General features: G+C 36.4%; 2 protein-coding genes across 5 annotated transcripts; one reads left to right on the forward strand and one right to left on the reverse strand.

Annotated features, from left to right (window-relative positions):
- Positions 1-331: 331 nt before the first annotated feature.
- Positions 332-12,447, reverse strand: LOC126823463 (glucose-6-phosphate exchanger SLC37A4). Its single transcript, XM_050552328.2, has 11 exons — positions 12,210-12,447; positions 10,959-11,107; positions 9,833-9,970; positions 9,126-9,220; positions 8,540-8,675; positions 7,578-7,697; positions 6,946-7,098; positions 6,271-6,356; positions 4,152-4,259; positions 2,933-3,071; positions 332-2,260 (listed from the first exon to the last, which is right to left on the reverse strand). The coding sequence occupies exons 2-11, from the start codon at positions 11,095-11,097 to the stop codon at positions 2,106-2,108; spliced, it is 1,269 nt and encodes a 422-aa protein (XP_050408285.1). The 5' UTR covers positions 11,098-11,107; positions 12,210-12,447; the 3' UTR covers positions 332-2,105.
- Positions 12,448-16,683: 4,236 nt separating this feature from the next.
- Positions 16,684-43,137, forward strand: LOC126823836 (uncharacterized). 4 transcript variants are annotated; one of them, XM_056101921.1, is made up of 14 exons: positions 16,684-17,050; positions 27,803-28,026; positions 31,874-32,018; positions 32,868-32,918; positions 33,628-33,803; positions 34,725-34,836; positions 35,192-35,290; positions 35,769-35,862; positions 36,393-36,473; positions 36,875-36,969; positions 37,501-37,720; positions 38,355-38,494; positions 39,148-39,404; positions 41,009-43,137. In XM_056101921.1, exons 2-14 carry the CDS (start codon positions 27,819-27,821, stop codon positions 41,026-41,028), a joined length of 1,698 nt encoding a protein of 565 aa, XP_055957896.1. In that variant the 5' UTR covers positions 16,684-17,050; positions 27,803-27,818; the 3' UTR covers positions 41,029-43,137. The 4 variants fall into 4 exon arrangements, with proteins under 4 accessions (XP_055957896.1, XP_050408815.1, XP_050408814.1 ...); XM_050552858.2 differs by having other exon boundaries at positions 16,686-17,050; positions 39,148-39,482; XM_050552857.2 differs by lacking the exon at positions 16,684-17,050 and adding an exon at positions 18,809-19,050 and having other exon boundaries at positions 39,148-39,482.
- Positions 43,138-72,089: the final 28,952 nt, after the last annotated feature.

Genomic DNA, 72,089 nt, shown 5'->3' on the forward strand with positions numbered 1-72,089 from the left:
TATGTAATTTTAAACCCTTGGGTAATTATATTATTTGCAAATCAAAACCTTGTTCTATTGTGGAAATAAAAAAACAATTTTGAACAGGCTAATGAAAAATGATTAGTCCTGATGATTAAATGCACTAGAACTAGAAGGATTCTGTTGACAGCTATTTGCCAATTCCATCTGGTCATGTGTAGACAAAAAACTTGTACAAATTTGAAAGAATGCTAAAATAATGCTGAAAAAAAACCTCCTTTATAGCACATTTAAGAGACATTTCAATGTTGGATAATCATGAGATGGGTCAATTGTTGTTGAGCAGTTAAATCACATACACACAAATCAAAATTATACTTTTCTTTATTATGGCCCACTGTAACAAAAAACAATACATGTAATATTCTCTTTAAAACAAATTGTAACAACAACCATAAAAATATGTTCTGCATAAACTGAGATTCATTTAAAAATAAATGTTCTAAAAATATACAAGCTTATATTTACAGTAGGCTACAAATGATATTTGTTCTGTAAACTCCATGACAGTATGATGTCGCATCACGGGATGAAAATCATTTGTCCATGCAGTGAATACAATGGTAGGGTGCCCACCATAAATAAATATCTCTATATATCTCGACAATTACAACACAATATTTATATATATATATCAAGCCTTAAATCTGTTTTGCACATTTATAGTCACTAAATAAACGGTCGTGTACTTAATAAGCTATGACCATTTAACCAACCACAAATAATAGACTAAAAAATGGTTACGAGTGTCGGCCATAACATCCAAGCACTTTTGTGTAAAAAATGGGTTATGGCCCTTGTATTGAAATTAGTCTCGCTTAACCAGTCTACCGACCATTCTCCGTCAGATTGACAGAATGGGACAATCAAGACTTTTTACGAAACATACGTAAAAGTAAAATGAAACTACTGCTAGAATCATGTTCTTGCCTAACCCGAGTGTTTCAGAGATATTATTTGTACTAAGCCAAAAGATACCGTTCCTAACGGTATAGTTAATGATAAAGCAATTTAAAAAATAACACAAACATAATTTCTAAAGCTGCTGTAATAGCCAAAGAGGTAAATATTACTGCAAGTCAGAATCGTCAACAACAGATTTTTTAAGGCTGTAATAGTTGATTGATGTGTAGAGAATTTCATGTGCGATGGCTATTTATAGATTCAAAGACTCTTGTGTTGAGTGTTAACGCACCGTGTGACTAGCCAGAAATCAGTTCGAGATAAGCCACTGAAGCATGCACATTCGCTGTGTTGAGTTAACTTTCAGTAGGAAAAAAATTTTGGTTACATGGGGCACCCCAACAATGGTTATATCAAGCCTTTTGATGTCATCTGTATATTTTCAACATGCCACTTCCAAAGCCAGATCAACAATATTATGACAAATAGACTGAATGGAAATAAACGTGGATTAAAATGGATAAATTTTCAAGTATTTGATCACTAGTTAAACAACCATACTCTTGATACATCGACTGTGTTAGTATTATAGCATTAAGAATCAATGCATCTGACTAGCAAGGGCTTTTGATTTAGTTTCTTGCAATGGTCTTGTATTAAACCATATTTTTTTTATTTTTAAAGTTTGCTCATCATGGTATCCGACATGTTGCAATACCTTGACCATTAAAAGATGTACATGACCATAATGTATCTATTAACTAGATACAAGAAATTTCAGCTTTTGATTAAGGTGTTTGTTAAATTAGAGACAAATAATTTAGAAAATATTCCTAAACTGAGAGAAACATAACACCATTATTCTCTTGTGGCAAATTTAATAAAGAAGAATTTCATTTGCCAAAATTTTGACTCTTACGAAATTAAAACAGTAGACAATACCTTAACTGCACCCCAATGCATAAAACTAATAATGTCAATGGAAACACACTTAGTGATGACAAATATAACAGGTAGCATTTATACTAAACAAATATCGGTCCCATTAATTTATAATAAACCATGATAAATAATAATCTTGTTTTACACAAAATAACAATCATAATTATGGGATCGAATTAAAATTCAACCATTTTTTTTGGAAAGTATATAAGAGGTACTGTACATGTATTAATACAAGTTTAGGTTGATTTCTTTTCTTTTACAACAGAACGTTGACAAAAATAAACCATGAACACAGGAAATACAGTTATAAATAGTACCAGCTTAAAAGCAGCATGCCAACCATATGCTTTGGCTATTAAACTTAATGGATAACCAGATAACACCATGCCAACTGAAATGAAAAAAAAAAAGCACTCGAAATATTTATCCATAGTAAAACAAATTGTTAGATGTATTTAAGAGAGAGAAATGTGGTTTAACGTCCACTCAACACACACTAGGTCATTTTGGTACTAACATATGGTAATTATCTAATATCATTTATGATTGTCAATAACATTTATCAGGTTTGCATAGGTCATTTCGGGACTAACACATGGTTCAATTTTATTTCAATAATTCGCATACGCGTAGGGGTCTTTAGCAGTGGTTGGAAACCGGAGGACCTGGAGAAAACCCACGAGGTTGGACAGGCGACCCTACTCCTTGTCCAGTACAACCGGGGAATCGAAACCCCGTCAGTTGATTCAATGACAGACCGTATGATATAGTGCGCGCATGGTAACCATTTAGCCACCCAACCCCCCTTTGCATATTTGGCCTACGGTACATATACTCGAGTTACTTCCTGTAACAATGGGAAATAATTTATGTGCAGTAGATCGTTTTTATTTATTACTGTTTTAAATAGTAACAGGTCATGCGGCTCTTTGAAGTGACGTGGGAGTACCTGAGAACCAGAATAATTTGTTTTATTTGGCCTAATAATAAATTAGTTATTCTAGACTATTCTCATAATAGAATAGGGTTTGTATGGGTAGTCCAGTGACTACATGTATCTTACTATTAGCTGAAAAGGCAGCAATACTGTGAGCTGTTCCCTCTAAACCTTCAGGAGCACTCTCCATGGCTGTTACACCAAATAAAGCTATAGCACCAGAAACTCCAAATCCTATACCACTACCAACAACACTTATAACTATCTACAAAAAAATAAATTACTATAAGTATCATGGAAACCAAATGAGAATATCTTTAAAAATATGTTACTCAAACTTAGGTCATCCATTTGGCAAAAATTTAATTATAGACTCAAAAGAATAATTAGCCCACAATGAAATAAAATATCGTTTATGTCCTACTGTTATGCACCACTGTGTCAACCACAAAGTCTGCAGTTGATTTTAGCATGAGCTGCCCAGTAAGCATATCAAAAGGATAATGTATTTTTTGCCAATATAAGTATTTGACCAGTACATGAGACACATGTTGCAAAGCCCTTATTTGAGATATGGCTTAAACTCTTAATTTCCAGCATACTTTCATTCTCTTCAAAAATGACTTTATTTTTATTTCCCTTAATCTCAAAGGTGAAGACTTAACAGAAATCCATGGTATTTGCCATTTTTGCTTGCTATGGAATCTTCATTTGATTGTTTCATTAAGTATTTCCTAAGCTAAATAGTTTAATGTAAACATAGTGGTGTGTTGAGTATTTGACTAATGTGTCTGATGTAGTCAGAGCCTGTCATATATGTTTTGTAATCAAAATGTATGTATTCAGGATAGGGACTGTCACAGAAATATCTTTAAATCAAGGGAATGTGGTGAATACAAAATAAAATAAGCAACACAGTTTTTCTGTGCCAGTGGAGTAAGAGAGAGAGAGAACAATTGGGTTTAACGTCCACTTGACACAGACTAGGTCATTTCGGGACTAACATATGGTTCAATTTTATTTCCATAATTCGCTTGCGCGTAGGGGTCTTTAGCAGTGGGAGGAAGCCGCAGGACCCCAAGAAAACCCATAAGGTTGGACAGGCGACCCTATTCCTTGTCACGTACAAACGGGGAATCGAAACCACGCCAGTCGACTCAATGACAGACTTTATCATACAGAGCGCGCACGCTAACCATTCAGCCATGACAGACTTTATGATACAGCGCGCACATGCTAAAAATTCAGCCATCCAACCCCCCTTGTGCCAGTGGAATGTTAATACATGTCTGAGAGAAACAGCTACAACAATATGTTTTACAAATATATTTGTGTATATACATACCCCATGAGATAAAGTTGTAATTAAATATAATAACAGATATACACTAATAACTGGTAAACATAAACACCACAACGCTACTCGTAATCGTGGATTATATTTTCTTTTACCCTAGTAACAAAAATAAGAGTAATATTAGAACATACAAATACATAATACTGTGAAACATGGCATGAATGTAATAGGGGGGACTAACATATGGTTTAATCTTTATTTCAATAATTCGCTTGTGTGTAGGGACTTTAGCTGTGGGAGGAAACCGGAGGACCCACAGAAAACCCATGAGGTTGGACAGGCGACCCTTGTTGTCACGTACAACAGGGGAATAAAAACCCTGCCAGCTGACTCAATGACAGACCTTATGATACAGGCCGCACGTGCTAACCATTCGGCCATCCAACCCCCGGAAAGATGAAGGTGATCACAGCTGATTATTGAAAAGTTACAAAGATACAATATTGTCTCTATCTTCATTTTAATTTAATATGGTTATACTAAATTTCTAATAAGTCAATTCTGAAGTTGTTGAAAAAAAATGTTTATTCAAATCCCGTCTCCTTTTCTGTCATGCTATTAAAAATTGTGACTTCAAAACATCACTATGGCAGTGGTGGCAAGAAGGGGGGGGGAAGGGGGGGGGGCATTTGCCACCCCCATAAATCTGGTCTTCCCTCTGTTTGCTCCCCCAATTATTTTAGAAAATAAAATAAAAAGTTTGTGATACGTTTCGGTAATCAATACCTTATACAGTGATTAAATCCCACTTCCCCACTCAGTCATAGACTAGCATGTTGTAGAGCCTGAGTGATTTCTTACCAAGCCCATCCTGCTGTAAACCTACTATAAACAATAACACGTGAATCACTTGGGACGTGCTTTTTACGATCTTCAGAGTTATGGGGTATAGGTCAATGCGGCGAGAATATGCATTCACTTGATACACTCACTCCATTCGTTTGACACCACGCTCTCTATTCGGATAAGCTGGTGATTTGGCGACGAACAGTATCTGGTCAGCTCTATTTATCTCGACGACCACTGTCTGAAATGCTGCCAGACTGCATTTCCGGCAGTCTATGTCACAAAATATCGTGGCGAAAATATTCATTCACTTTGAGTTACTCACTCTGTCTGTTTGACACTTTCCTGTCTGGTCGGATAAACTAGTGATTTGTAGACAGGCGGTATCTGGTAAGCTTTATTTATCTTGACGATCAATGCCTGAAATACTCCATTTCCGACAGTCAATTTTTCAAAATTTTTCGGGGGCTTCGTTGAGGTTCGCAAGTCCGTTCATTTCACACTTTCCTCTCTGGGGTCGGATAGACTAGCGATCAGACGACAGACTGCATCTGATCAGCTCTATTTATCTCTACAATCGGTGCCTGAATACTGTCAGACAGCATTTCCGACAAGACTATTTTTCAAAATTTTCTTGGGGAGGTCCCTAATACCCCAACAAGGACTCACTACTTCGGCGCTCACAAGGTGACTTCGTTGAGGTTTGCAAGTCCGTTCGTTTGACATTTTGTTCTCTGGTCGGATAAACTAGTGATCAGGCGACGGACGGTATCTGGTCAAATCTATTTATCACGACGATCGGTGTCTGACTGAACACTGTCAGACAGCAATTCCTGCAGTCTATTTTTCAAAATTTTCTGAGGATGGCCTCCCATTTGGTGGTCGTGATTGGGCTTTGTCCCGGTTCGCAAGTTCTTTAGTTTGACACTTTACCTCAACGATCAGTGCCTGAAATACTGCCAGGCTGCATTTCCGGCAGCCTGTTTTTCAAAATTGTCTGGAGGAGGCCTCCCTACCCCTAGTTGAAGCTTGTGCCTTTGCCCCCTTAACCTTGGACTTTGCCCCAGCTTTGCCCCTCCAACCACCCATGGCTGGCGCCGGCACTGTACTATGGATGAATTGTTCATTATAAACCTTCAAGATTCCCTTTTCTGGTGATAATCATTTATCAGACACTATAATTATGTTTCTTAAAAATGCTATTAAAAAATGTGACATCAAAACATCACTATGGATGAATTTCATTATAAGCCTTGAAGACCCCCCTTTTCTGGCGATATTGATTTATCAGACACTATAATCATATTTCTTTAATTCTTACCTTAGATAAAAGATAATCTGAAACATAACCAGCTGATATAGCTCCTATTAATCCACCTGCTTCTTGACTACTTGTAAATACACTTCCTATAAAATATAATCTATCAGTATTTTATAAAAACAATATTTTCATTCAGTCAAAGCACAATTAAATCCATCTCAAGATTTTGTTGATAGGAGCAATAACTCCATGTTAAATTCTTGTATGACTATATTTTCATAGGGTGCCAGCAAAAAAAAAAAAAATAAATAAATAAACAACTCTGAACTGCATAGTGACTGAATTTGATTTGTTTCCTGATTCTAACTAGCAGAACAATACCATCAATTTTGCAGTTGCGTATTTTTAAAACTATTTCAATATTAAATAAAGATCAAAAGATAAGTACATGGACACAAGGGGACCTCTCCTTAAATCTCAAAACCATTGACATGCATGACATCCCAGCCAGCATCATGATTATTTGCTAATTAAAATCAAAATGATTTGTATTTTTATATTTTGAGATGGGCAAATTTGAAACTATTTTTATATTAGATAATGGACAAAAAATAAGCAAATGGATACAAGTACACCCCAACTTTAAGGATAGAATACCACATTTGAGTATGTCCTGTATCTGTAAATCATGTAATCAGCTCTCATGGTTATAAAGTTTATTTCTTTAAGTCTTACCTAAAAACACAGATTGTTCTTTGTCTTGTATTAAATATAACTGTCCCCAATAAGTACAAGCTCCTCTAATTACATTAATTAACAAATAACTTAAACAAACACCAACAAATACTGGTTGTTTCATTAATTCAAATAACTTATACATCTTATTGTCTGAAATAAAATTTTTTTTTTTGAAAAGTTCATCAAATATAGCACAAGTTAAGTAGTAAAAGTTTCCTAATAATTTGCCTTCTACAATATATTGCAAATAATTTAAAGTGAAAATAGATTGATAAGCTTAAAGATAATTGAAAGCTGAAGTTTGACATTATGTGAAAGAGAGAGAGAGAGAAATGGGGTTTAACGTCCACTTGACACAAACTAGGTCATTTCGGGACTATCACATGGTTCAATTCTATTTCAATAATTCGCTGGCGCGTAGGGGTCATTAGCAGTGGGAGGAAACTGAAGAACCCGGAGAAAACCCACAAGGTTAGACGGGTGACCCTACTCCTTGTCACGTACAACCGAAACCACGCCAGTTGACTCAATGACAGGCCTCATGATACAGAGCATACGTGCTAACTATTCAACCCCACGTGAAAATGATATTAATCGCTGAAAATTTGATGATTAAAATAATTGAATACCTTTTGTGACATTAGTTTTATCTTTTTCTATCTGTTCATCTGTATTTTCGGTAGATTTTGATTTAGGTTTATCTGATAAATTAATTATAATATACACAGATATACCCATTGATATACAACCTGAAAATATAGTTTAAATCAGTTTATTAATTATATTAACAATAAATATTTCAGATTTTTCTATAAATAGAGAATCTCCTGCATGTCTTTTTTGATTAAAAAAAAATATCAACACAAGTCAATAATGTAAAAAAAGAACAAGGCTTTGCCAAGTTTTTTTTTTTTGTACTTTATCGACGAGTGTTGATATTTTTTGATATCCAAAAAGATGAGTAGGAGATTTTATTTATCACTCAATCATTTCTTACTCGTACAAATAAATCAATGTAATTCTTTAGTATAGATTTTATTTCATGTAAAGCGATATCTCCTTAGGAGATATCGCTCAGTAGATTATGAAAGCTATCACACAAGCAATATCTACTGCAGAATGTGTTTTTGGCAGATAAATGGTATGCACATGTAACCTTTGAGTGGCATTTAGTGATTGAGCACATTAAAAAACACAACACAATTTATATGGAATACAATCACTGGTTTATACACATATAGCACGACGTTTCGACAAGTATTCTCTTATCGTTGTTAAGTAATTGTGTTGTGTTTTTTTTGGTATGCACATGGTTTTTCATCTGAGTGGGGTTTGGCTGGTGGACAAAAGAGACAAATTGTTTTATATATGTAATTAACTCAACTAGGTTATAATATCTGGATTAACATTTATTTTCATTCTATGCTTGCATCCAGGGCTCTTTAATCAATTGGAAGAAGTCAAAGAAAAGCTATGAGCTTAGGAAAATGAACCTACAATTATGGGATTGAAGCTCAATCGGATTTTTATTTTTTTTTTACAGAGATTTACCCCCAGACCTCACAGATGTTTTTAGTAAGTGTAGTAATACCTGTTAATGAAAATATTTTTCTCCATCCCAGTAAGGCCATTAGGGCTGTGGTGGTGATTGGTCCTACAGTTCCTGCAAGATTAATAGAAGACGACAACGTACTCCACCACGTTCCAAACTGATCGGCAGGAAACCACTGTTAATATATATAATTTAATTCTTAAAATCTAAAAGAAAACAATAATTACAAAATGTTCTCTAACAAAAGTATGAAAATGAAAAGAAATGATCTTTAACATCCTACTGTTTTGCTCCAACTGGGTTAATGAAAACGAACCTATGCCATTCAGTGTGCTGTGAGGGAAATCCAACTGCCAAGGCATCTTTTACGTGCACACCAATGTGTACATGGGACGTCAGGTTTTCATCCCATCCAAACGATTATACGTTGTCCTATGCCAGTCCCTCTATCCTGCACCACAGCTAAGGAAGAGCCACACCGGAAAATCCTGACGACTTTCTTGGCTTTGCAAAACATGGATCGAGCAAAGGACCACAAGGTTAGCCAACAAACATTTGACTCATTGAGCCACCATGGCTCCCTGTTCCCTAAAGAAACTGTACTGTAAAAATTTCACACACTTACCCGTTTGAGAATCAGAGCACATGAAGGCCAGCCAGGTCCCTGTGAGAGTCCATTCAAAAACCAAAGAAAACTGAACATTGATACAGAATCAAACACTAAAATATAAAAAATATCTTGACATAACACACATTCACTTTCCCCATTCATTCTATAAAACTTTTCAAAATCTTTAGAAATGCAGTTTAGAATCTAAAGGGATATAACTCACTAACACATTATAAGTATAAAAATATCAATGAAAGTTATTTATATAATACTTTTTATGTCACAAAGGAGCTTTTCTGTTGACAAAATAATAAAACACTTACCATTTACACATTTCATAACTTAAAACAAATAAAATCTATTTGGAAGTAATAAATGGTCCTGAAGACTAAAGGGAGACAACTACGTATGCTTGGCTGCCCCATCAACTTCCATATTAAATCCATGCCATTTTAGGGCCTACATGTACAACATCGTTTTGACATTTCTATTATCTTAATCTGTATAACCACAAAGAGCCCAATATGTCACACAATTATCTGATAAAAATTTGGAAGTGGGTAGGCTATTCCAATTTTATCTACAAGATGTGAAATATATCTATTGGAACCAAAGAAAGCTCTGATTAGAAACCTGCCTACACGATTGTTTCAGTTTGAGTGTTTCTATTTCTCTCATGAGTTGGCAATTGAATGTGTCAGCATTTTAAAAAACACACTTACTTGTAAATATGAAAGCTGTCATACCAGTAAGAAACAAACTACCAGACAACATCATTGTAGGATTCAATGAATCAACTAAGACTCCTCCAAAAAATTGACTAATACTATATCCTATCATTTGACTACTAAGTATCAAACCTATTAAATAAAAGTTTAGAAAATTAGAATGTAATAAAATATATTCATGTACTAAAAATAAGAATAACGGTACGTAAAAAGGTGCAATCAAGGTTTTATGCAATATTTTGGGATGACATCATACATCTAATTCTATTACAATCAATGAAGTGGTTTAAACAGTTTTATTATATGAAACCACTCATTGATTTTGCTATAGTTTATGGCAGATTAAAGAGTTTTGAATGAATATGTACAAGATAGTTACCAGCAAGTTGTGGATATATGTATATTTTAATGTACGAAAGTAATACGTAGGTCAGGTATCCTAGTAAACATTATGATTCCTTTTCAATATTTTGTAAAGAACATCGTTGATATATTCTTTCGTCAGCTGGAGAATTTGTATATTGACCTCTTCCAATCTCAACATAGTTGTAACAGAGTCTGATGATAATTACTACCAAAGCAACTACAATAAATGTCACTTCTAAAATAGTGACAAAGATTCTCGTTCTTTTTGGGGTAGAGGGTTTCGAGTGCTTGAGTACATGTTGGCTAAGTGGGTAAGGCGCTGGCTCGCTAGCCTGGAGGTCGGGTGTTCGATCCCTGCATTGGCCGAGAAAGTTCATCTCGATTTTCCGGCGTGGTTTCCCCTTGTCAGTGATGCAGGCCGGAGGGCCTGACAAGGACAGCTGTCTAGTCATTCGGATGAGACGAAAAACCGAGGTCCCGTGTACACATTGGCGTGCACGTAAAAGATCCCTTGACAGTTGGAATTCGATATAAGAGTAGGCCGTAGTGCCGCTGTCCGGGCAAAAATTTCCCTCATAGCACACTGTATGGCGTATGCCCGTCTTCATTAGCCCAGTTTGGAGCAAAACAGTAGGACGTTAAACCCCATTTCATTTCATTTCATTTGAGTACATGTATGTACATGTAGAAGGGTTTTTCCCTTTAAATACAGACACCAGATGAAATGCATGCTTTAAATCATGCATTAATGTACCTAGCTGATTTTTTTCAAGATTTTCTTCGTTCATTATGACAGGACTCGCATATGAAAATGATTTTCTTGTATATACCAGGATAAAATAACTCAAATATAAACAAATAAATACTGCCCATTGTTGTTTATTTAACGCCATTTTCTAAATTCTGAAAAACACAATAAATAATAATTATAACGATACATCATTATCATATAAAAACATACAGAACCTTTACAAAATTTGTATGATAGCGGGATGTTACCCGTATTTCTGAGGGAACATATATACCTTCATAAATTCCATTAATTTTGTGAGTGACTCGTCCTCCAAACCCCTTCTAATACCAGTAGATTCAAAAATATTAAAGGAGTTAAAGTAGCTAAGTCTCTAACTCAATATCATCCAAAGTCATACACGTTGAAAATACGAATTATTTGTCAATTCAAATCAACATTGATGTTGTGATCTTACCAGGAAAAAAACATGCTTCTGATATCCTATGTTTAAGACAGAATAGTGCGTTTTAGCGTCATTTGCAACAAGTGACCAGAAAGAACGAGGCTACACATATTCAACTGGCGAACCCACCTGCTCAATAGACTGGAATAACCAGACGCTAGAAATTGCTATAGGGTTGAGACACAGGCCGTATTTCGCTGGACATAACTGATTTGAAATTAAGAGTCAAAACGGAAACAATTGAATGTAAATCAGTTTATATACAATCAGATTACATTATTATATGTGTTGCGACCCATTTGGGTCAATTTCTAGGTCCCAAATATTAGCGATTTAGCTCCTTTAAGCAGCTTTGATTTTTATTTCATTTTTCGGATGAATATTTATTTTTTCAGCACTTGATCCATGTTGAATCTAGGCTACTCGAATAAATTACCAGTACCGGTATTGAATATTTATTAATTAAGAAAACAAAATTAAAATATCCACAGATACAGGCTTGGATTCAATCTGATTAAAAAGAAGCCCATCATTTTAAAACTTATAGGTGCCACTATAGCTATAAAATCCAACAAATTAGCCTACTCCTAGTAGTACCGTCGGTACCATAACCATGGTACAAAAAAAGGTAGGCCTACTACCCAAAAAATTACCAGCAGTGTCACCATTTCTAGATCACATACACTTATTCTAAATGACTTACATGTATATATAATCTGAATGTATGAACTACCGTTATTATATAATAGGCTTATATTAATACATTTAGCTAAGAATTTGGCATGATTGAATAATTAATAATTCATTACCAAACTAAAAAAAAAGTAACACCGACTTTCACTCATCAACAAACACTGCTCCGAGTCCGACATATGGTTATAGCAAATGACAGTTTGTTCATCACATTTATTTTATTTGTTTTTTCACAGATATTCCATGGTTTGTTGAACTGCGTTCACTACGACTAACGACTGATCTATATCCAGGGATTTCTAAAATTAAATTCCATCCAACCCCCAAAAATAGGGAAAGTAGCCTAACCCAAGAGTAGCGTGCCCTTAGTTGACTTACGTAAAATGAATCCTATAATATTTGTACCTACACGCTGAATTTCACACCAAGTGGCAAAGTTGCAAATTTTAACATGATTTTCACACAATTTCTCCTAAGTTATTTCACGAATGTCAACCAGATGTAGTAGGTAGCTTTGTTGCTTTAACGGTATTTATTCTGATTCACTGAATGAATTTTGTGCAGTTCCAAGGAACATGGGGGAGGTCGGGTTGTAAATTATGTAAGATTTAGATAAAGAGCTAGCCATTCTTGCTATAATAGTTCGAAAATAGATAATGTAAAATGAATAAATTGAAAATTTCATTCAAATTACTCTATTTGAGGTTCCGAGTTCAAAAACACTCAAAATTGTTCGCCTCATTTTTACCAAAATATAGGCCTTTATAAATTGTTGGTTGTTTTAATGTATCAAACACATCAATAAAAAACTGGGTGCAAAGTTTTGTGTTTCTGGATCAAAGATATGGGTCATAAACAGTGCTTGAAAGTTGAGTAAATGCTTTGTGAAGTCGGGGCCAGGGGCCTGTTTCACGAAATTTGAACTAAGATAAAATCTAAATTTTAGTAATTTGATTGGATAATATAAGATTGATTATAGTGCTTAGCCAATCAAAATTGACGTATCTACTAAAATTTGGATTTTATCTACAGTTAAAACCGAGGCCCCGAGTACACGTTGGCGCGTATGGATTAAGATCATAAATCTGGTCTGTCCTCTGTATGCCCCCCCCCCCCAATAACTTTAGAATATAAAAAAAAAACGTATTTGTGATACGTTCCGGTAATCAATACCTTCTACACCCACTCCGGTTCGTTTGACACCTCCCTCTCTGTTCGGATAAGCTGGTGATTTGGCGACCAACGGTATCTGGTCAGCTCTATTTATCTCGACGACCAGTGTCTGAAATACTGCCAGGCTGCACTTCATTTACTTTGAGTCACTCACTCCGTCCGTTTGACACTTTCCTCTCTGGTCGGATAAACCAGTGATTTGGCGACAGACGGTATCTGGTAAGCTCTATTTATTTCGACGATCTGTGCCTGAAATACAGCCAGGCTGCATTTCCAACAGTCTACTTGAAATGGGCAGATACAAAAATGTCCCCCAGATCTAAGATTATGCCAACAATGCTCTATGCACAAAACTGAAGATGAAACCCATTTTTTACTAGAATGTCCATTGTATGAAAATTTACGTACCGTTCACATATACCCAACATTTACAGATAATTATCTACCCTATTCTTTAGAAAATCTATTTAACCCACCCAAAACAGTTGCAAAATCAGTTAGTGCGTTTGTATTTCATGCAATGAACCTTAGAACATAAATTGTGTTGAGCTACATGTATAGTGATCAGGCGACAGACGGTTTCTGATCAGCTCTATTTATCTTGACAATCGGTGCCCGAATACTGTCAGACAGCATTTCCGGCAATCTATTTTTCAACATTTTCTTTGTGAGGTCCCCAATACTCACTACTTTGGCGCTTATGAGTGGGCTTCGTCGAGGTTTGCAAGTCCGTTCGTTTGACACTTTATCTCAAAGATCAGTGCCTGAAATACTGCCAGGCTGCATTTCCGGCAGCCTGTTTTTCAAAAATTTCTGGGGGATGCACCCTACCCCTAGCTGAATCTCGTGCCTTTGCTGGGCAAAATAAATTATCGCCATAGTACATTACCCAAGTTTGAACTATTATAGTAAGAATGTCCTGCTCTTTTATCTAATTCTTACAAAATGCATCTTTTGAAATGAAGTCGATCGATATGAGCCGGGCAGCGAAAAGTTACAGAAGAAAACCGAGATTTTTTCGACCACTCCAAAACTGCTTGGTCGATTTCGAACAGATTTTAAAGGCATTTTGTTTGGCTGTTCATTGCGCGCATGGACGCGAACCCAGTCGTGTAACGAGTCAATCTGCGACATGGGACGGTAAGATGGTGCATTTTATTAGGCCTACTGTATCCACAAAACTGCATAGATAAGATAAGACAAGATAAGATTTTATTGTATCGAAACATCCATTGAGGACAGCATACAATATAAACATGTAAATATTATAGAGAATCTCCTACCAGTCTTTTTTGATATCAAAAAATATCAACACAAGTTGATAAAGTAACAAAAAACGAGGCTCTGCCGAGTTTTTTTTTTACTTTATCAACGAATGTTGATATTTTTTGATATCGCAGTAGATTATGAAATATATCACACAACCGATATCTACTGTTGAATGTATTATTGGGTGATAAAAAATTATAACAATGACAAATAATATATATATTTACAAACAAGAAAAATTATAATTTGAATCTAGTTTACATCTACATTTACTAACAGGACAAACAGTATGATAATCATTTCAGTATGTATATACACAATTACCTTAAACAGGTTTGATAATGACACAACATTCAACACAAGTATGATGAATGGGTATAAATATTAATAACGGGAAGACTTAGTATAGGTGTTGACATGGAAATATGATAGAGGAATGCTAGAAGCCTTATATGAATCAAATAATAAAATGTGGAATGAATTATATTAATACATGGACATTTAGATAATAATTTTGATACAAAAAAGTAGAAATACATGTAGCTCTACACAATTTATCTTCTTAGATTCATTGCATGGAATACAAACGCACTGATAGCAGTAAATCAACAGTATGCCGAATTCATCATAAAGAAGAGTTATTGTCGAGAAATAGTATGACATGTCATTGTTCTAGAGCAAAAGCATTTTTAAAGTAACCTAAAGTATGTTACGGGCACATACGTTTCGAATTTATAAACGTGCTCATAGAAATCTTTTCATTGATCTCGGGCCTTACTTCTCCCAGAACATTAAAACACGTATTACAACTTGGTCTGATTTATCTCACTGTTGTATCATATTGAGTTCAGTATCTCTGATCATTCAGTAATATGGTCGTGTAACAGAATGCTCCACACAACAAAGAGAACGCTAGATGAAATGATCTTCAATGGTCTTAAGTTAATACGATACTGATTAGAAATCCTAAATAAATTGATTATTGTAGATTTTGTTTTAGATCTTGTAATTTTGATTAACATAAGTCTAATTTAATCAGATAAACTTCAATTGATTTACTCGCAAGTTAATCAACAGACTTTAAATGAACAAAGCCTCTTGCGCAACTATATATAACATAAACCGTGCAGCCCAATGTATCGTATGTACTACAAATATAGACAGTGCAACTCAAATGCGCAAAGTCACAAAACAAACGACGCAACGGCAAATATTATAAACTATAGAATGCCCCAGAATTTCAATTGTTAGCTATATGAACCAAACAAAGGTCAGCTTATCCATGAATACGATACAGTGTCGACGATCTGAAGCCAGGGCAATAATCTAAATATTATAGATTACTGTTCTGATTTTTACACAATAAATAATGTTCTATCTTAAATATACATCATATAAGAGCTAAATCTGCCTATTGCTAGTCCTTCTTTAGGCCTGAAATGTTATCTAAATTATTAATTAGACTTTAATTAACTTATTCAGACCATAATCAACTCTAGACGTCATCGCTAGCTTGCGATATTTAATGGATTTGAATCTGATCTGCTGCTCAACGCTCATTGATGATTAAATAAATAAGTGGATAATCAAGACTATGCTTTTTATCGTACCGACTTTAGTAATGATGATCGAGTCTAAGCCTAAAATTAAGTCGCTAAATTCTCGGTTCAGAGTGGATCAATTTGACTGAAATTTTCAGCCAATTCCATTTACATTATCTATTTTTTAGCTATTATAGTGAGAACTGCCAGTTCTTTATCTAATCTCCCATAATATCCCTTTAATGATATTTTGTCTGTATTATAAATAGCTTTAATCTATACATAATTCAGAAATAGCCACGTTTCGCTTTCCCGTAAGTTTGTATTTCATCGAAAAAATCACCAAAGAACGCCAAACAAACAGTTAATGTCTTATATCCGAACTAACTGACTTTAGTCACTAAAATATATTTGGGACTGCGCCTTTAAAATTACCCGTATCTTAACTTTAAAAAACATTCTACACACATAATAAAGTTTCTTTACTTTCCATTCATAAGATGAAACAAATGGTTTTTTTAAGTAAGATAATTAAATGCAATAAATAAATGACATGACCTACAAATTACCCAAGCATGACCAGATTTGCCCGTGCGCACCTCGTGTGCTCAGCCGTCACAACCTTTTTAATACCATTGACATATTGTTCTGGTTGGGCGATCGATATGTAGCCTAAACCATCTAATATGTACGACTGTTGCTGCTTGTTCGACTTAGAATTAGCAGGTGAAAAGGGACAGTAATAAATCGATCGGGAAGGTGGGACTAACGTATAATGATTAATTCTATAGCGTGACCGACAACAGAATACATGGGATTTCTTTTCTCTTGAAGTACAAAGAATATTGTGATCGTCAAGTATAGCTGCTACTGTTGTTTATATTCTGTTATTGCCATAAAATAAACCCATTGAATTCAGGTTTGATTAATCAAAGACAATTTATCACACCTATATAGAATCATTATATATACAGGTAAGTTTATTGGCACTACATATTTTATTAAGTTAGAATTTAATGTGTTTACATTGCATGCAAATGTCCATTTGTTTACATGATAAATAACAATGTCTATTTCATTAAGTTTCACGTTATTATTGCCAGTTTGATGTCAGTGATCAGCAATTATACTCTTACATTTATTTTAATGTCAACGCGTAAAGTTTAAAACATACAGGAAAAGAAAAGACGCATGTATAGTCTACTTGTCTTCTTTTTAAAAGTCGACACCTATGTAACTGTCATGCTCCGAAAAGGGATATATTTTCTTTTCTATTCGACCCCCCATTCTATTTTTAGACCATAGTCGAGGCTTAGAATGTTTTCGTGCAGATATCATTTTAAAAATGTGTTTATAGCCTAGAGAGAATTCATTCAAACCCTCGACCTACATGTCAAACTCTATGTCTTGCATTTGCATGATAAAGTATAGTAGATTACTAACTATAGTAGAGTTCAAAAGAAACAATTTTCCTTATAGAGGTGACTGAACTTATATACATTGGTGTGCCACCCAATACGTGATTTTACTAAACTTGTAAATTAGGCATGTGTATTTCTGTCCAGAAAGTAACAATAATATTGATTTGAAAGTTCTGTATTCTAGCCCACGTTTGTTTTAAAACAAAAAAATATTAAAAACTATCAAAATTTGATTCTTTGCGTTTTCTGCCATATTGAGCGCAATGTGTGTTTCTTTTTGTTTTTATATCGATGGGGACGATACGACTTATAAATAAGATGGGGATACCCGAGTTTATGAAATAAGGATAGGCTACACCATGTTAATCTCAGAATGTCCTATTGTTTGTCCGGGGGTTGGATGGTCTAGTGGATTGACGCGTGCGCGTAAAATGACAAAGTCTGTCATTGAGTCAAGTGGCGTGGTTTCGATTCCCCGCTTGTACGTGACAAGGAGTAGGGTCGCATGTCTATCATCGTGGGTTTTCTCCGGGTCCTCCGGTTTCCTCCCACAGCTAAAGACCCCTAAGCGATAGCGAATTTTTGAAATAAGACTGAACCATATGTTGGTCCCGAAATTACCCAATACGTGTCGAATGGACATTAAGCCCCATTTCTCTCTCTATCCTAGTTTGTCAAGTGTTGAGATCCAGGGTTTGATCCCGGTGCTGGCCGAGAAAGTTCCACGAGATTCCCAGTGTATCCCCCCTCCCCCTTAACAGTTGTGCAGAATGGAGTGCCTGACAAGGAACACCGTCTGCTCGTTTAGATTGGACGAAAAACCAAGGTACTTGTCTGACCATGTACTCATTGACAGTAGTGTCCGTCTTCATTAACCCGGTTTTGCAGAAAAAATAGGACGAAAGGCCTGACAAGGACAGCTGTCTAGTCATTCGGATGAGACGAAAAACCGAGGTCCGGTGCACACATTGGCGTGCACGTAAAAGATCCATTGGCAGTTGGAATTCGATATAAGAGTAGGCCGTAGTGCCGCTGTCCGGTCAAAATGTCCATCATAGCACACTGTATGGCGTATGCCCGTCTTCATTAGCCCAGTTCGGAGCAAAACAGTAGGACGTTAAAGCCCATTTCATTTCATTTTCAGAAAAATAGGATGTTATATCTCTCTCTCTCTCCCCCCTCTCTCCCCTCTCTCTCTCTCTCATATAATCATATAATCTGATATGTACGTTTGTTTGTGATTTCTGCATATTGCGCCTTGTCCGTAGATTTGTTTTGTGTAGTTATGTGTGTCGCAGCACCTTGCACTTACCAATAGATGTACATAATTAAAGTGTCATTAGGTGATAACTATTTGCTCGCATCCGCTAACATACATAAACTCGTACAAACTTGCACTACATATTAGCACTATATTAGAATACTATTATCGAGTAATCGAGTCTGTTAAGGGCGTGGTCATTAGCTATAACATCACGAAAGATAGGAAAGGCCACATAATCTAACGCGGTTGTAGAAAAACGTCAAGTGTGAATAGTTGGACAATTGTACAGGTAGGTTGTTTTTAATTAATGTGTATACTATTTTTAAATTTCAGTTATATTAATATAGAAGGCCTATATTGTTTAGTATAGGCTCAAGTTATAGTCACGGCTGTTTTTGTTGTTATGTGATTTAGGCCTAATAATACAAACATAATATACCACAACCACATAAAATATACTACAGCTGTTGATCAGAATAGTTGGAGTTTACTTATAATGCATAATGCCGTAACACATATTTATTATAAACGATTATTATTACACGTATCGATTTGATATGGAAAACAGTTAACACCGTATTGATATAGTATACATTATATGTAGATACTATCTCAATATTAGTTCCTCTTTCAATTTTCATTTATCAAGAGTCACAGGGCTGACGAATGTTTTAAGTGTAGATAATGTTGAATGTCTTTTGTGTCAAATCTTTGATACGAATTAATGATAAAGTACCAGTGCTTATTGGAATACTACTTTTACGATATATTCTAGGTAGTTCTTGGCAGGCAGTATAGATCTTCACAAGGATAATAATATTATTCTAAAGGTGGGGATTACAAGAGAAACCATATTCGATACTACTAGAAAATAACTAATATTTAAAAGTTTGACCATTCTGTTTCCATTCTGATGTTTAAATATTAATCGAGACACGTATCTACACAAAACACAATCACTCTATTTCAAATATAAAAAGAAAAAAAACAATAATGCAAATCGTTTTCATTCAGTAATGAATAATTGATGTAGGATTGATGTTAACCACTGTTACAGACATTATGTCAACGTATTTCTGGGATTTAGTGGCCGAGTGGTCTAACTCGTGCTCAGTAGAGTATTAGAGTATTTTATCTTTGCAAGTCATGAGTTGTGTTCCGATTTTGCTACGTACTAGCATGGACCTTATAATACATGTATTATAAGGTCCATGGTAGTGGGGTCACCGACTTAACCATGTGGGCTTTCTCTGGATACTCCAGTTTATTTCCACTAAGTCAAGACCACTAAGCACAACCAAACTGTTGACATATAAGATAAGTCGTCCACAACTAATACTTGACTCGTACACAATTTAAATGTATAGAATAAATAAGTTTTATTTGTTGATTTTTGTTGATTACCGATCACGACCGAGATTAGTTCACTGCAATTTTTGTAATAAATTATATATATTCGTATTGTTTGTAAATTGGCGTTATGATTTTAGATTTTAGGTCAGTTCAACGATGTTTTTGTTGTAAAGTATATTCGTATTGTTATTTAAAACGAGCTGGCAATTCTCACTATAACAGTTAAAAACTAGATAATGTAAAGGCAATTTACTGAAAATTTCATTCAAATTGATCCACTATGAATCGAGAACTAAGCGATAGAAATTTCCGCCTAGCCTCGATAATCATTACTAAAGTCAGTACGATAAACAGCATAGTCTCGATTATCCATTTAATTGTTAAATCGTGAAGGAACGTTATGCAGTAAATCTTGCATAATGTGTGTTTAATTGCCGTTATTTCTATATCCCGAAATTAAACTACATATAATGTCGTGTGGAAAAGTCAACCAATGCCTTGTGGACGACTCTTAACCAACGAGTTTTGATTTTTGTGGACGACTTAACTAGACTTTTCGTGTGGTCGAGTTAACTCGCATTCAAATAAACCATGTTAGACCCGAAATAGACTTACCTTCAAAACAATTGGACAAGTGAATATTACAGTCTTATTACAAACAAACGGGCAGGTAAACTATCCATTAAAAATCCCTGTTAGTATACTATAAAAGCAGGATGAAGCCTCGAGTTACAGATTAGTATCGATTTTTACTGATGAACATAGTGTATACTTACAGCCACAGTAAAAGTAATTAGCGAGCTTTAATTTAAAAAAATCGATTAAATAGTACTATTTGTCGCTATAGTATAATTATTTTTCATAAAAATCAACATTTTTGCTTTGTAATTAATTTAGATACAAATGTTTTTCAAATTAGAAATATAAGTCAGACTCCTGGTGGCTCTAATCAGATAAGGGGAGTGGTGACCGCTTATTTTGCATGAAGAACAAGATCCTGTGAGGGGGAAACTCTAAAAACAAAATATTTATATGGTTATATGTGGGTGTGGGCAGGTGCTAGAGACGATTTGTAGCTTAAGATCCACGGTATCTGGTTAAGCAATGATTTTGAAGTGAAAGAAATGGGGTTTGACGTCCTACTGTTCTGCTCCGAACTGGGCTAATGGAGACGGACATACGTCATACAGTGTGCTATGAGGGAAATTTTGCCCGGCACTACGGCCTACTCTTATATCAAATTCCAACTGTCAAGGGATCTTTTACGTGCACGTCAATGTGTACACGGGACCTCGGGTTTTCGTCCCGAACAACTAAACAGTTGTCCTTGTCGGGCTCTTCGTCCTGCATCACTGACAAATGGGGAACCACGCCGGAAAATCTGGAGGAACCTTCTCGGCCAATGCAGGGATCGAACACCCGACCTCCAGGCTAATGAGCCTGCGTCTTACCCACTTAGCCACCGTGACCCCCTGATAGCTGATTATTAAGTAATGAAGATACGAATCTGTCAAGTCATGCAGGGCCTGCGTGTATGTTGTAAACATACTATACTTAAACTGTCTTGTCTAGAGACTCTTAGCTAGTTGACCGACATTTTAAGTCCTAAATCGACGATTTGTTAATAGTATTTATTCTGTTTCCATTTAATAAAATTGAAACAGTTTATGTAGTCTTTGTGTTTATGACAAATGTGAAACAGTATACTAATTTTTGGATATGGCGGCCATTTAGGGAGGACATCTATCCTCGAAATATAAAGTAGATGGATCTGTGTGTGCAGAATATGATGTAAACTGCTTTGAAACCACGTAATTTTTTCCATTTGAAAGGAGATGCAAAAATTCGAGGGTGCCCAAAACTCTAAACCCATGACACTAAGAGAGTCATTGCGTCCCTTGCACCTAAGGCTGGCGCATACTACGCGACGACGTTGAGCTTATCGGTTGTCCCATCTTGATTGTTTGTTTGGTAATGAGAGAATTAATTATATTTAGGATACTCTGGAATATTTCTGGACTCATCCTCACGTAGCCTGTTTTCAATACATACCAGAGTCGCCCAATTTGAGATCGTTACTTGGAATACCATAAAGGCACTGCACTCGACCGGCGTTGTACTAAGACGGATGTATTTAACGTGATGACGACTTAAATGCATTTAGAGGTGTCACATCGTTGTACTAAGACGGCGCCGCCTGATCATTATGTATTCAACACGATGACGACTAAAATGCATTTAGAATTGTCACATGACGAAGCACGTGGCAGGTTTTATTTTTTGTCGTGATCGCCAAAGTCATCGTGTAGTGTACTGACTCCACTTATGTTGCGGCGATATTTGTCGCCAAACTCGTCGCTTAAGATGTCGCATAGTGTGTGCCAGGCTTTAGCTCCTGAATTTGATGGGGTTTCCCCTTTTTTCATTACGTCAATATTGATACCATTCCATTAACATCCCCCGACATTGTAAAGTTTGATAAACAATGCCTGCCAAAGAAATATCAATGGAGAAAGGGTAGACATATAACAAATATCGCATGGGACAAAAAACCTATCTATGTCATCTGCATTTTGAAATTCGTTAGAATTAACTGTACTCCGAATTCCGCAAAATAAACAAAGAAATCGATATTGTGTTCTCTAATTTCATCCACTTGTTTCCAATAATATCTTTGTGATTAAAATTGTCGTATTATTTCTTTGTCCAGATTTGATACGCAGTATCACATATCTATAATATGCCAAAAATATTTTATAATAATGTCTAAGTTTGTAACTATTAACATAATATTTTCTCACTCGCCTGTCAATGCAGCCAATTAAGTGAACATCGGTCGACTTCTATACTTTGTTTTTCTTGGCAGTCATCCTGACTGATGGTCTAAACATAGACTTATTAGTTATCCGATTAGTTTGTTGGTCGTGGATATTATGATATTGATTATTGCATCGAGAATTATTCACATCTCATGGTCCATACAAGCGTGGATACGGAATTCATTTTGTACCAGAGTGTTACATAATATGAAGCAGCTGTGGTTTATAGCTTTGAGTTTGAGATACAATTAGTTTTTATATGTGTTCCATAAGTTATTTAATTAGTCACTATCCCCTCATTATTAGTAGATTGTCCGTTAATTGAAGCCTACTAATAATAAGGTTCTTGATAACATCTTAACCGTTATAAATGATCTCAGGTAGAAGCCTAACTCAAACTTAAAGGAGCTAAATCGCTAACATTTGGGACCTAGAAATTGACAAAAGTGGGTCGCAACGCATATAATACTGTAATATGAATGTATATAAACTGATTTACGTTCAATGGTTTCCGTTTTTACTCCAATTTCAAATCAGTTATGTTCGGCGAAATAAGCCAGCAGTCTCAAGCGAGTGCAAATTTCTAGCGTCGGGTTATTCCAGTCTACATACGCCGTTTTATTTGGTGCAATGCGTCTTGCCTCGTCCCTCGAGTCTCTTGATACAACTGGGGATGAAGCGCATTATGGTACACGAATTACCAATGGTAAAATGTTTATTTTGTCTTAAATATTGGATATCAAAAGCCCATCTTTTTCCGGTAAGATCACAACATGAATGTTGATTTAATTTGACAAATAAATCATGTTTTCAATGTTGAAGATTTTGGATGATATTGAGTTAGAGACTTAGCTACTTTAAAGAGAGACCGCAGATCGGAGATCGCTGTACTATACCCTTGGCTAGCGAAGATGCACAATACAGAACAGGGTCTATATGACAATGTAGGCAGACGTGAATAAGGACGATGGCATATTCGCTACGCAAGGGTTACGATTCGCTGTAAATACCATCTTGGCTAGTGAAGATGTACAATACAGAACGAGAATCTATATGACAATGGAGGCAGACGTGAATAAGAACGATGGCAACTTCGCTAGCCGACATTCCTGCAAAATTAGGGCTAACTAGCACACTATCGATTTTTTTTTGGGGGGGGGGGGGAGGGTGGGGGGGGGCAGTGAATTAATTATGCAATTTTTCTTTTTGATAACCCAAGTGTAAATCATTTTTCGCTTCACCTTCGCGACTTTTTACTCATCTAAATTCAGACGAATTTAGAATGTTCCCGTTCGTTGGATGTTTTGTTTATGGAGTAGAAAACAGACCGTGGAAATACAAACAAAATGCTTCATCACTGATCAACAAAAAAGCCTTTTGGCAGAGTATGACTTGACAATTTTTTTTCAAAACTTTTGAGGCCCATCCTCATACAGTCATTAATTGTATACATAATGTAGCTATTGAGTTCCGCATTGGCCTACATTTAGTAAATCTTCTCAGAGGCTTCACTTTTCTCAGCGACGTCATTAAAGATAGTTCGGTAACCGCTCTGTCTTTAGTTCAAATTCTATATGTAAGTACTACTTTTTAGAAATTGAAATAATACGATTACATCATTTCTTACAAAAAACCTGAATAGTTTTTGTTATTAATTAGGTATAGAACGCAGTTGACACTTTTTTATTGTTGATAAATATACTGTATAAATATTTAGATTTTTATAAATAAGAACTTAAAGATACATTATGGGAGATTAAATAAAGAGCTGGCAGTTCTCACTATAATAGTTACAAACTAGATAATGTAAAGGCATTTGCTGAAAATTTTAGGGAAATTTGGCCCGGACAGCAGCACTAAAGCCCACTCTAATATCGAATTCCAACTGCCAAGGGATCTTTTACGTGCATACTATATATTAAAGCGGCAATTGTACTAATTGTAGGGATTCTAACTCTTTGAACTCTGGGACATAAAATATTCTTGAAAAATTCCCAGTGTTTATCTCTCTATAACACTAGTTACCGCCAACGTTACTTTAGTAGCTTACCAATTTAAGAATTATAGTTAACAAACCTTGTACTTAAAGAAATGTGAAAGTTTAAGATTTAATAAGTTTGTAGATGACCATGATATAGTATGTTTTTACGACTGGAAATGGTTAGTTTTTATTAATTAAGAATAAATGAATGAAATGTGGTTAAATAAAGAGCTGGTAGTTCTCACTATGATAGTTACAAACTAGATAATGTAAAGGCAATTTGCTGAAAATTTCAGTCAAATTCTTCCACTCTGAACCGAGATTTTAGGGAAATTTGGCCCGGACAGCAGCACTAAAGCCCACTCTAATATCGAATTCCAACTGCCAAGGGATCTTTTACTTGCATACTATATATTAAAGCGGCAATTGTACTAATTGTAGGGATTCTAACTGTTTGAACTCTGGGACATAAAATATTCTTGAAAAATTCCCAGTGTTTATCTCTCTATAACACTAGTTACCGCCAACGTTACTTTAGTAGCTTACCAATTTAAGAATTATAGCTAACAAACCTTGTACTTAAAGAAATGTGAAAGTTTAAGATTTAATAAGTTTGTAGATGACCATGATATAGTATGTTTTTACGACTGGAAATGGTTAGTTTTTATTAATTAAGAATAAATGAATGAAATGTTGTTAAACGTCCTACGGTTTTACACTAACATGACTAACTAGTTTGCTAGCAGTATGGTAGAAATTGTGCTCGTACAGCAATTGAATTCCAACCGTCAAGTGTTCGTGTATAAGCATGCCGAGGTGTACACAGACCCTGGGTGTTACATCCTGTATCAGTGACAAGGGGAAACCACGCTGTAAAATCCGAGGGAACTGTCTTGGGAAGTACCGAGATTGAGCCACGGACCCCCGGTTAATAAGGCACCCTATAAATTAAGAACAATATGGCTACTTTAAAGGCCTGCTCATTTCACAATACCATGGTATATACGTGAATGATCCCTTGGCAGTAGTAAAAATTTCCAAGATGTTCTGGCATAATTCACACAACCACACGCAGCTATAGTAAATGAAAAGTTGTATGCTAGTCTGCAAAATGATGTAAAAGAGAGTCGAGGTCGTTATGAGCCTAACATTAATATATAGTATATTTAGATGTCAGTCGTTCGGATGGTACGAAAAACAGAGGCCCCGTGTACAAATTGGTGTACACGTAAAGGTACACTTGGCAGTTGGAATTCGAAAGAAGAGTAAGCCATATGGCCACTGCCCGGGCAAAATCCCTCTCATAACACATTGTATGGCACATATCCGTCCTCATTAGCCACGTTGGTGCAGAAAAGTCGGACGTTAAACACCATTTCATTTAAAACTGGAAGGGTTCCAGATTGTCCATAGAAAACCAACGATCCCACTATACTGTATGTCATGTACAAACCAAGGATTGAATCCATGACTTGTATATGTAGCATACAGTATAATCCACTGTGAGCACGTTAGGTCACCAAGCCATCTTACTAGCCTGAATGTTAGTAGGAGTAAAACATGTAATTTCAGGTATGTCTTGTACACTCATTACGAATATCCAAAAGATCAAAGGGTACTGTGAGTGGGAAAGCTTTATCTAAGGACATTTCAAACAGCATTTTTAAAATGATAAATTATTTTGAACTTAATAATATCTTATTTAACGACCCTCCTAAATATACGTATATTTAAAAACATTTATTCTGTTACGTGAATATCTCAAGTGGCTGATCGCCAAGGTAATTCAAATCATAAAGCGTTATTTAATAGATTTACAAGTGGCGGTAGGCGAGGCTGTGTTACCAAACCCTTGATATTAGAAATGTCTGTAATAAAAAGTGCATTTCTAAACCATGAAAATGACTATATCACACACCCAATATTTCTTATCAGAATAAATTATGGTACAATTCGCACAGCTTTTCTTTTGTCATGTGTGTGGAAATGATACGTATGATTCAGTCCTGTGACATGAAAGAAAGTCTTCTTTTTAATTTGTTTTGCCCCCTCCCCCACACATACACTTTTGCTTGAATGGATGTGCAAAGAATGAATATTTATATAGATTACATGGCACGTCGCTTTAGCCGGCCGCACCCCCTTAAGTTACATTTTATAGGACATTTTATATGGAGTCTCCAGTCCTAGGTGTTTAAACATTTATCCTTGTGCATCTCTTCTGGAATTTCGAGACTTAGTGGCATGTCTCTTTGAAATCATTAACTACAATCTGCAGCCCACACGAAAGTGCAGTTTAAGTGACCAAAAGGCAGGCGTTCTAGCATTCATTATTTGATAAGCCACAGTGACAAGAACACTGTATAATTGACGGCTTGGTAGGCCTATCATATAACCCAACCTGCCACACAGACATTCAAAACATCTTTATCCTGTCAGTTGATTTATCCGGCTGTCATCCTGAAAAAAAAATCACTACATATTTTAATAATTCCTGAGGCAAGTTATAATATGTGTTACTAATAGGCGTTTGTTTACAATATCCCATTAAATTTAATGACAGGATTATATCTTGGATCAGACGTTAAAGAGCAACAAACACTTTACAGATTGGTAAATCTGGATTCGACAAGAATCGCCCCACTGTTAAATCTGAGATATTTTAAATAGCTAGTTATTTTGAGATAAATCTGCTAATCCATTGCTGAGATAAAGAAGTTTTTAAAAAGTTTTTGTTGCCTCCAGGGCGTTTAACTCTAAAGTAGACCAGTGCTTTGATTTTCGATAATACTGGGAATCTGATTTGGAATACTACAGGTATGCAAATATTCAAAATGTTTCGTTTTCTTGTTAAACGTAATGTAACTTTTTTTCTTTTTCATTTTCAGTTTTATAGGTTCTAAAATGAAAATAGCAGCATTAATTATCGTGTTCATTTCAAAATCTGTCGAAGGCCAGTTAAAATGGGAAAGGTTAGATCGCGGTATTGGCGATGCCCCAAGTCCCCGACGTGATATGGGTTTTGGTTATGACGCTGTTAGAGAGAGACTGGTGTTATTTGGTGGGAAACCTGGACCCTTGCAGGATACGTGGATATATGAATTTTCTACAGGTTCGTATGGTTATATTATCATTTGTATATGAATTTTCTACAGGTTCGTATTGTTATCTGTCCAACCTCGTGGGTTTTCTCCGGGGCCTCCGGTTTCCTCCCACTGCTAAAGACCCCTACGCGCAAGCGAATTATGTAAATAAAAATTAAACCATATGTTAGTCCCGAAATGACCTAGTTTGTGTCGAGTGGACGTTAAACCCCATTTCTCTCTCTCTCTCTCTCGTATTGTTATATTATCATTTGCTCTTTTCGAAACACCCTGAAACTACTTTGTCACAGGAACGCTGTTTATTCTGCTAATATCCTCGTACTATTTATTACACCATTTTGTATTTTTGTACCTTGAGAGCCCATGGTACTATTTTTTTTTTTATATACTTTGTTTTTGTTTTTTTTAAATATGACGTCACTATCTAAGATGGCTGCGATCACGTCATGCTCGGTACCTGTGTGCATAGTGTGCTCGTAATTATTACTGGGGTTTTCATTAGCATATCACCTCTCATCTTCTCATTGAGATGCCATTTATTGTAATAGTTGCATGTAAAAATAACGTAGCTTTTGAGAGATATACTACGCTGGAAAGCTGCTCAACCAGTAAACACACAAAGCAAATCTCTGATTCTGAAACCCAAATAAAGCGGTTAGTTATATAAACCACAAGGCCATTGGCAAGTGGTAGTAGATATTCCGAAAAGAGCAAGCATACCCTGACGTGACCCCGAGCTGGTTAATTATGGGAAATTGTATGCAGTTCATATAATATGTGCATTAGTTCCCAACTTCGAGTTCATGAGAGGTCGGAAGTTTTTGGATCATAGATCTTCAAATTAAAATCGAATTAGATCATTAGATACACTTTTCTAGATATTCAAGCTTCACTGCTCTTAGATGCAATTTAAATATCTAGTAGAACCCAGGACATCAAAAAGCAATATTATAAAATAAGTTACAAACGTGACGATGTTATTGATAGTACATTATAATAATGTTGACATGAACATGACCGCACATGTGACCTTTTTGTAACTCTAACTTAATCTGTTTTTAAAGCTAAACTGTTTATTTCTTAGTTTTACTTCCGTTCGACTTCATGAGCTATAAATACCGTCCCAACCATATAATATAGCCAATTTTTTTTATTCATTAAAAACTGAATATACGCTCGATTAAGTCTTTTATTTATTTATTTCTATAGATTAAGTCAACCTATACATTAATTGATATAGATACAAAATTAAGTTAGCATCAAACTATTTTTGTAAATAGATGACACTTTCAAAGCGTACATAGTACATATATGGACAGGCGGTGTGAATAACAAGTACAAGCATACTATATATATGGCCACAGATCACTAACGATTTCTCCATTGACTTTAATGTTAATTCTCCTCTCATAGACCGGCTCTAACTTTTTCCCAAATTTTCGTTGGGTAGAACACTTTCCAACGTTGTATCATAAGGTCGTTCATTGTGTCAACTGGCGTGGTTTCGATTCCCCGGTTCTACGCGACAAGGAGTAGGGCAGCCTGTCCAGTCTCGTGGGTTTTCTCCGGGTCCTCCGGTTTCCCCCCCACACCCACTGCTAAAGTCCCCTACGCACAAACGAATTAATGAAATACAATTGTTCCATATGGTAGTCCTGAAATTACCTAGTTTGTATCGAGAGGACGTTACCCCCCTTCTCTCTCTACCCCCCCCCCTCTCTCTCTCTCTCTCTCTCTCATATCAGTATCAACGGGTCGGGGGTTGGGAGAGTCCCGTCTTCCTCTAAATCTGACACTGCAAATCATGTAATTAAGTTCTTAGGGTACAGAACATAGGTTGATGTTCTTGTGTTCCTGGAGGAGACTTGCACTTCCCTATCCGCTCCGCTCGCTAAAGGTTATGTCCTTCCACTTGTATTACAATTTAAGCCGTAGACCATTAATTAAATTGAGCCTTAGACTTGCCAGATGCGTCTGACTCTTACCCTAGCCTTTATGATGGCTATTCCGATACACAAATAAATAACCGGTCGATCAATAGGTGTTTCAGTAAAGGCATGTTTTTCAGGTGTGTGATACTTGATAGAACAATTTTTTTTAAAATATAGAATTATTTTTGGGTTTGTACATACCTGAACTGTATACTAAAACCTTTATTCTGACACGTGGTCTAAATTATATTCGAGTAGTATTTTCATATATAGTTGAACCTGAGATTGTTATATGGTGGGATGAGATAGCATCATGACAAATGATACATTCCTTCATAAAACTTTAATTACATTTCACAATAACAGATCAATGTTACGCTGTTCATTACATGGCGTTTTGAAATATTTGAAGGTGTCGAGTTCAAGTAAACAGTTTGTTTGCTTATTTGGTTCGAAGGTCGTATTTCTTCAGTTATATCCGTAACAAGCCCATCTATATAGTTTACCACCTATATTTGGAATTCCAACTGTCGAACTCGAAGGTTTTTTTGCGTGCAAGCCAGTGCGTACACGGGACCTCGGTTTTCGTCCCATCAGAATCCGAACAACCAGACATCGTTCCTTGCCAGACCCCCTTCCTGCCCCACCGGGAAACCACATCGGAAATCCCCAAGAAACTTTGCCGGACAAGACCTCATGGTTAGCGAGCCACCGTCTAGCCCATTGCGCCACCGCGGCTCCCACTGGTTTGAATATATTTATTATTTGGCCTTGATTCCATGCGATATCTGATTTGTTTTCTAATCTGCCGAAGCTTGTCATTTATTCAATTTGAGTGCAATTTTCTATTTCGTACACTATCTGCACCCATCTTCATAACCTCATAAATTTGTCACTCGTCCAGTATTCATGGAATTATTTTCGTGGACTTCTATTTTTTTTATTTTTTTTAAACAGCTTATGAATTGATTAATTTTCTTGGCATGTTATTTCATAAAACGTGATTAAAATTTAAATGTCATTCTTTATTATTTGCGAAGTTCCAATCTGTTTCTTGCGAAAGTCTTTTAATTCTGTAGAAGATGGCTGACCTTAAGGTTTACGTACCTTATCGGTCTACGTGTGACGTCACATCATGCAGAGTCAAGAGAACGTGCGTTGTTTAAATCAGTCGTAGTAACGCAAAGTGATCCGGGCAGAATTGGTGCCTTTTATTCATTTTACGCCTTCGCATACTATTTTATTTACACATTTATACTGAATAAGAAATATATTTTTTATCCAGATATACTCCCAACACATTTATTGTTTTTTTTAATAATTTAAAAAGAGCTAATTTAACTCCCTTTCAGTGATAGTAGCGGCTAAGTGAATATTTACTGCTGATCAGTTTGGCGAAGTTCTTGTCCTTAGTTTAAAATAACCGAACAAACGTTGCAAATATAACTTTGATAAAACTTGTGGTTTTGTTCTGTGTATTTGCATGAAAACTTACACGACGAGATTTATTACTCTCTATGGAATTGCCCTTCACGTAAAACTAAAATAAAATGAATCTGAATTATTTAAACCCGAAATATTTTACATCTGAACAAAACTTTATTTTCTCTATATTTTCTCTATATTATGTAATTGCCCTTGACATAAAAATAAAATAAATTGAACCCGAATAAAATTCACCCACTATTATATTCAAATTGTTTTCGGCACAGCTATTTCTAAAACCTCCATGCAGGGGACCCTGCAGCGACCTGTAGAGGTCTTTAGGGCTCTTAGACCAGTAATCTTGTCGTATTTGAAATTTGAAATGTGTTTATGGTCTGAATAAATTGCATCTTGAAACTTGAGTCTGTTAAACATTTGTTGAAATGTTGAATCTAAGAGAAACGTATGATCTTACAATATTAATATTTTATTTATTTAGATACGTGGCGGATGGTAACCGTGAGTTTACGACCTCAGGCAAGATTTAGCATGGTTAGTGGGGTCAGCGGTGATTTTTTCTATATAGCCACTGGCGAAGGAGAAAATAAAAGATTCTTCTCTGATATTTGGAGATTTGATTTAAGGTATAACCTTTATATTTATTTATTATAATCTAAATAAGAGATCAAGTTTTTATAGATCTGTGACATTTGAACTTGTTTATCGTATTATCTGCATCTTATACATATATTTCGTTTCGTTTTTTTATACTTTCGATGTCCTACACTACATGAAGATCTGACCAGTTGCAGTGAAAAGGTCGCGCCAGGTGTCATACGAGCGACTTTTGACCTTATGACGTCAGACATTGATTAATAATATAAAACCAAGTACGAACAATCCAAACCATTAGACAAAATTCGAAGTCCTAAAAAGACGCCAAAAACTCGCCGTAACAGACCGTTTCATTGGTTAAACCCTCGTACAGGGCCTAAAATAACGTGCCTTGGAGCACGAACGTGCTTCGAAATGAAAAATCCGTGCTTCGAAAATAAGAAAACCGTGCTCTGAAAGAAATGGCGTAAGGCTCTGAAAAAGTGTAAGGTAGTGATGCCTCCTGACCCCTAATGTGTGTTTCCTCTTGTGGTGGTCAGTTGCGAAGGCCAGATCAGATCAGTTGGCGCCCGATCGACTCCCTCGTGCTACAAGAATTTAACCTTATTTTAGGCCTTGCCCTCGTATCATCCAGAACGCGGGTTATGTAACAACCCTTCCGAGATCCTAGTGTAGTAAAGACAAGTAAAACGAAATTTTGAACTATAAAAAACGAAAGGAAATAGGATCTGTGTTTTAATCAGATTGTTGAACCAGTTAACAGTTCTGTTGTCTATTGCTTTCCTGAAAGCTTTTATTGGACACGCAAACAGATAATTTAAATTTCTGCTAAAATACTAACATGATTCCCTAAAATATTGTTTTTTTTTCTATTGTAGAACAGAAGCATGGGAGGAAATTCCAACCCAAAGTCGACCAGACTTTTACAGGTAAAAACTTAAATTCTACTTGTATTGTTCGTAACGGAATAACTATTAGGAAACCATTCTATTAATATACAAACTAATTACATGTACTTTCTATTGATACATTTTGAATTTAATAAATCTGCTATAAACGGTAACGATATCAATACGGATTGATGAATTTGTCGCCTACTTCTCGTTTATTGAAGTCAACTAGAAATTTTAATGTAACATTATGCTTAGAGACATTAATTTGTAGTTTTGCCGTCTAATTATCACCGGACTTCCTCGTCTTCTTTGAACTTGTATTGAGCGACAAAATTCTAAAATAAACATAAAATGGAACATGGGCCCTCTACGATAGTTCAGAAATTTGAACCGGCAACGACCTAGTACAAGATAAGAACGAACTTCCCCAAACCGACAGAGATATTGGACAAATTTGACACAGCAGACTATCTATAATATAAGGCAATTTTATAATTAGAAATTGCGGCTGTACAGAGAAGCACTAGTACGAAACGAAAAAAACGTGATGCTAATCTGATTTCAATTTAAAAACTCTAAGGTTCATTGTAAATTTAAACGACAATGAAATATAACTGTTATAAACCCCACCTCGAGCACGACATTCTCCACACAAGTCTCGCTAGGGAATATGACAACACTGATTGAGAGAATACGTACCCAACTAGTACACTGTGTTATACGAGCGGATTTTGATTTGTTTTAGTCAAGTTGAATGGGAAGCTAGAAATACATCCTGGATAGGCCCGGAACCCAGGTATGGTGCTGCTGGTGGAATATATCCTAATGGCGGAGAAGAGTTATATGTTGCCTTAGGGTTTTCTAGTGTTAGATACCATAATACATATTCGTATGATACACGACAACTTCGCTGGCATCTTGGTAAGTATGCAGGGATTCTTTAATTTATTAGGCAGTCCAGTGAAAATCGCCATATACAGTGTATGAACTTAACAAAATTAGACATGATTTTAGTGGTTATAAATCATACTTACATACGTGAACATGTGAACTGCCATATAACCTATGTGAAAACAAACGCAAACTAATTAATATTAGCTCCATAAGATTTGAATGACCAATCTAAAATTAGCTCAGAGCCGGGCTAATGGTAAAAATGGTCAGTGTTTAGTTGTTTGCTTGCAATCATTGGTAGTCGTCCATGTGAGTTCTTCAGATTATCTGATCACTTCTGAAGTGTACTATACCATAACACTGGTAGTCGTTTGTACAAGGTCTCCAGATTATCTGATCACATTTCTGAAGTCAGTACTTGTGTAATATACCAGACATCTTCACAATATTTGACACATTGACTGGTACCTTCACTGATGCGGTAGCTGATATCTTCACTGATGCAGTGGCTGATATCTTCACTGATGCAGTGGCTGATACATTCCCTGATGCAGTGGCTAATACACTCACTGCTGCAGTGGCTGATTCACTGCTGCAGTGGCTGATACACTGATGCAGTGGCTGATACATTCACAGATGCAGATCTGATACATTCACTGATGTAGTGGCTGATACATTCACTAATACTGTGATTGATACCTACACTGATACACTGGTCGATACCTTCACTAAGTTTGTTGTAGACCTGTATGACAATATTTGGGTTATATCAGATTTAAGGAAATGTGTTGATTCGAAGACAGTGATTGATACGATTGGCGAATATGTTGTCAACAAACAGCATTCACATTACAACAAAATGTATCAAAATAATCAAGGTATCAAACTTTGCCTATCTTGTGATTGTCCGTATGTTTTGTATATCAATATTGTTTTATTGTTTTGTAGAATATTGTCGTGATTGTAACTCCTATAATCCTAGTTATCCCCATGCTAGATGTTTACATGCTGGTACTATGATAGATAAAGATGAAATGGTTATATTTGGTGGATGTCTAGGGTGAGTTATTTTATAATAGTTTATTTATAGGGGGAGATATATTATAATAGCTTGTTTATTTACCCTAAATCTGGAATTGGGCATGTCGATAAAACTAACCAGCTTCGATTGGACAGATTGCTCAAATTTAAGACAATCGAGAACTCAGTGTTTTTAAATTCAAATTTTCAAATTGTACATATATTTGAGAGTTAATTTCTAAATATAAGCGAGTATACGATTATTTTTATTTTCTTGGTAAAATATAATCCATCTTTAAAATATACCACTACCCAATACAGGTATTTATCTTAAAGCCTACGATGTTTAGTAGACAAAATATTGATAGCTAATACATGTTTATTCTATACACTAGTGGTGGTGGAAGTGGTGGACCATGTCCTGCAGGTGATTCTTGGTTATTTAATGGTAAATCTAAACACTGGAAACGACTCCCTGATTGTGCATCACCAAGGTAAATAGTCAGTATTATTTAATGGTTTTAATTAAGTGAATATAAAGATTACACCAGAGACTGGGTATTCTGTAGCCCCGAGAAAGGAAGGATGGGGACCGAGAACGAAACGGTGTTGGGCATGCAGCCAAGAATTGTGCTCTGTCGTCACAACATGAAATTGGCCAAATTGTCGCGTTCTGAGGTCGCAGGTATTTTTAAATCGTTTATTTATCATTGATTGTAAAAAGCAGTGAAACAACATAAGATATATACTTACAGTTCTAGTGATTGCCAGGAAAATTATGGAACCTTTTCTCACTGAAATTGGGATATAAAAAAGTTTCTTGTTTTAAATACATTCATTTATTTGGAAGAATAAATGCTCCCAGCCACAATAAAAAAAACATCTCCGGAAATATCAGGCGCCAAGTACTGAGATAAGATTTATGTGTGTTTTAACATTTAATTTTGACCATGAGTTTCATACTTGTTTCAGAATGTATGGTGTTATGGCTAATTTACCGTCGGCAGCTAATAGAAGACGGGTAGTTTTATATGGCGGTTTAGAAAAGTCAGATCAAGTAATCAGAGTAAGGTCCCTTTAATCACCTTATTTCTATAAATTCGCATTTAAAACATTTGTACAAAATACACCCCCACCCCCTATATCGTCAATGTATGGGCTAACATTTATACACTATCACTTAACGTGAATGTATAGTGTCGCCATCATACCTTTGTAAACTATAGCTTTTTTTCGGTTATATTTCAAGTTTGGTCGGAATAAAGAACACTACCAAAATTCAAGTTTTCAATCGCAGATGGCGTTAGCTCCCCCCTTGTGAAAGATTGTGAAGCCATAAAGCACAGCCTTCTAGTTTGAATATTTAAAATCTGGGATAATTTTAATTGGGATATAAAATTTTCGGATCGTAGATTTCGAACTCGTTTTTTAACTTTATTTTTCCGGTCATTTTTTACATTCAAATCTTTGTACAGATTTCATAATGGATTTTAAAATAATTTTGGATTAAGCATTGATTACTTTGCTGCTGTGGATATATAAGGAGTATGTCTAAGGTTCTATGTAATTTTAAATGAGCTTGACTTATGTTTTCAGACTAATGAGATAATAGATGACCAAGTAGCTGTTTATGATCCTGATTCTAATAGCTGGTCTGTCAGAAAAACAATACCTTATGTAAGTACTAGCAACTCCACCTTGGTCTTCAATTCAGTCAGCTAGAGTTGTCTACACTTGCTAGAAGTTGTGTGACTGAATTGTCAAGTTGGTCGAAACAAAACATCATGTCAACAATCTCCAATAATACTTCCGGTCGGAAGTCAAGCAGTATTCTTAAGCGACAAAAAGACAACGGACATGAATTCGACTGTCCCAAATTCGAATCCCCAACAGGATTATATACACGTTGGTCGTCGTCTAGTTATTTTAAAGATGTTATTCGTTCAAAGGTGTTGACTATGGCAGTGCACGCAAAAGATCCATTGATCGTTGAAATTCTGAGAAGGAAAGGCAGTTTTAATTAATTTGTGATCAGAATCTTGGTACAGCATATATGTGACTTTTCATTTGTTTTCTAGAATTCCAGTGTACCTGTACCAAGTGGGAGGGCGTCCGTTGGTATGGCGACAGCCAAAAATGGAATCTATATGTTTGGTGGAATCAACAAAATGACGTAAGTAATTTGAGTCTAAACTGACCCGTGTGGTTGTGCAATTTAAACTGTTATGTCACATCAAAAATCAACGCTAGACAGCGTGCGCTTTAGATTGTAAGGTCTGTTATTGAATAAAGTTTTGTGGTTTCGAGCCCAAGCTTATGGTGTCAAAGAGTAGGGTCGCTTATCCAACCTCATGTGTTATCTCCGGGTTCTGCGTGTTTGTCTTACTGCTAAAGATCCCATACTCATGATGCGAAAGAAAAGCGTCTAGTCGTTAGAATGGTGCAGAAAAACGGAAGCCCACCGTGTACTCAATTGTAGCACACAGAAGAAGCCATGACAGCTTGACAACTTGAATTCGATAAAGAGTATAGGCGGAAACGCCGGTTTCCGATCAAAATATCCCTCTTTGCACCCTGTATAACGTATGTCCGTCCAGGAAAGTGCTGAAAAGTAGGACGTTCAAGCCCAATTCATTCCTTATTTTTAGTTGGAAAATGTATTATCACTTCGTGATTTTTAAAGCCTATTTCATGTTTATTGCAGTAAGAATCCAATGAACGATCTATGGATATTACGAGGTGACGCCATGGATGCTGATAAATCCGACATGTTAGAATGTACTAAATATTATATTAATTATATCACCGTACATGGTATTTTGATGGCTATAGGTTGGGGTTTCTTTTTACAATGGGGAGCTTTTATAGCTCGATATCTTAAGTGTAAGAATCCAGTCTGGTTTTACCTGCATGTGACGTTTCAGGTAAGTAATATATACTCATCCATAATAATAATAATAATAAAGATTAGATCAGTATATGAAAGAGAAGCATCATTAACTGAAAACAAGTATGGTTATACCATCAAGCAATGGTCATTTACCCAGTACGATAAAAAAAATGTTTGTAAATAGACTAATAGACATCTGTGAATTTCAAGACCGTGTCCTTTAATATAAAGGAAAGAAAAACGGAAGGAAAAATCGTGTACACATTAGCGTGCAAGTAAACGAACCCAAGAGTAAGCGGAAATCATGATGTCCGGACATTGTTTAAAAACATCAGCGTATAACATTTCTTGTTAACCTTCCATATGTATCAGTCTCTAAGATTTATATTTCAAAGATAATGGGACTGATCAACAACTCTTTAAAATGAATCATACCGTATTTCAAAGCTTCACAGCATTTATGATAGACTTATTTTCTCTGTCACGGAAATCTTGTACACGTTGGACATTACAGGGACTTAACAGGATTGTTCAGATAGTCACAAGAAACGGACGCCAATTGTCTGGTAGCTATATCCAATAACCAAAAGACATGAAAACAACCCTTCAAAACGGTTGCCTAAGGGCAAATATTCGTTGCATCGCAACTCATGTTTAATTTTTTTCAGATATTTGGACTGTGTTGTGCTATAGCTGGTCTGGTTATGGGAATATTATCAGTACCGTTTGGACATGTTAAATTTGTACATTCAATAGTTGGTATTGTTGTTATGATATTAGGAGTATTACAGCCTTTAAATGCTTTGATGTAAGTATTCATGTATTTTACCGCCATCAACACATTCCCGAATATCCTATCGAATATATCAATATTGTTAGATACTGTGTTGTAAAAAGCAAATGATTAGAGGATAGTGGACATTGTGTGTGCAAGAACGGCTTTAATGAAATTACTTTATTGCTGCCAACAAATGAAACACGTCCGATTTCATATTCTTTTCCATATAATATCCACAGCATTAAACTTTCAGATGTTTATTATTTTAATGCAACTTTTTTTCAAAGAAAATTAAATGTTTTAACATTTCTTGGCTAGGGAATGGAAACACGATATATATAAATGTACATTTCAGTATCTTCGTCTTATGTCAGTCGGGTAGCCACGGTGGCTAAGTGGTTGAGACGCTGGCTCGCTAACCCGGAGGTCGCGTATTCGATACCTGCATTGGGGATTTTCCGACGTGGTTTCCCCTTGTCAGTGGTGCAGGAAGGAGGGCCTGACAAGGACAACTATCTAGTCGTTCGGGTGTTACGAAAAACCGAAGTCCCGTGTATACATTGGCGTGCACGTTAAAGATCCCTCCTTTACAGTTGTAATTCTATGTCGTATGCCCGTCTTCATTAGCCCAGTCGGAGCAGAACAGTAAGACGTTAAACCCCATTTAATTTTATTTATTTCAGTCGGCCACATAAAACACAGCCAGATGAATCGAAGACGTTTCGTAGAAGATTATGGGAATGTGTTCATCATTTTGGCGGGAGAGCTGGTCTAATTTTAGCTTTGGTTAATATCTCACTGGGAGTATTTCTGGCGGTCACGGATCAGCTTATTTGGTCACTATGGTTCGGCTATTTGTGTGCAATCGTGCTGGTATACATATTAGCCGAGTCGATACGTGGACTAATAGGAAGAAAGCGTAACTGCAAAGGAGAGAAGGGTACGAAACAGCCTAAGCATATGCTAGATGGTTACGATAACGACACCTATAAACATGATATATACGTTAATACAACTAGTGAGTCCGTACACTTGTAGACATTCAATTTTTCACCGGCAAGCTTTTATTAATACTAACTACCACTTCATAACTGTTCTTTTGTTGGATTCTAATGCTGGCTATTAATTAATTAACCTTTTTTATCATTACTAACATCAAAGAACTACTCTGATAATCTAAGGTTGACTAGTGATATTCGGCAAAGTTCAGCAATTGGAAGACATAAGATGGGTTAATGAAAAACAATTTGAGTGATCAATTAAGGGAGCTAGTGTTAAATGCCGTATTGTTGTCTAAAATCTTCAAACCAGGAAAAGAGAACCCTTAATTACCTACCACCAACAGTTTGAAGATGTATGTGGATCGATGATGAACAAAATGACGTTTATCACAATAATTTTTATTGCCGATCTTGTCAGTATTCTCCGGTCCTGTTATTTTTTGTAGTTTGCCTATTAATTTACTAGTTGACCAATAACCAACCACGTTTTAATAACACTAATTGTATTTAGTTACACAAATTCAGATTTTAGTTAATTTTCATGTAATCAAATAACATTTAGTTAATATTATCTAATATTTAACATTTCGATATATTTTGTCTATGTTTATCTTGTAATGTATACATGTATATAAGCGTAGTTCGAAGTGTTTGAGTCTCTCTAGGGGTTTTTGTGGACATTATGATGGCTGATAGCCTGGAAAAAGTTAGAGCAGGACGGCCATGATTTTTGCCAGTTTTTCCGAACCTTCCGGAGAATGTTTACAAATTCGTTAGTGACAACTGATTTTATACATTTGTCGGTAGGTTACTCGAAAACCTTGCCAACACGTGACTTGCAAAATATATTATATATAGGTGTATCCTCGGAACGCTAATAAGTACACGTTCGATCAATTTCTAATGGAACATGCTGTAGGCAACGGTTCCGTGTGAACATTTTCCACATCCAAATTTGAAAATCCTGACAAAAAGTGTTGGAAAATGGTCAAACACGTCGAACTAATAACGGAAAAATTGTAAAGTGCTCCATATATTCAAAAGTAAAGAAACCTCTGTATTAGTATGCTTAGATAGCTTACCGATGCTTCGCGAAAAAAAGGTAACTAAACGGCAGTTTCAGTTTGTGTTAAAGCTGACTGGCTAGCGATATAAACCCTGTGTTACTATTACTCGGACCATCGACTCCACCTGATTATGTTACATGTTTTAATATCATTCTGAAAATGCTCTACTAAATGTATCCGAGCATAACACGAATGTTCAACAGATATAGCCTATATTATGACCTCTCTCCTATTTGAATCACGCCCAATGTGGTGTGTCAAGAATTGTGAACATAGTCTTGGCAGTGCACGAAACCGGGTAAAACTATTTTAATTTGTCAAGCGCTTTTGTTTGCGCATGCTTATGGGTTAACCTGTTAAATGCGAATTGTTATTCACTTATGAAAACGAATTTCTACAAGTTTAATCGCCACCAGTGATTCCCTAAATTGTATATAATCAAATTTATTTGTATACTATTCACCGTTTTATTTTAGGTGCAGATACAGGCTTGTAACAGGTAGAAGATATTAATACTAGCTTCAACTTACCCAAAAGCTAGTTGACAAATAGTAGGGCTTCTATCTGTAAGCTAAAAGGTCTCAATTCTGTTTAATACTCAGTTTAATATTATGAGAGATGTGTAATATTTTTTCCCGCCATGTTTGTGATTATATATTGGGCAGGTGCATATTGTACAACATTTAATGTCCACCCCTTAAAGGGGGCTAAACCTCTAAATTAATATTATCCATATTATTAGAAATAAAAACACGTATTAGAAGAATTCGATATTGGTCCATTTCAATCAATATTGATGTTTTTATCTCAGCGAGAAAATATGGGATCCTAACACCTAATACCTAAGACACACGGAACATAATGGTTTCGAGTGCTAATAATAAAAATAAAATAAAGGTGTAGAATGGACCAAGCAGGCAAGTAGTTCACCAAACATAATTGATTAGAAATTGTTTAAAAAAATCACTTTATATACACTCATTATGCGCTTTTGAACCATTTTCGGTCTATTTTAAGGTTACATAAAATACAGCTATACGCCATTTAATCCAGTAAAGGTATTGGTCGTTTCTATATGACGAATATAATATGCAAGCTTCAGCTTTGAAATATCATCATATCACTTCTTAATTATTTGATTAGTTCATATAATTAGCAATTGTGGGTGGTACTTTTGTATTATTAAATCTGAACTCGCGATGGAGAATGGTAGTTGATGTTATATGGCGTTTACGCGGGGTTCTCTGATATAGAAAGCACTGCAACGTTATAATGTATTACCTGCAACATTATTTTGTAATGAGAAAACGAATTACAATGTACATATCTGCAGATAAATAAACCAACTCGTCCCGCTTTATCTAATGCCTGGATTAAAATCTCAAAGTTGTCTCCAGTCTGATCGACAGCTGATCTAGACAGGAAACTGTGATGTGTATCGCAACACATCATCGGTATCCCTAGTGGTATCAGTCTGTTCTACTCCACTAACCTCTGAGTCCATCAGTTGGGAGACATGTAGTCAAATTGAACACCAATGATAATTGTGCTATTTTTATCGACCATTCAAAAAGTTCACGAGTGGGCCAAGGGAAGTATCTCGCTCTAATTTTTTTGCAACTAAGAACGATGTTGCAAACTTTGTCAACATATTTTGTGTGCACGTCACTTCTTTGACATTAAATTTCTTGCAACCCTTCTCATAATCGAGCGTACAAGGAACTTTATTGTGGTGAACGTAAACAAAAACGCTAAGACTGGTATGTAAATTGTTTTTTTCGACTGGTTCGTTGAGTCAACCTACGTGACCAATGAAATTACCAGGGGAAGACAATTTGATTTCTTGAAAAAGCTGTGAATGGACCCAGGGATTAGTGAAGTAGAACGGAATGATTCCACTAGGAATAACGAGGATAACGGCATTAGTGAATGTTTTGTTTCATTTTTTTCCGATTGAAGCCGAAAGGTAGGACGCACAACCCCATTTAGTCTTTTCTTATCTTTCCATTTGTAAACGTTTTGTATTTGTTATGTTTTGTTTTGTTACTGTTGTTCAGATTAATGGAATGATTTTTTTTGTATGAATATCATAGATTTATTGTTATTTGATGTTTTGGCTCTAAACTATCTTTGTATAATAGTGTTGTATATAAATTAAAGACGCATTATGTAAGATTTGGAAAAAGGAGCTGGTCGTTTTTGCATTAATAGTTTAAAAATAAATAATGAAAAATGAATATATTAAAAATTTCGCCCAAATTATTATATTCTGTGTGAAGGTATTAATATTTGATGTTTTGTCAAGAGATAGCCCAAGTTGTCTCGATTGTCAAGTACCATTGCTACAATAATAAACGAAATCTCTATTTTCAATTTAAACGTTTTCTAATCCATTCAAGAGTTGATTATTGGCTTTCCATGTAATGTCTATATAGTAATTTTATAACATTTGAAGCCAGACAATAGGCACATACAGCCCCTACATAATTCATCTTTAACAATTATTTGCCAATGACAATTTGCGTCAATTATGTGGAATGTTATTATTGTATATTATTGTATTGAAAGTAAACGCGTGATGTAAAATAAATTTGTACTTATTATATATTAATCGTTAGTTGTTATTTCTTGTATCATCAACATGTTGGTCTCAAAATGGCTAAGTATTTTGTTGCGGAGACGAATACCCATCCCATCTTTATTAAAATATCGCATGAGCTTAATCTGCATATCTGTGGATCAGGCTGGACCATCATATAAATACTATTTCAATGAGAAAATGTTCACACCTTATTTTAATTTCATTTGCATTGATTTCCACAATGTGTTGTTCTTCTTGTAATAATTCAAAAATAGATAATGAAAAAGGAATATATTGAAAATTTCATTCGAGTTACCATTATTCTGAGCGATGTTGCGAGTGTTGGAACATGTAGCGTTGTTCTTTAAAATGTCCCTTTAGATACTCCACCACGCTGCTTTCTACAGAGCCGATCGTTTTCATTTAACTACAGCTGCATAAGCACCACCGATAACGATGTATATGGAGCTGAATTTTCCCCATAATTCTAACTCCTAACCTAGTAATGTGTATGCTGATATGCTTACTTCTATACATGTAAATTCTTACGAACACATGTAAAATTGGCTATTTACACATGTAAAAATGGCTATTTACACATGTAAAAATGCTAATTTATATGACTTATTTTTTAAATATTGCAGTTATTACTTTTAATTTATTGTAATCTGTTTAGTTTCGTTAACATTTCGACATTTCACAAATGTTACGCAATAAAGCCGTCATAATTCTAAGCCCATTTTGGTAACAGATGGCGCTATTCACAATTCCAACCTCGTGGGTTTTCTCCGGGTCCTCCGGTTTCCTCCCACTGCTAAAGACCCCTACGCGCAAGCGAATTATGTAAATAAAATTAAACCATATGTCAGTCCCGAAATGACCTAGTTTGTGTCTAGTGGACGTTAAACCCCATTTCTCTCTCTCTATTCACAATTGTATGGAAGCTGATTAGGGACATTCGCCTTTTTCATAACCCGACAGATAAAAATTATAAAATATTTTATGTACAAAAGCAAACTATTGTAGATAACGTCATAACGTCATGCGCGGGAGTGAATAAATAAATATAAATAGGTAATGATTAGTTTAGCGTATCTTTTCCCCTAAAATTTATGAAATATTTTACGCACACAAGTAAAGTATTTTTGATATTATTTTAGCTTTCTATCGGGTCAAGCTTTCAAATCATCGTGAGCCGCGGTGGCTCGGTGAAAATGTCCCTGACTCGGTCTCGGGTTCGCTCCCGGTGTTGGAAGAGAAAGTCCCTCGGGTTTTCCGGCGTGATTTCCCCTTTTCATTGGTGTAAGACGAGGTACCTGACAAGGAACACTGTCTAGTCCTTCTAATGGCGTGCACGTAAAAGAACCCTCGAAGTTGGAATTTGAAATAAGGGTAGACCGTAGTGCCGCTGTCCGTGCAAAATCACCTCACACTGCACACTTCCGGGCGTATTCCCGTCTTGATTAGCACAGTTGATGCTGAACGACGGGACGTTAACTCGATTTTTATTAATTTAAAGATAAATTAAGGAAAAATAGATAGGCCCAAATAGCTGACTAATGTAAAGGGAGTTTGCTGAAAATTTCAGTTCCACTCTGAACCGAGAATTGAGCGATTGAATTTTGGGCCTAGCCTCGATCATCATTACTAAAGTCGGTACGATAAAAAACATAATCCCGATTATCCATTTTTTGATTTAATCATGAATGAGCGTTGAGCGGCAGATCCGATCCTAATCCAGTAACCATCGCAGGCTAGCGATGACATCGACAGTTGATTATGGTCTGGATAAGTTAATTAATAATTAAGATAACATTTCAGGCCTAAAGAAAGACCTGCAATAGGCAGATTCAGCTCTTGCATGTTTATTTTCCAAATCATCGGGTTATCTTATGAGGTAGGGGGTCTCATTGGTGTCATAACTAATTGGATAAAGGCCAAACGAATTTGGGTTGGTGGTTGTGTGCTGTAATTTTATATCTGAATTATCATTTCCCGTTTCTCAATTCAATCGAAAAATAAATAAGATATTGTTTATAAACCAAAACAAACACACAAAATAACTTTGTTCTACTAGTGTATTTCCATATTACTTAAATATTGTCAGAATAATTTATTTTTGTACGTAACATGTTTTATATATCTTTAGAGAAAAAAATAGCCTATTACTTCTCTCAGAAATATTGAGAACGAATATTGCAAACAAAAGAGGCTAAATCAGTCGATAAGGCCGTATTAGGTCAAATGCACGACAAAGTAGCCTATTTATTCATCTGAAAATATCTAGAATAATTTGCTTTTGTACGTAAAATATTTTAGTATTTTTGGCAGAAAAATGTCATCATGTCTGACGGGTAATGAAAAGGGCGAGATTTTACATGTCTCCAATGAACCACCATATAGTAAACAGCGCCATCTGTTAACATAATGTGCGTTAAAATTTTGACTCCCTTTTAACCCGTTATGATAAGTCATAATTCTAACTCTCATTATGGTAACAGGTGGCGCTGTTTAGTATACGGTGGCCCATTGAGGACATGTGAAATTGTGCCATTTTATATAACCCCCCAAAACACGACATTTTTTACTTTCAAACATAGGTCATTCTCGACAATTTTGAAAGAAAAAGTAGGCTATTTTTTTCTCTAAAAAATAGTAAAGTATTTTATGCGCAAAAGTAAATTATTCTAAGTTTTTATTGTGTTTGTTTTGGTTTATCAACAATATTTTATATGTTACAGAAGGTTGAATATTGAAGGGGTCTTGGCTAAGCAGCCATAACCTAATTCGATAAAAAAAAAATCGGTTAAAATTTAAAAACTATAGCCTGTATCGCGTTGACAATGTTTACGGAATAGGAGGATAACTCCGATGGTCATCAAATTCAAACCAATCCAGGATATTTCGATCCCTAATACATATTTTAAGTTTCAACTAAAATTGGGCCGATATAGATGCGCATACCAGATCCGCCGACCTTCAACGCATAAGTGTCATCTAAAAATTGTTATAACATGCTTTGCCACTGCAATAGCTATTCAGAATTATGATCTCTTCGGGGCGCACAAGCTATGTACGCGATTTTCGTTCAACCAGGGGCTAAAATCCAGGAAATTACGGTCCAATATGTGCCAAAAAAAAATTGAACCTATTTGAGTTCTTTCGGATATAAAATACAATGTTAGTTTTAAAAGAAATTGAATAAAAATTGTGACCAGGAGCTATAATCAAAATGTTATCGTGATATACGTGCCAAAATCGAACTCATCTGAGATCTTTGGGATATCAACATATAGTTTAAGTTTCAAAAGTCCTCCTACCTCCTAACACAAAACCGGTCATTTGGAAATGAAATAAAGTTTAACATCCTGCGGTTATGCACCGACTGTGCTAATGAAGACGGGCATACGTCATGAAGTGTGCAATTTCTGGGGGTTTTGTACGGACAGGTGCGCTATGGCCTACTCTTGGTGCATGTCATCGCGTTTTCGTCCCATTAAGACACTGTTCCTTGTCAGACACTGACAGGTGGAAAGCACGCCGGAAAACCTGAGGAATTTTCTCTTCCAACTCCGGGAGCGAACCCGGGGCCTCCTAGTTATCGAGCCAGTAACTTACTCACCGAGACATCGCGGCTCCAGATGATTTGGAAGTCTGGCCCCGATATAGATTACTTCAATGATGTCATAAATACTTTATTTGGATAGTGCATTATTTGTGAAAATGCACGATAAAACGATAAAATAGCCTATATATTTATCGAAAAAAAATATATCTGGAATAGTTTGCTTTTGTACGTAAAATATTTTTATTATCTTTGACAGAAAAATGTCGTCATGTCTGTCGGGTCAATTTTACATGTTCCCAATGAGCCACCATACAATTTTAAACAGCGTCATCTGTTACCAAAATAAGCTTAGAATACATGTAATGGCGCCTTTACCGCGAAACATTTGTAAAATGTCAAAATGTTAGTGAAGATAAACTGCCTACAATAATTAAAAAGTAATAATGGAAATAGAACAAAAAACAAATCCCAACTGCAATATTTAAACAATAAGTCATATAAATTAGCATTTTTACATGTGTAAATAGCCAATTTAATATGTGTTAGTAAGAAGTTGCATGCATAGAAGTAAGCATATTACCAGGTTAAGAGCTAGAATTATACACCACAACGTTTTGTTCTTACACCTGTGGGGGGTTGGATGACCGAATGGTTAGCATGCGCGCGCTGTATCATAAGGTCTGTCATTGAGTAAACTGGCGTGGTTTCGAATCCCCGGTTGTACGTGACAAGGAGTAGGGCCGCCTGTCCAACCTTGTTGGTTTCCTCCCACTGCTAAAGACCCCTACGCGCAAGCGAATTATTGAAATAAAATGAAACCATATGTTAGTCCCGAAATGACCTAGTTAGTAGATTTTTGAACATTGTAAATGCTATTTTCTACCAGATTTCACTTAATTACAGAGGAACCGGAAGTAAAGATGATAGGGACTGTGTAAATACTCTACAGGTCATATCGTTTCTGGTATGTTCTGAGAAACAGATCAAACGACACTAATTTTTCAACCCCATCACAAAAAATAAAATATTTATTCAACCGTTTATCACTGATACTATAAGAATTAACCCATAGATATGGAAGTAATTGAAGAATTATGTTAGTGTGGGATCATATCAAAGATCCATTGTGTAAGATTTACATGTAGATCTAGCCGTTCCAAAATTAACATTAATATATTGATTATTTCATTCAATTTTATTCTGGGCGACGTTAGCACTGTTTGAAGTTTTGACATACACTACTTATTATCGTCCCAACTTTAATTGTTAATCAAATGGTGGTCGGATTTTAATCCGTTTACATCTACCCCATCCGATAGATTTGAGAGTTGATTTTAGGCTTGCCGTGTGAATAAATGTCTAATTTATATAACATTTGAATCCCAAAATAAAATCCTGTAATAGGCAGATTTAGCTCTTACATAATGCATCTTTAACATAGCTGGTGGTTGTATTGTGTATTATTGGGTTAGAATTGGTAGATATTTTGTCATATTTGGCTAGTCTTTCAGACGCTTGAGCTACCGGGTACTGATACTATAAATAGACCATTTTATCGTAAGTATTTCACCAATTTCCTGAATTAATTCAATATGTTTTAGTGTAATTCAACAATGCTGTTAGTTTCACACAATATTGGAGTAATATTTGGTAGTAATTAGTTAGTATTGGGTGGTATTGGGTGGTATTGGGTAAATCGTCTTGCCGATCACAGAATCAATTTGAATATAATTAGTGATATTTGACTTGCATCACAATACTTTTCTATGATGGGCTTGTTTGTTTTGTCTGGCAACATTGTTTTTTCACTATTTTTACTGTTTAAGCCTTTAATTGAATTTTAAATGAAATATGTTGACATTAGCTAGTCTGTTAGAAGTAGTTTATAATTGTATTGATTCAAAGTTAATCATACAACTTATTTATCTTCTTATGTAGACATAATAAATTATTTATAAAGGAAATGAATGAGATCCTAATATTCAATATTTAAGACATTTTATAATTAGTACATTCTGTGGCCGTGTATTCCATGGTTTTGGGTGCTATTTGTCCGTCCGTTCAGAATGTGTTTATGGATACTCTACTGGTCACAATGTTTATCAGATTTTTACGCAACTTGCGATATAGGTTTATCTCCGAAAGGTCTCGGTTCCTTTCGAATTTTTTTTTATAAACAATATTTATTCAGAAACTTAGGGGATTGGGGAACAGGCAAAGTCTATTTAAACCACTCACTCGGTTACAAATAAATTACACAATATTACAATAGATTGCAAAACAAATAAAAAAAGGAATAGATTAAAAAGGAAATTATATATACTGAGCGCCATGGAAAACGCATCACTTTTTTCCCAAATATTTTATTACTAGGTGGTTTTGTATGTATAATATTATGCAAGACTATGAACTATTGTTTCACACAATGCTCCCAAACGCAAAAAATATCGGCCCGTGTGCACAAAAAAAAATTGCACGAGATGCACATGAAAAACCCAATATTCATGTGCAGCATTGTGTTTGAGCCCTTTAAAAGCATGTTTTCAACTTAATGTGCAGTACATGAACTGCGAAACGTCAATCTGTCGTAATTTGTTGTTGGACGAGTGAAGGAATCGAGCTAGAGATGCCGAGACTTACTGAAAATCAACGGAATGAAGCCATGGGAATGTCCCGGGCTGGCATGTCTACACGTGCTATTGCCAGACACTTCAATTGTCATCAGTCCACTATTGTAAGGTTGGTGGAACGTGTTCGAGTTACTGGATCAACACGTGACCGTCAACGTCCTGGTCCACAACGCGTTACATCCCAGGCTCAAGACCGCTACATCCGGGTCACTCATCTGCGTGACAGATTCCGCCCAGCGACTCGAACAGGTACAACAGTCGTCGGAAGACAAAGACAAGTAAGTGCCAACACCGTAAGACGTCGTCTAAGAGAAGTAGGACTCCGTGCATGACGACCTTATTTTGGAGCTATCCTCAAGGATCATCACCGTCAGCGGCGTTTGATATGGGCTCAAGGACACCAGAAATGGATAAAAGTAGACTGGCAAAGTGTGCTCTTCAGTGATGAGAGTCGCTTTCATCTTTATCACGCTGATGGCCGTCAACGTGTGTGGAGACGTCTTGGGGAACGTCTTGCAGACTGCTGCGTCTTCGAAACGAATCGATGGGGTGGGGGAAGTGTAATGGTGTGGGGAGGCTTCACATTTCATCACCGGACCGCCCTACACATTTGCAGGGGTCGCGTTAATGCTGTAGCCTACCGTGATGGTGTCTTGCAACCAATTGTTGTTCCGATGTTTCGAGCGCACCCACAACTTCAGCACTTCCAACAGGATAATGCACGTCCGCATACCGCCCGTTTTAGTATGGACTACCTGGCTGCTAACAACATCAATGTCTTGGACTGGCCAGCCATGTCTCCGGACATGGCACCGATAGAACATGTCTGGGATGAGATTGGACGCCGTCTGTATCGGAGACCACAGATGCACACCATTGCTGCTTTAGAAGTTGTTCTTGTCCAAGAATGGAACAATTTGCCCCAGGCCTTCTTTCAAACATTGGTTAATTCCATGCGACATCGCTGCACAGCGTGCGTAAGAGCCCGTGGAGGACACACGCGCTAATGACATCTGTGTCGTACTTTTGGTTTTGACCCCTCTGACTTTGTACCGTTGATTACAGATTAAACATCCATAAGTGTACAAATGTGTTGTTATTGATGTTTTTTCCATTTTAATATTGTTCACAATAAGAAGCAAAATAAATAAGATATGTTTACAGGCTCATTTTGTTATACGAAAAACTAAGTGATGCGTTTTCCTTGGCGCTCAGTTACATATGTCGGCATACCTTTTATCTTTTCATCGTTTACGGTTGTGCTAATATATATGTACACATAACCCATAATAAAATATCCTTTCGATATTGGCATGTATCGGATCGTAACTTCATTGTTGTACGAAAAATCACTTTTTTTTAACTTGTGAGCACTCCAGAGGTCACAATTTTTATCCGATTTTGATGAAACTTGAAATGTATGTTTATAACCCACAGGTCTCGGACTAAAACGTCCGTGATTAGGGCCCCTGATTGTACGAAAAATCAAAAGTTAGCTTATGGTCTCTCAAGATGTCAATTTTTTTTATCAGATTTAAAAGCCGGTTCGAAAATATCATCATTACACCATAATGGCGATTGAGTTCGAATTTCGTGGATATCGGGTCGAAACTGTCCCACAAAATGCCCGCTCCTGTACGCAAATAAAAGTATGGAATATCAAGGTTGTTGTCCCGCTAGGGGTCACAATTTTGATCCGATGTTGATGAAACTTGACATATATGTTTATATCCAAAAGATTTCGGTTCCTCCCAATATTCACGCACATCGGACCGTAACTTCCTGGATTGTGGCTCTGATTGTACGAAAAATCACGTTTTTAGCTTGTGGTCCCTCTAGAGCTCATATTTCTATCTGATTTAAAAAAAACAAAAAAAAAAAAACCTTTTCAATATTATCAGCGTTACACCATAAAGACGGTTGAGTTTGAATTTCGTGTAAATCGGACTGAAACTACCCGACAAAATGGCCGCTCCACGTACGCAAATATTGTAAAAGTATGTAATACCAAGGTTGTGGACCCTCCTAGAGATCACATTTTTTTTTATCCGATTTTGATGAAACTTAAAATATATGTTTATATATCTCCAATATCTGGGTTCTCATCGATACTTACGCGTATCGGGTCGTAAATTCCTGGATAATTGCCACTGATTGTATGAAAAATTGTACATCTTGCATGGCAACCGCTTGTTACCGGGTTTGAAGCAATTTTGCGATAGATACATTAGTTTGAATATGTTTTCAGTCCAAATTGAAAGAAACAATGATTGTGTAAATACTCTACAGGTCATACCGTGCTGAGGAAAAAGTATGTTTTAGCGCAGAGTGCTTATATTGGTTGTCTGGCAACGCTGTATTTAGCGTTTGTTTTTTAGGTAAGATAATGTTTTTAATAAACTGTAATGATACAATATGGTAATGATAAAAACAAACTGCACTATAGCGTTTTATAAAATATCTTCGATTATCGCTACACGTCTTCTATTCTATTTTCATGCATCTTTGAATCTACTCATTTTTTTATGTTAGGCATATTGGCAAATAGATTGTTGGGAACGCTGAGTAAACTTAAACGTCAGTGTGTTTTCTTTCCATATTCCGATGAGATAAATGTCAGTTGATCCAGAAAAAAGTGGAATAATTCAAAACGTATTGTACATAATTATAACATAGTTTTTTGTTCACAGAAATAGAAGACGAGCTGGATTCAACATTTTATTCTAGTACATGTATATACAACACTATCAAAATACTAAATATATGAGAAACACTTCTCTAGTCAGCTACCAAAGCTCATCTGATTTATATACATGTTGTTGTTGTTGTTTATTACAAATTTAACATCCAATACATAATATTATGTGATATTATGGAAATGCTGATTTAATTAAGTTATTTACATATGGAGGTGTAATATCCAAAACTCTAAGCCAATTTATACTAACTTTAGTTCATTATATAAAGATAATTAACTATAATTGTACAGACATTAAAGATATTGAATAAAAGAACTTATATAGATACTACATACTGAAATCAGCTGTCATTGATAGATTCTCTGACAATAAGCATGGTAGGCTACAGAACAATTTTATTGATGTGACAACTGAACACAAGTACACGCAACTAGCGACCAGCGGTTTAGGCTATCTATCTTGACCACTATACATATATGGCAACAGTTGGACCTTTGTTAAATTAAACAATAGCATGGCCAATCTGAGAACAGAGGACAGTTTATTACACATACTGTCATACGATTATTATAATCGTTTACCTATCACTGTCTCTCACACTATGTAACATAATATGTCATCCACATTCACATGCGTACACTATGGATGTTTAACAATTTCACTCCAAATTGTAGTTTCATCGGTCTAATAGTGTTAACATAGTACGAGTTTTTAAAAAGAATGTCAAATTATCTTTTGTCAGACTCGGAAGTCACATCACACTCAACTCAGTTTACATAAACAAATGATCATATGTCTTCAAACATAGCAATAAAAAAAGTGAAATGTAAGAGAACAGAATAATTTTAATAACAATGTTAGGTAGTGGGCCTAAATATACTGATATGAGATTCGCCTGTTCAAAGGGCAAATAGCTCTATTTTTGGTGACCTTAAAATAGACCAAAATGGTTCTAAAGGCACACATTAATGTAAAATGATTGATATCCATTTTTTAAATTTTTTATTCTAATTTCTAATCAATCATGTTCTGTAAAATACGCGAACAGTCATATGTGTCCACTCGACACAAACTAGGTCATTTCGGGACTAACAATAACATATGGTTCAATTTATATTTCAACGATTTCATTGCGCGTAGGGATCGTTAGCAGTGGGAGGAAATCGGAGTACCCGAAGAAAACCCACGAGATTTGACAGCTACCCTACTCCTTGTCACGTACAACCGGGGAATCGAAACCACGCCACCTGACCCAATGACAGACCTTATGATGCAGCGCACACGCGCTAATTTAATTCGTGTTTTTAATTCCAATATTATGGAAAATAATGAGTTACATCTTTAGCTCCTTTAAAACACGGAAACGTATTATCCATCAATTATTAGATTTATAATTCATTATTAAGTACGACTTTATTTTGACCAATGATAAGAGAGAGAGAGAGAAATGGGGTTTAACGTCCACTCGACACAAACTAGGTCATTTCGGGACTAACATATGGTTTAATTTTATTTCAATAATTCGCTTGCGCATAGGGGTCTTTAGCAGTGGGAGGAAACCGGAGGACCCGGAGAAAACCCACGAGGTTGGACAGGCGACCCTACTCCTTGTCACGTACAACCGGGGATTCGAAACCACGCCAGTCGACTCAATGACAGACTTTATGATACAGCGCGCGAACGCTAACCATTCAGCCATCCAACCCCCCGACCAATGATAAGATACAGGTCAATAATACTTATATCTATATATCATATAAGTATCTATGTAAATATATCGATTCAAAATTGTATATTGATTTTCATAGTTCTGTCCTTCAATATCTGATTCAAATATTGTAATCGTGACTTCTATGTTTGGTTTTTGATCTATATATCAATTTACATGGCACAATTTTAGGACACGTGTTCTTTCCTATCTGATATTTCCTCAGATCCCCGTCTAATTTCCTACCGATTTAAGCAAATTAATTTCTAAGGATTTTATTAGGCAAACATCTGTTTTCGCCAACCGAGGCCCCTTATTGCAATAATTGTACCAATAATAGTAAACCGTCGATGTATAAACACGAATAAAGTGATGTGTAAATTATATCTATGCGTATCTAGGCTATACTTTATGAAGCATTTGAAGCCAAAAGAAAGACCAGTAATATGCAGATTTAGCTCTTATATCGTGAAATCTTTAACAAACAGTATAATAACTGCTTCCAGTTGCCGTTATCAATCCAGCAAACATGACAATATCATAAAGTTTACATATACCAAGGTAATTATGGTAAGTATAACTACGACAATAGCGTGTTTCTAAACACAGTTTACTACATGTTGATAGGGACTTCACCTCTGCTACTCCTACAGATGTTATAGCATTACCAGGAGAACCACCTTTCTTTGACAGTTTGCCATACATATATCTGTCTGTAGGAATTTCTTCTATAACTAAAATATAAGAATTACAGAACATACTGCTAAATACGTTACTCCTCAAAACGTAACAAAGGAGAGAGAGAGAGAGAGAGAGAGATATTAACGTCCACTCGACACAAACTAGGTCATTTCGGGACTAACACACGGTTCTACTTTATTTTAATAATTCGCTTGCGCGCAGTGGGAGGAAACAGGAGGACCCGGAGTAAACCCACGAGGTTGGACAGGCGACCCTACTCCTTGTGACGTACAACCGAGGAATCGAAATCACGCCAGTTGATTCAATGCCAGACCTTATAATACAGCGCGCACGTGCTAACTATTCGGCCATCCACCCCCCACGTAACAAAGGATTATTTAACATACACGCCAATTTAATACACTGACACTGGACATCGGGTTATCATTTCACCCGCCCGACTAGACGCTATTCGTTGCCAGCCCCCCCCCCCCCCCTCCTGTCATGCATCAATATTCAATGGCAAGGAGAGACGAGGCTGGAAAATTCAGAGGAGGACGTTAACTCCCATTTCATATCACAAAGTGCATGTTTCTGTCTGTCTCATCACTAAGAACTGTAGGCTATCTGGGGTCAAAAGTGAGTTGTTTCTCTGAACAAACACGAAGCGTGACATCGACAAACAAAGATATATATAGATCAAGCTATTTAACCAGGGTCTGACTGTTCGATTACTTCAATTCAAATTGTATGATGTCAATAATTGGCATAATTTGTGATTGTATATATTTTGTTTACTTCGTATAACTATACAACGGGCCCCTGGGCATATCACCAAATAACCACTCGTATACTAACCTTCAACACCTAGTGACGTATTGCAAGCTTGTTGCAAAACCATCTCCATATTTGAAATATCATCTACTAACACCAGACATCGAATTCGTCCACGGAATCCTTCCCTGTCTTGTTCATCGTACCCAATATCAATTGTGTAGTTACTGGTGGAAGTTGTCGGAGGTCCACATGCATGGGTTCCTGTATATTCTGTGCCATTTACTGTCACTACTATATCGTTAGGATATTCTATTTTGAAAGAAAAGACAACCCAGGTTTCAATGGGAAAGGCATCAGCTATTATCATATTGCAACATTCCTGTTGTGATGGATCCATTAACCTCATCGTTAGGTCCTTGTTGTTGACTGTGAGTACAATCTCAGTGGCGTCTAATGCAGGTGTCTTTATGTGCATTAAAGTTGCATCATTTTCCTGGTCCACGTAAAGATACATACCAAAACTTTGTTGAACCGCTAACAAAGTAGGAACTATTCCGCCGAGCATTAAAGCCGTAAACTTTGAACCATCAAAATATAAAGCTTTTCCGCTTAACGAGGTTGGACCGTCAGCTTGTCTATAATCTGGCTGATTCAATGGTCCTTTAAAATCTGTGGCTCGGAAACCCAAATAATTTTCATCTAAAGGCCAAACAAGGTGAGGAGACGGTGGAGCAGGAATAGTAACGCATGATGGTACTGAAATACAAAGCCATGCACATATTTATCTATGGTTTTTATACACGTACCGTTTATTGTGGAACTCGTGATACTTAGTTGTGCCTTCGCTTTATATAATATGGCAGATTGCATTAGTGCCTATCATGACAACTTTTTATAATATCTGAACGGCAAGCTCCCCCCACCCGTTTTTAAGGGGTTTGGGGTTCCATTCTGAACCAAGCTGTCAGAACATGTCATTTAAATACACATTCCGCATTTTAATATTATCTGAATGAAAATATATCAAACAAAAGCTTTGATAACGAAGAATCAGTTCAAGCGGTGTTGTGAGATCCCCCTTAAAAGAAACATTGGGACTGCCTAAAAAGCTTGACTGTATCAAATGGTAGGAATCTTAGGCTAGAGTAGTTCATTGGGTGTCAAGTGGGTGGAAGCATTTGTTAGCTGCATGGTGTTGGGAAAATCTCAAATGGCACGTCCATGGAGTGTGCAAGGAGTTGACTTTTTGGGTGCCAAGCGGTCTATTTTTAATTATTAGTACGGTATTGTTTCCGTATGTTCCGTCAAGCGAGTAGGTTATGTTAATTTACCAAACGTCAAGCGGGTCTCAAGTCTATGGAAGGGTATCGCTGCCACCCTTCCATACAAGTCTCCACGCATTTAATACACTCCCCAAAAATGTGACCGTGCTTATGGAATTAAAATAATAATGGCTGGAACCAAATTATGTGCACCAAAATCTGAAATCCATGTTCGTCCGGTTAAAGTAGCCATATTATTATCTATGCATATAACAGACTAACGTCCAATATTTTCATTGTGTAAAAATGTAATAATATATTGCGGCCGAAAACCCTTCAAACGTTTGAAAACCTCAATTCTTGAATCTGTTTGGTACCAAAATATGAAGCCATCAAGTGGTAATCAAGTTGTACTATTGAAAGTGTTTCATAAAACGGAGTTTAAACTACTAGAATTTCTAAATTATTAGGCATATTTAGCTGTACGATAGCTTGTAAGAACAATGTGACGTTTTAATGGCACTTATGAAAGAAGAAATTTGTCAACTGTCAGGAGCTGGAATCTCCTTGTTTATTACAAAATTCGTAGCACAAGAGTCATGGTACTACTGACAATAGGATTTTAGTTTTTTAAAACAAAATTCCAACCATTTTTTGTTAATTTTTTTTTGCAATTTTGAAAGTGTGTTTGTATTATTGATATAATTATTGATGGCACAGCCTGTTGAGTAAACTAATTGTAAATAATACTTTACCCGGTGATGTCACATTTTCCCATGGTGAAGTGCAAAAAGATATAATAGTTGCCTCATTTGCCTGATTAAACTCTATCCTTTCATCAAACAGCATGGCACAAGCCACCCTACCCGTAAACCTCTCTAGAGCACCCGTTCCCTGTTTAGATCCAATTCGTAATACTCCAGGTACTGACAGTGGCCCACCCATACCATTTTTATATGTATTACTCTTTCCCCCATTCTTGGACAGATGTAACTTTTTTTCTGATTCATCAAAGCCAAACACCACTAAATTCCAACTGTTTATTTTCAGCGTTCCAACTATTCCCGAGTTGAACTCAGTACCGCCAATAGTTAGTTTAACTTGCAACTTTCCATCTGTTAAAGTGAACAGAAAATCGGAAAACTCAGAGGCCGATGCAGATGTTGCTACGTAATGAGCAATGGTTCCCGATAAAACGTCTGGATAAATAAAGATAGAAAACCCGAAGGAAGGTAATAGCAAGCAGTCTTTTATAGTAACATCTATGTTTGGTTGTGTTGGCGTAAATTCCACAAAACCATCTGACCCAAGTGGCGTGACCATTCCGGGCATGCTAGTAATACTGCACGCATCTTTTGTTGGTTGAATAGCATCCGCTTTTGTAGTCTGTACTTCTAATCCACAAGTCCATGTATTCAGTGGCCACCTGTATTTTGGTTCTGGTATAGCTATTACCAAAGCAACAGGAACTATTAAAAAATAACAAGTCAATGGTGAGGCTGGAGTCCCCCGCCTTAATCCCAAAATAAATAGATGACACTCATTATTTGCACTTTTATCTATTTGTCAAACAAAACACCAAGCCAACACATTGCTTAACCTGAGCTGACAATGCTGATGATCGAAATTGAGTTTTTATGCACCAAGCTGGCTAATCAAGACGATATGGAACTTAATCAAGGCATTGATGATGTCATGATGCTATATATCAGTTTTCCTCACTCTCATAGTTATCATAACCCAATGCATCGTCCATTCAATTTGCTTATCAGTGGTTAGTCTACGCAGCAAATGCTCACCATCGAACTCGCCTATTCACCTAATAAACTTCTACACCAAATTAAAAGCAGAGTTAGTATGTTTCAAAGTGTCGGCAAACTGAACTCATTGACCTCTCAGTTCAGGCATAGATTCACTTTCCATGTACGGGTTTTCGACAGCGGAATAACGCCGAGTTTCTGTGCTCGATTTTTTGTATTTCCATGTGTACAGAAAAATCGCTGAAAAGTTTGGGGAATCAATCATAAGTGAGGATGGAGTCCGACATTGTTTACGCTTAATCGCCTTTTTCTAATAACACCATGTCCCGAAACTCAACCATTTAAAGCTGAATTTGCAGTAGCAAGAGCTGTTTATTGACTTAGTGGAAGAGAACCTGTGGTTATAGGCCAGAAAGTAAAACAGCGGTAGAGAACGCATGTGCACACATCACACAAGAAAAAACTCATTGAACAACTTTTTTCAGCGGGCGTTGCATTCGACCGACTTTTCGGCAGTGGAAACATGCGGGCTTAAGTTTGACCATACTCCTTCAATTAAAGGAGGAATAACGGTGTTATAAAGGTGTGATGGACAGACGAACCTACTTCCAGCAGTTCCGTGCTTCGTGTCTCTACTATGAAGCAGAATTCACGCCATAATTCTAACCCATAAACTAGTAATGTGTTTTGTTGGTATGCTTACTTATGAATTTCAGGATTTATTAAATCAGCATCAACACTTACATCTATTTCCATACCTTATACTCAGACGAAATTGTCCACATCGTCAAAGATGCATTATCACCAAAGTATTTAGAGAGTACTGGTATTCCTGAATAATGGCATGGGGCGCGCATGGGAGAAAAATATAAGGGCGTTACTAACTGGCAAGCTTAATATGTGTTGATTAAATAACCTAGCGGATGTAGGAACAGTAATATACCGAAAACGTACAATAGACCCTGCAATTAAACAACGAAGAAAGAATTTGACTGAGGGTAATCCAAGAATTTATTTAAGCTTCGATATTTATGGTAAATGAACATCGAATAACCACAAGGGACTCGTGAATGCAATAAATGCTACCGGTGTAGAATGGGATAACCAGACGCTAGAGATTGCCATTCGATTGAGACTTTTCGCGTATTTCGCCGAATATAATGTGAAATTATGGTAAAAACAGAAAAGGTTGAGTTTAAATCAGTTTATAATACATTCATATTACGTCGCGACCCATTTGTGTTAATTTCTAGGTCCGAAATATTAGGCTCCTTTGGCTCCTTTAAGTAGGAAGCAATGGAATGAAATGAAATGGCGTTTAATGGCACCAATCGGTCTATATTGCGCCAAACATATAGTGACAACTAGGAAGTAATGAAGTAAGCATATTAGCATACGCATTGCTATGTCAAGAGTTAGAATTATGTCGTGAATTCCGCTACATATATACTCTACAGTCTACATTAAGTTTAGACATTTTGTGTAAATTCTAATTCAGTTGAAATACACGGTAGTACTTTTAAAACAAAAATCATATATTGTAACTCTTAAAATAATATTAAAATCACGAACATTTACAGATTAGGGTATTTATAATCGCGATTAATATAGGGAAGCCTATAACTACCATTCATAATTTCTACTTTTCGCCCCTTCAGAACGCGAAAGTCGAAAAGTCGAAGTTACGACAAAATGTGAGGCGACAGCACGCTATACAAGCCAGAATCGGCTCAAAATTTAAGAAATTAAGAAATAATACACAGCGATAATAGCGCCCCTCGTTTTTTCCTAATTTCTAATTTTCGACTTAAATTTTGGCTTGTATACCATCTTGTCGACTCTCGACTTAGTCATATTTTGTATTTATTGATGGCAGTAAGAAGGCGCTAACACGCATACCAAGTCAAAATGCAACTCGAAAAGTAGAAATTAGGAAATTAACACCGCGCTAATAGCGACTATTATTTTGTCTTGCTGTCGTCTTTTAGAGTTTCGCCTGGGAAGTTGTTGTAGTCTCTACTTTGAATCCATGCAATCCGCGTTAACAAAAAAGTCTGTGTGATAAAGTCTAGTATTGATGGCGATATTGGCGACCTATGATTTTGGCTTGTTGTCGTGCTGTCGACTTTTCGAATTTCGCCTCGGAAGTTGATGTAGTCTCTACACGCATTGATAATTGAATTTCGTTTACTATGGCTTCATAAAGCATGTAAAATATACAATTTTTCCCGATTGGATATTATTATTGTATTTCAAATTATATTAACACCATGGGTAGGAAACATAAGCGCGAGTCGAATAGCGAAGTTTCATTACCGCCGCCAAAATACTCTAAAGTGAACGACGAGTGCGATTGTAAACATCTCTTACAAATGGAATCGAAATGTCTATCAGAATTCAGATTCTGGATCATTACGGTACCCGAAATTAAGAATGGGCCGATTGTACACACAAAACGTAAATTTAAAGAAAACGGGGATATGGAAATACTTGGATGAGATTGACGTGTAAAGGCTGAAAATATATTGTTCAGTAGATGTGGAAAAGTCACCAAAAATAAAATCTGATCTTAGTAAATCATCTCAAAACTGTGCAAATGTATTGTGTAAAGAGGGTTCAATATCTATTTTAATAATTCGCTTGCACGAAGGGGTCTAGCAATGGGAAGAAACTGGGGTACCCGGAAAAAACTCACAGGGTTGAACAGGCGACCTACTCCCTTGTCACGTTTAAGCGGGGAATCGAAACCCCACCACTTGATACAATGACAAACCTTGTGATTTCACGCGCACGCGTTAAACCACTAGACTACCCATTCCCCATGTGAGACTGATTTTGTAAGTTGTTATATTATATTGTATGTATACGAGATAATTTTTATTGTTTTATAATAGGCCTACATAATAAATTAAATTGTTGTAAGTTGTCTTTTTTATCAGACATTTACGGCAGATAAATTATTCCAGTTGGAGGAGAAAAAATATGAACAATTTTTTTATATAAAAATTATTATCCATTATGGTGGGGAAAAATTGAAAGCCAGTGTGAGCCCTGGTCCCGAGTTCACAAAGCATTCTCAGACTTAAGTTAATAATTTACTCACAATTGTTCGCCTTATCGTAACTACTAAACTATAGCCCTTTATAAAAACCTTTGTTGTTTTAATGTATTAAAAACATCAATAAGAAACTATGTTCAAAGTTTTGTGTTTCTGGATCAAACATATTTCTCATAAACAGTGATTGAAAGTTGAGTAAATTCTTAACTTAAGTCTGAGAATGCTTTGTGAACTTGGGGCCTGGTTGCACGTATTCAAATGTGACCAGAAAATTGAGAATAAAACAACTTCCGAGCCGAAACTTGAAAAGTCGCCAGCACGACAGCAACCCAAATTGGTGTTTTAATTTCCTAATTTCTACTTTTTCAAGTTGCATTTTGGCTTGGTATGCGTGTTGACGCCTTCTTACTGATATAAATAAATACTAAAATATAACCAAGTCGAAAGTCGACAAGACGGTACACAAGCGGAAATTTTAAATTGGTAAAAATCGAGGGGCGCTATTATCGCGGTGTATTATTTTTTAATTTCCTATTTTCGAGTCGATTTTGGCTTGTGTAGCGTGCTGTCGCCTCACATTTAGTCTTAATTTCTATTTTTCGACTTTCGTGTTTTGAAGGGGCGAAAAGTAGAAATTACGAATGGTAGTATAGGCTTCTATATGAATATGACCCTTGAACCAAGCGTAAACATAAATACAATAGCAAGGGTTACTACCAAAATGGTTAATCAATACAATATTTTTTCATAATATAGCCAGTCTTGTATTCAATATAAAGCGTTACAATATAATATTTTCAGCACATTGTTTACAACTGAATAAATTTGTATCCATATTTGGCATACACGTGCGAGATAAAGTGAATATTAACTTAAAACCACCCCATTACTGAAGCGCCGCCTTTAATCTGACTTAAGTCTTCACACTCCATCTGATTTATTAAAAAAATTATGCAATAAAAAAACTAAGCCGATAAAACTGTAGAAAAATCACTTAAAATAAAATTTACTTACGAAAGAATACAGAGAACATAATTACGTTATCCTTAAACTTTAGTATGCTATGACGTGTTCAGTCAGAAACATAGCTATGGGACTGGTTCTGGTATATTAAGCCAATCCCACAACACTGCGGATTCGATATGCTACGCACGTATACGACAGCCTCTCTGATCATGTACTATCTGCAAAACGATTTATTCTCAGATGCGACAGTGTACTGTATCGCAGAACATCATGTATGGGCACTAGTGGACTATCGTTGACGAATTTGTTATCAGTGGTATGTTATATTTGGTGTTCCACGCCTACGATATGCTATGCCACGATTAACTAAGATGGAATGTCGTATCGACGGGAAAATCGTAGTGTGCGACACCGGCTTAATATAGATTTATTCGGCGGTAACACCATTGACAATCAATTTCTTCTTGCTGTAAAAAATGTTTATGTTAACGATCATATTTGTATTATTTAATCCTTTGAATAATTTACAGGGTAATATTGATCATTCATTTTACTAATTAAAGTTTGTTAGATATGAGTGGTTAATAAATAGACATTGACATAAATAAGAACTAAGGCCCTACTTGTATATACTGGTGCCCTACTTGTATATACTGGTACCCTCCCATTTCGCCTACGTCCCATTTCGACTACAGCTTATAACAACAGATTATATGGTCTGTTGGTTGTATTATCCGTACTATTCACCCTCTCTATAACTAAAATAGATTGTTCCATAAAACATCCCATTTAGGCTACAGCATATAACCGATTATATTAAAACAAACAGAAAAAAAGAATGAAAAATTAATTTACATAGAAATTCTATTCTATAAAATATGTAACAATATTTCGAATTATGTCAATAAATCTATAGAGATTAGGATGAGTGTGTCGTATGGTTTTATTTATTCTTGAGTGGAACCCTACTAGGTTGTTATTTTTCCTGGGTCCATCAGTTTCAAAATGGTTCCATAAACAAACAGAAAATTTGGTAAGGTAATCATTAAAATTCATGGTGTTGGTGATGTTTGGAGTTTTCTCTATTATTGATGTTTGATATAAAGGAATTCTAATAAGATAACAAAAATTTTGACTGAATGATAGTGAACTTGAAAAATAAATGTACAAAATTTGAAACAATTCACCTTATATAGATAAGCAAGTATTAAACTCAGTGTAATCCCCAAATATTACAAACATTCAAAACAAAAAAATGTACTATAAGTTGATATTTTTTCTTTGATGTTAAAGAAAACAAGCTATAATTTATAATGAATAAGATATTTTAACAATACCTTTATTACATCTGATAATCGACGGAACAGTCCAATGCTGATTAGTTTGGGGCCAGGATTTTGAGGGTAATAAAATTTGTAGTCGAAATGGGGTGTAGTCGAAATGGGAAATGAAATGAAATGTTGTTTAATGACACGTCAGCTCCAACCGGGCTATATTGCGCCAAACATATGGTGAATCCATCGAGACAAATTAAAACAATATCACATAATTGAATTTATATATGTAAATAAAAACAAATATCACAGAAAATATATTAATTAAAAATAAATATAACAAATCTTTTACATATATAAATATTTAAAACGATATACATGATTAAATATATACAATTAAAATTGAGAATAAAAGTTTGTCTCTTTTAAAAATGTTAGTACTTTATCATAGCTGACGTAATGACTGGCAACGGTTGTATTTAGATCTAATAAACTTGAGATGTTTGCACTCAATCTAGATGTGTTTTACTGTCAAAGGAACATGACAGCGAACACATTCTGGTTGAGGCTCTCGCTTCAAAATGAAAATATGAGTTAAAAAAGAATGACCAATGCGAGAGCGACACAAAACAACCTCATCCCTCCTGCTGGTTCTATAGGAGCTTGGCCAGTCTCCTAAGAGAGGCTTAATGTGATGAAGTTTATTTGTGCCTGCAAAATCCCAAGACCGTTGCCAGCGGCCACAAATGAAATTATTTATAATAAATTTAAAATCTTTATATAGCGTTAAAAATTCAGATATGGGAAGATCTAAAGCAGACTTGGCAGCCGAGTCTGCTTGATCATTCCCTTTGATATCCATATGACTGGGGAGCCAGCAAAGGACAATGTCCTTGCTGATAAACTCGTTAGATAAAAGCAGACTATAAATGTCTGCTATTAATGGGTGATCAAGCTGTTTATTGTTTATTGCTTGTAGCGAGGACAAAGAATCAGTAAAAATTATATACTTCAAGTTAGAAGATGATTGGACGAACTCCAAAGCCTGAAGAATTGCCTAGAGTTCAGCTGTAAAGATGGAAGCAGCAGGTGGAAGGCGGACAGATGTGGTCACAGATGGTGTCACGGTAGCCGAAGCTACCCGATCATCATCTTTCGAACCATCTGTGTAAATTGGAGCATAATTCATATTTAGACCTTAGCTCTCGAAAGAGAGACTGAAAAACCGTGGAGCTAGTATCTCACTTCTTATCTTGTGTAAGATCGAAATCAATCAATGGGGAAGATACAGCCCCCGTGGAGTCCTAAAGAAAGGAGTATTCGCAATACTGTCAAGGCTGATACCAGCCTCAGACAAAAGGGGTTGTATGCGAATACCGAATGGTGGAATACCTTTAGTCTTGAGCAGACATAAATGCTCATGATAGGGTCTAAATATGGTGTTAACTGAAAGAGGGTTTGGTAAAGATGCTATTATCGTAGCATACTGCAGGGCCAGTTTATCACGTCTGTTGTGCAGTGAGGGCTCATGCGCCTCGACGTATAAACTGTCCACTGGAGATGTACGAAATGCTCCTAAACTGATTCTAAGTCCCTGGTTGTGTATGGTGTCGAGCTTTTTGGGGTAAGACTCGCGGGCAGACCCATACACAATACACCCATAATCGAGTTTGGACCTTATTAATGCTCGATATAATCTGTGCAAGACCTTACGGTCTGCTCCCCAGTCAGTATTTGATAAGACTCTCAATATGTTGAGGGCTTTCAGACATTTCTTTTTTAGGTTTTTAATGTGGGGAATAAATGATAATTTCTTATCAAATATCAGCCCCAGAAATTTGGTTTCATCCACAACTGGAAGCCGAGTGCCATCGAAGTAAAGTTCTGGATCTGGATGCAAACCTCGTTTCTGATAGAAATGCATGCAGACAGTCTTGGATTTCGAAAAACGAAATCCATTTTCGGTTGCCCATTGTTGAAGTGAATTCAAACAAAGCTGCAACTTACGTTCGATTATCCGCATGTCTGTAGAACCATAGCACATCTGAAAGTTATCAACATAAAGAGCGCCGTTTGTACCTGGCTCAAGGCACGCTGAGATAAGCTTAGTATTTATTTTTATAGCAAAAAGAGTAGGAGATAATATGCTTCCCTGAGTAACCCCCATTTCCCGAGGAAATGGGTCAGAGAATATTGATCCCAGTCGTACCTTAAATGACCTATCTTCCGGGAAATTTTTAATGAAGATAGGTAAGCGACCTCGTAGGCCGAGGTTATGGAGGTCGCGCATGATACCATGTTTCCATGTAGTATCATAAGCTTTCTCCAGATCGAAAACTAAATGTTGCTTCTGGATGAAAGCTTCCCTGACGAACGTTTCAAATCGAACGAGATGATCACGAGTGCTCCTATGGGACCGAAATCCACATTGGAGGTCAGTAATGAGGTTGTTGGACTCAAGGTACCAAACAATTAAGCCTTCGATTAATCAATCTTTCCATGGTTTTGCAAATACAGCTAGTTAAAGCGATCGGACGATAGTTGGTAGGATTAGTCTGATCTTTACCCAGTTTAGGGATGGGAATTATTGTAGCTTCATGCCACGAAGGGGGAAAATTCCCATCAACCCAAATCCGGTTAAAAAGATCCAATAAAATTAAAAGAGTGGAAAAGGGTAAATGTTTTAGAATTTGGTAGTGTATTTCATCTGGACCAGTTGCAGTATCCCGAGCTCGCTTTAGCGAATCCCGAAGTTCTGCAATGGAAAAGGTATCATTGTAGCATTCATCATTGCGGGACTTGAAATTAAGTCGCCTTTTCTCCTGCTGTTGTTTAATGCCTCTAAAGGCATCGGAGGAGAAATTGGATGATGAATTAAATGAAATTGTACTGGCCCGAGAATTAGCAATATCAGGAAATGTTGTTAAGGTGGTATTATCAACATTTATATGGTTAACTGATAATGCACTTTTACCTTTAATCCTACGAATCCTATCCCATACCGACTTCGATGTGGTACGGGAATTGATCCTTGAGACGTAACCTTGCCATGAAGATTTCTTTGCTTGACGTATGGTTCTACGAGCCTTCGCTCGGACCATTTGGTATGCCGCAATATTCTCCATGGAAGGGTGGTTCTTTAGTCGTCTTGCTTGACGTATGGTTCTACGAGCCTTCGCCGGACCATTTGGTATGCCGCTATATTCTCCATGGAAGGGTGGTTCTTAAGTCGTCTCAGGATACGATCACGCTCTTTCAGAGCGGATTTGCAATCTTCGTTATACCATGGTTTATTGAAACGTTTTGGTGTAGTCGTGGTTTTTGGAATCGCCTGCTCAGTCACATCTTGAAGAATTGAAGTGAATAAGGCCATGCGTTCATCTGCGTCTTCTAACTCCTTTACGTCAAAAGAGAAGAGACACAAAGATTCGAAAAGAGCCCAATCAGCCTTATGCAACTTCCGCCTCTGAGGTCTTTCGACCGGAAAGGGACCATTATTATCTATCAAGATCGGGAAGTGATCACTACCACACAAATCTTCATTTACCCTCCATGTAAAATCCCGAAACAGAACCGGAGAGCAAATGGTAAGATCTAGGGAAGATAAAGAAGCTGTGGCAGGATGTAGATAAGTAGGTGAGTCATCATTTAATAAACACAAATTATTAAGGTTAATGAAGTCCGCTATTTGTTTACCTGTGTTGTTATCATCTGGACTACCCCAGAGTGAATGATGACCATTGAAATCTCCCGTAATAATATACGGGAGGGGGAGTTGTGCAACAAGGTCATCAAGATCTCTGGCATTAAGATGTAAACTTGGTGGAAGATATACAGAGCAGAGTGTTATAGGAATATGCAATATGTAAAGGCGAGTTGAGGGTGACTTGGCTCTGAGGGATATCTCCATTAAGAATAATAGAAACACCCCCATGAGCTCTACCATCACCAACTGAATGATGATGGTAACCAACAAAATGTCTAATAGTAAGTGCAGGGGGACTGCACCACACAAAATTTACACAAAAACAAATACACGGACAGGACATCATACTCAGGAAAACACAAACATAAAGACAATTCAAAAAAAGTGAATGGATCCGGGGGCTAGCCGTAAGCGTCCACTGCGCTGTACAGTCCCGGGTCTGTAGTGACACAGACTTCACTCAAATTTGAAAACAGTTAGGAATACAACCCAAAGAACCCATTGTGTAATGCCAGCATGAGTCATGATCTGCTATATGCTACACGAAATACGAATGTAAGCATATGTAGTAAAATTCAACTATACAAGTAACCACATCGGTGAAATGTATAAAAAAAAGTAGTCTAAACTCTAAATTCAATCAAGAAACGCTTAAGTATTCAATATATATAGGGTACATGTTCCATCGTCACAAAAACAAAACTGAACACAAAGAAGCAAAAGAGAAATGTAGACTGTCTCGAGGGACAGCCGTCTCCTGACAGAGAATGACGTCATATCTTAGATGGTGATAAAAAAAATCACAATAATAAGGGCGATAATCCAGATAAAATAACGTTAAAAGCTTAAAAAACCATAAGTCTTGGCGACTAATCGGAATTATTAAGTTATGTAATTGTATAATATATTAAGACAAAGTGTCAGAATTCTTTAAGAAGGTTTCCTGTAAACAAATAGCTAAAGGATTGTATGTTTGGATTAATAATTGAATTTCATTAAAAATTGGTTTTAAACCACGACAATTCCATTGAATAATGGAATTTACCTTTGTCAGGGAAATCTGTTTGAACAGATATGGTTTTAGAAGATACTTTAACTGCACTTGCAAAAGACTTCCCTTCAGATGGAATGGGAAAAAGTGCAGTCAAATCTACCTGCTTTCGAGTATCAAAGTATTGTATTTTTCGCCCTGACATAACCAGTTGGATTATAATAATAATAATAATAATAATAAAAACTTTATTTAATGAGGCAACGTATTTAGTTTGCAAAAAAAAACTAATCTTCCATAGGTCCCTCTTCTCTTTCTGCCATATTGGACATTCACGGGAATAAGCAAAGTGCTTTCCCTTACAATTTACACAACAAAACTCAGCCTGGCAGGTAGCGCTATCATGACCTTCATGGCCACAACGAACGCAGGTATCTTTACCTCTGCAGATAGTTTTGCTGTGTCCAAACTTTTGGCACTTGTAGCAACGAAGAGGGTTGGATATGTAGGAATCCACAGGTATGTTTAAATAACCTGCCTTGAGAGTCTTTGGTATGTCGGGACGATTGAATGTGAGGATGTAGGTGCTTGTTGGAATCACCCTATCTCCTCGACGAACACTAATTCTTTTGACGTGTTGTACACCTTGAGAAGAAAGGTATTCTACCATTTCTTCCTCACTGCTGCTTTCAAGGTCCCGGCAACGTATTGCACCTCTACTATAATTTAAAGACCTATGAGGAGACCCCTTAATAGGAATGTCTGCCAAAGACGATGATTTAAGGAGCATGGTAGCATGCTGTTCTTTGGTACATTCTATTAGGAGTGTTCCGTTCTTAAGTTTTTTAATAGCCTTGGGCTCACCGGCCAAGCCAGCTATCCCCTTAGCTATTAAAAATGGCGACACTTTCGAAAGGTCTCTAGAGGGACTCTCAATTAAGAGAAACCTCAGCCAAGACTTTGACATTTTACTATTATTTTTAAATATATTTGAAACGTCCTCGGAATTAGGACGTTTCTGTTTTTGTCTTTCAGTTGTTGAGGTTGGGGTTGGGGGGACTGGGGAATCCATGAAGAAATTTTTTTTATGATTCACCCCTCGTCGTCCTCCAGGTTACTTCCCTGCCTACCCGGGGGAGGACTAGCGCGGATAACCTGCGCATTGCCCCAGGGCTCGACGAGGGGTATACTCAAGCTAGAAAGTAAAAATACCTTTCTAACCTGATTGACCCAAGCCGCCGCTTTGTAGAATGTACTAGGACACAAAGGTAGTAATTGCTGAGTGAATTAACAACAGAGTATTAAACTGGGAAAGGGTACATTTTACAGAGCTAAAACGACCAAAGCCGATTGATCAGAGTGGGCCACTCCGACCTCCCGTCTAGGTGAAACATGGGCCAAAGTAATGTGTTGCAGAGAAAGGGCTCGCAAGCCAAATCCCCACTCAATTACCAGAATTCCACTCTCCACCGACACGGGTCGCACGGCAAACACGTTGCCCCATTACAGGGATCCTTTTAGTCGCTTTTTACGACACGCAGGACATACGAAGGGTATATTCTTATCACCCCCTACACCCCAGAGGGGTGCAAAATTGTTACTTCACTCTGTCTATAGAGTTAAATCACACGTACTTAATGAACGTGAATATATAGTTATACATAAAAAACCCAGTGATATTTTGGTTAAATCATAATCATTGTCAAAATTTCCATCAAATTCTGGCTGTTAATTGACCTATTGTTGGTAGACCAAATAAGGTAATGTCTCCTGTCTTAGTCGTGTGAAATAAAGAGATTTATTCCATACATGGGATGGAAATTAACGTCAAGGTTATCGAAGACCTGCAGAAATTAGGGGGTATAAATTAGGGTTAGAGCGAGTTGGGTCAGAATTCATTCAGAAATTCCTAGCAGCCATTATTATTGAGAACGAGGAACCTGCAAAGTCATTACAGCTTAGCAATAACGTTGTAAAACTATTTTATGCTGTAATCTTGTTACGATCACGAAGAAACAAACACAAGAAAGAGGTCCTAATAGTACTACAGTCGTGTGTTGATTTAAAAACGTTAATTGTGTCTTGAATATTGGAAATTAGGATCACACATTTTCACATTTAGATAATAGCATGAATCAATATAGATTGAAATGAAACAATGTCTGAATCCAGTTCGTGATTTTAATTTCCAATATTATGGATAATAATGAGTTATACATGTTTAGCCCCTTAAAACTTTTTATCCATCAATAATTAGATTCATAATTTATTAATAAACGTACGACTTTAGTTTGACACATTATAAGTTATAGGTCAATAATACTTATATCTATATATCATATAAATATCTATGTAAATATATCGAATTTAAGCAAATTAATTTCTAAGGATTTTATTTGACAAACGTGTTTTCGCCAACCGAGACCCCTTATTGCAATGGCTATCTTGAACATAATTGTACCAATAATAGTAAACCGTCGAATTATTATAGCGTCCACAGTGCGATGTATAAACACGAACAAAGTGATGTGTAAATTTTTATCTATGCGTATCTAGGGTATAATTTATAAAGCATTTGAAGCCAAAAGAAAGACCAGTAATATGCAGATTTAGCTCTTATATCGTGAAATCTTTAACAAACAGTATAATAACTGCTTCCAGTTGCCGTTATCAATCCAGCAAACATGACAATATCATAAAGTTTACATATTCCAAGGTAATTATTGTAAGTATAACTACGACAATAGCGTGTTTCTAAACACAGTTTACTACATGTTGATAGTGACTTCACCTCTGCTACTCCTACAGATGTTATAGCATTACCAGGAGAACCACCTTTCTTTGACAGTTTGCCATACATATATCTGTCTGTAGGAATTTCTTCAATAACTAAAATATAAGAATTACAGAACATACTGCTAAATACGTTACTCCTCAAAACGTAACAAAGGAGAGATAGAGAAAAAGAGAGAAATGGGGATTAACGTCCACTCGACAAACTAAGTCATTTCGGGACTAACACATGGGTCAACTTTATTTCAATAATTCGCTTGCGCGCAGTGGGAGGAAACCGGATGACCCGGATAAACCCACAAGGTTGGACAGGCGACCCTACTCCTTGTGACGTACAGCCGAGGATTCGAAATCACGCCAGTTGACTCAATGCCAGACCTTATGATACAGCGCGCACGTGCTAACCATTCGACCATCCAACCCCCACGTAACAAAGGATTATTTCACATGCACGTCAATTTAATACACTGGGCATCGGCTTATCATCTCATCCGACCGACTAGACGCTATTCGTTGCCAGCCCCCCCCCCCCGTCATGCATCAATATTCAATGGCAAGGAGAGACGAGGCTGGAAAATTCAGAGGAGGACGTTAACTCCCATGTCATATCACACAGTGCATGTTTCTGTCTGTCTCAACACTAAAAGCTGGCTATCTGAGGTCAAAAGTGAGTTGTTTCTCTGAACAAACACGAAGCGTGACATCGACAAACAAGGATATCAAGCTACTTAACCAGGGCCCGACTGTCCGATTACTTCAATTCAAATTGTATGATGTCAATAATTGGCATAATTTATGATTGTATATATTTTGTTTACTTCGTATAACTATACAACGGGTCCCTGGATATATCACCAAATAAACTCTGCTATACTAACCTTCAATACCTAGTGACGTATTGCAAGCTTGTTTCAAAACCATCTCCATATTTAAAATATCATCTACTAACACCAGACATCGAATCCGCCCACGGAATCCTTCCCTATCTTGTTCATCGTACCCAATATCAATTGTGTAGTTACTGGTGGAAGTTGTCGGAGGTCCACATGCATGGGTTCCTGTATATTCTGTGCCATTTACTGTCACTACTATATCGTTAGGAT

The sequence above is a fragment of the Patella vulgata genome, chromosome 6, assembly GCF_932274485.2.
Source record: "Patella vulgata chromosome 6, xgPatVulg1.2, whole genome shotgun sequence".
NCBI classification, from domain to species: Eukaryota; Metazoa; Mollusca; class Gastropoda; family Patellidae; genus Patella; species Patella vulgata.

Bases quoted from the DNA above. Each gene is read 5' to 3' on its own strand.
- LOC126823463 (XM_050552328.2), bottom strand. From the start codon at position 11,097: ATGGCGTTAAATAAACAACAATGGGCAGTATTTATTTGTTTATATTTG. The intron at 9,221-9,832 runs GTAAGTGTGTTT...TTTATATTTTAG, and splicing joins GACAGCTTTCATATTTACAA to TGTTTGATTCTGTATCAATG. The intron at 3,072-4,151 runs GTATGTATATAC...ATTTTTTTGTAG, and splicing joins TTACAACTTTATCTCATGGG to ATAGTTATAAGTGTTGTTGG.
- LOC126823836 (XM_050552858.2), top strand. From the start codon at position 27,819: ATGAAAATAGCAGCATTAATTATCGTGTTCATTTCAAAATCTGTCGAA. The intron at 32,019-32,867 runs GTATAACCTTTA...TTTCTATTGTAG, and splicing joins ATTTGGAGATTTGATTTAAG to AACAGAAGCATGGGAGGAAA. The intron at 37,721-38,354 runs GTAAGTAATATA...AATTTTTTTCAG, and splicing joins ACCTGCATGTGACGTTTCAG to ATATTTGGACTGTGTTGTGC.